The sequence below is a fragment of the Lottia gigantea genome, assembly GCF_000327385.1.
Source record: "Lottia gigantea unplaced genomic scaffold LOTGIsca_26, whole genome shotgun sequence".
Taxonomy (NCBI): Eukaryota; Metazoa; Mollusca; class Gastropoda; family Lottiidae; genus Lottia; species Lottia gigantea.
This window is the reverse complement of record NW_008708797.1, coordinates 2020560-2092527: the sequence shown is the minus strand read 5'-3', so window position 1 is coordinate 2092527 and position 71968 is coordinate 2020560. Positions and strand designations below refer to the sequence as shown.

General features: G+C 33.1%; 12 protein-coding genes across 12 annotated transcripts; 6 read left to right on the top strand and 6 right to left on the bottom strand.

Annotated features, from left to right (window-relative positions):
• Nucleotides 1–5226: 5226 nt before the first annotated feature.
• Nucleotides 5227–8609, bottom strand: LOTGIDRAFT_232192 (hypothetical protein). Its single transcript, XM_009056035.1, has 4 exons — nucleotides 8539–8609; nucleotides 8069–8134; nucleotides 7526–7985; nucleotides 5227–6523 (listed from the first exon to the last, which is right to left on the bottom strand). Exons 3-4 carry the CDS (start codon nucleotides 7862–7864, stop codon nucleotides 5258–5260), a joined length of 1605 nt encoding a protein of 534 aa, XP_009054283.1. The 5' UTR covers nucleotides 7865–7985; nucleotides 8069–8134; nucleotides 8539–8609; the 3' UTR covers nucleotides 5227–5257.
• A 523-nt stretch (nucleotides 8610–9132) lies between these two features.
• On the top strand, nucleotides 9133–14500 carry LOTGIDRAFT_215253 (hypothetical protein). The gene is made up of 10 exons (XM_009056034.1): nucleotides 9133–9236; nucleotides 9849–9959; nucleotides 10394–10591; nucleotides 10732–10938; nucleotides 11224–11484; nucleotides 11630–11797; nucleotides 11971–12057; nucleotides 12482–12691; nucleotides 13004–13069; nucleotides 13856–14500. Exons 1-10 carry the CDS (start codon nucleotides 9234–9236, stop codon nucleotides 14003–14005), a joined length of 1461 nt encoding a protein of 486 aa, XP_009054282.1. The 5' UTR covers nucleotides 9133–9233; the 3' UTR covers nucleotides 14006–14500.
• Nucleotides 14501–21779: 7279 nt separating this feature from the next.
• Nucleotides 21780–25101, top strand: LOTGIDRAFT_206409 (hypothetical protein; the record flags this gene model as incomplete). The annotated part of the gene is made up of 6 exons (XM_009056033.1): nucleotides 21780–21866; nucleotides 22666–22856; nucleotides 23252–23647; nucleotides 23919–24178; nucleotides 24354–24541; nucleotides 24850–25101. The coding sequence occupies 6 exons, from the start codon at nucleotides 21780–21782 to the stop codon at nucleotides 25099–25101; spliced, it is 1374 nt and encodes a 457-aa protein (XP_009054281.1).
• Nucleotides 25102–28184: 3083 nt separating this feature from the next.
• On the bottom strand, nucleotides 28185–29327 carry LOTGIDRAFT_101222 (hypothetical protein; the record flags this gene model as incomplete). Its single annotated transcript, XM_009056032.1, has 1 exon — nucleotides 28185–29327. A coding segment is annotated over one exon (1143 nt), but the record flags the coding sequence as incomplete, so codon positions are not given.
• A 5268-nt stretch (nucleotides 29328–34595) lies between these two features.
• On the bottom strand, nucleotides 34596–34952 carry LOTGIDRAFT_117387 (hypothetical protein; the record flags this gene model as incomplete). Its single annotated transcript, XM_009056031.1, has 1 exon — nucleotides 34596–34952. A coding segment is annotated over one exon (357 nt), but the record flags the coding sequence as incomplete, so codon positions are not given.
• A 1978-nt stretch (nucleotides 34953–36930) lies between these two features.
• On the top strand, nucleotides 36931–37095 carry LOTGIDRAFT_70283 (hypothetical protein; the record flags this gene model as incomplete). Its single annotated transcript, XM_009055893.1, has 1 exon — nucleotides 36931–37095. A coding segment is annotated over one exon (165 nt), but the record flags the coding sequence as incomplete, so codon positions are not given.
• A 1613-nt stretch (nucleotides 37096–38708) lies between these two features.
• LOTGIDRAFT_178401 (hypothetical protein) lies at nucleotides 38709–41944 on the top strand (the record flags this gene model as incomplete). The annotated part of the gene is made up of 8 exons (XM_009056030.1): nucleotides 38709–38786; nucleotides 39162–39295; nucleotides 39782–39889; nucleotides 40233–40278; nucleotides 40468–40576; nucleotides 40755–40860; nucleotides 41094–41245; nucleotides 41838–41944. 8 exons carry the CDS (start codon nucleotides 38709–38711, stop codon nucleotides 41942–41944), a joined length of 840 nt encoding a protein of 279 aa, XP_009054278.1.
• Nucleotides 41945–41977: 33 nt separating this feature from the next.
• LOTGIDRAFT_188948 (hypothetical protein) lies at nucleotides 41978–48192 on the bottom strand. Its single transcript, XM_009056029.1, has 9 exons — nucleotides 48047–48192; nucleotides 47535–47636; nucleotides 46330–46424; nucleotides 45868–46033; nucleotides 45583–45653; nucleotides 44621–44741; nucleotides 44319–44377; nucleotides 43491–43587; nucleotides 41978–42856 (listed from the first exon to the last, which is right to left on the bottom strand). The coding sequence occupies exons 1-9, from the start codon at nucleotides 48101–48103 to the stop codon at nucleotides 42755–42757; spliced, it is 870 nt and encodes a 289-aa protein (XP_009054277.1). The 5' UTR covers nucleotides 48104–48192; the 3' UTR covers nucleotides 41978–42754.
• A 138-nt stretch (nucleotides 48193–48330) lies between these two features.
• Nucleotides 48331–53597, top strand: LOTGIDRAFT_215238 (hypothetical protein; the record flags this gene model as incomplete). The annotated part of the gene is made up of 7 exons (XM_009056028.1): nucleotides 48331–48448; nucleotides 49235–49574; nucleotides 49825–49949; nucleotides 50268–50364; nucleotides 51083–51164; nucleotides 51976–52106; nucleotides 53439–53597. The coding sequence occupies exons 1-7, from the start codon at nucleotides 48423–48425 to the stop codon at nucleotides 53595–53597; spliced, it is 960 nt and encodes a 319-aa protein (XP_009054276.1). The 5' UTR covers nucleotides 48331–48422.
• Nucleotides 53598–56451: 2854 nt separating this feature from the next.
• LOTGIDRAFT_160845 (hypothetical protein) lies at nucleotides 56452–57327 on the bottom strand (the record flags this gene model as incomplete). The annotated part of the gene is made up of 1 exon (XM_009056027.1): nucleotides 56452–57327. The coding sequence occupies one exon, from the start codon at nucleotides 57325–57327 to the stop codon at nucleotides 56452–56454; it is 876 nt and encodes a 291-aa protein (XP_009054275.1).
• Nucleotides 57328–57907: 580 nt separating this feature from the next.
• Nucleotides 57908–61278, bottom strand: LOTGIDRAFT_232186 (hypothetical protein; the record flags this gene model as incomplete). Its single annotated transcript, XM_009056026.1, has 3 exons — nucleotides 57908–59108; nucleotides 59619–60339; nucleotides 60492–61278. 3 exons carry the CDS (start codon nucleotides 61276–61278, stop codon nucleotides 58424–58426), a joined length of 2193 nt encoding a protein of 730 aa, XP_009054274.1. The 3' UTR covers nucleotides 57908–58423.
• A 2711-nt stretch (nucleotides 61279–63989) lies between these two features.
• On the top strand, nucleotides 63990–69060 carry LOTGIDRAFT_160843 (hypothetical protein; the record flags this gene model as incomplete). Its single annotated transcript, XM_009056025.1, has 4 exons — nucleotides 63990–64922; nucleotides 65084–65251; nucleotides 65727–65825; nucleotides 67741–69060. 4 exons carry the CDS (start codon nucleotides 63990–63992, stop codon nucleotides 69058–69060), a joined length of 2520 nt encoding a protein of 839 aa, XP_009054273.1.
• Nucleotides 69061–71968: the final 2908 nt, after the last annotated feature.

Sequence of the window (71968 nt, the reverse complement as noted above, 5' to 3'; positions counted from 1 at the left end):
GGGGGGGGGGGGGGGGCAAAATATCAAATTTCTAATATAGTTGGGAGATTTTTCCCCGAAAAACTTGCAGGCGGGGCTGCGAGGGGAGGCGGCTGCCCCTTTTGCCCCCCCCCCCCCCTTTGGCTCCGCCACTGAAGCTGGGCCTCAATGGCATCAACGTCGATTTCCTAGTCAACAAGAATTTCGGGAGTCTCTTTCAAATATGATCTGTTTAACTCGCCCGAAATGTACATCTCTTTACCCGGTACATATAGAACAGAGGGAGAAGGGGGGTATTGTCACCCGAGAGGGGGCAAAATCTGAGTTAACTTTTCTAGAGGTATTTTTCCTCAGGAATCCGAATCTGGGAGGTAAAGTGCGGGGTCAGGGGGCGTTTTTGAGTTATTCAAGGTCAAAGGTCACGAAAGGCCAACGCAAAAAACGTTAAAAATTTAGAATTTAACTACAAAATGTGTACAAATTCATTGATATCATCTAGAAATTGGTGAAAGCCCATTAGTGTGAATCGGCACTATCTATAAGTCCCAATTCTTTGAGGCAATCCAGGTCAAAGGTCACTAAAGGTCAAAATAGGTCAAAATGGAAAGACGGATCTCACTGATCATGTCATAAGCAATATCAAGTAGTTGTTAAAACTCCTATGGAAATAAATCATTTACTAGTACATGGACATGCATTAAACAAATTTAAATAACAATTTGAAAATCTATGAATCACAGTAGGCCTAATTCGTCTAAAACGCCGTCGGCGAAGTGTTCAATCGATAATCCTTCAGGCTCACCGTCAATCACGTCGTCGAACAGTTCTTCGTCAACAGTTTCTCTTGAGTCCAGATGGATTTCCTCATCGAGTTCCACCACAAGGTCCGATAACTCATCTGGATATGGTGTGTTCACCCATTTAATCATTACATCGTTCGTCCAACCATTTTTTGACGCGGGGGGTAGAGACATAATAGGCTGATCAGGCAGCCGCCACATGCTAACAATATAGTTAGCACGCTGTATATGCAGTACTAAGGACGTCAGAGGTCGACTAGATCTTTCTCTATCTGAGACTTTAGGGTATTCACTTTACTGAGTACAGTATTCAGTTTCTTCTGATTTTGATAGTAATTTTTCTGAAGTTCTGCCTGGCAACTACTCAGTGCTGTTTGTCGATATTCGTTGATTTTCTTCAACGAATCCTCGGCTATATTCTTCACTGTTTTCAATTCTTCTAACTTACGTTTCAGACTGTCTTTCTGATCTTTGTAATTTTCTAAAATGACGTCTTTAGAGTCTTTGATAGTAAGAAAAGAATGGTTTTAGTGTTGACCAAGAAGGCATGTCGAACACTAAATGGTGTTACAGTCTTCAAATAAACATTTCAGCTCCTCCTTAGGATGTTTGGAGCAGTAATCTGTATCTCCTGTTCTGTTTGTTGAACTCGTTGATGGAGCAGATAGATAAAAAATTGTTGAAAACTTCCTTACCCCGCCGTTAGGAATTTTGCTGATTTTGTTACACATTTGATGGCGTTGCAGCTACCCGCCAAATTGGAACTAGTTCTTCCAGACACTTCCTACAAAATGTATGATGACAATCCAATAATTTAGGTTCCTGGAATGGTCCAAGACATACAGGACATTCAGACTCTTCTACATTCCCATCCATTTTGATTTTGAATGCTGAACAATTCAATAATCTTTATGGTACGTTATGATATAATCGAATCTCTTATGTCATGTTTTTATAAACCCGAAAACTGAACAACGTTATAAATATAATCCGAAGACCAGTTAACAATCCACCATAGTTTCCCTTGACAATTAAAAAACAGTTTGTAGTTTAAAGTTTAATATGGTAATAGTAATATAAAGTGTCTCCAGCATTTCTAGATTTATACCTCCAGTTTTGGTTAAAGAGACAGATGTGCCATTTTAGAGGGTTGATTTTAATCTTGAAAATATGTAAATAGTCTTCAGAAGTACTAGAAATGTACGAAAATCGCATATTTCCTTCAAAAATACCTTGTGAGTTTTACTCACTTTATCTATATATGTCTTTTCTATATATCACAGAGTATAATCTTAAATGACGAGTCATCATTTTGGCATTCAAACGCTGAATTGAATTGGACACACATGGAATTGAAGGCGCATATGTCCCTTTAATGAAGTAAAATTTGCAGAATTTCAAAATATTCGAAAGGTAGACTAATAAATCATGCCAATGATGTTAGTTTCTTAAAATTATAAAAACCACCGAGAGTTGCCTTGTATTTCTAGATTTAGTGAATCATTCTCCTGAAAATGTTCTGAAACTTTGAATTTATTTGTATTTGAACGTGTAATTATTTATGTTTGTGATCAAGTAAGACTAGAATCGTATTAGCTAAATAGATGGTATTCTAAATATAAGCATATTGTTATTTTAATTTATTGTAATGTTCACAATGTCAAGCTGTTACAAACTTCATCTTCACAATATCAAGCTATTACAAACTACATCTTCATAATGTCAAGCTATTACAAACTTCATCTTGACAATGTCAAGCTGTTACAAACTTCATCTTCAGAATGTCAATCTATTACAAACTACATCTTCACAATGTCAAACTATCACAAACTTCATCTTCACAATATAAAGCTATTACAAACTACATCTTCATAATGTCAAGCTATTACAAACTTCATGTTCACAATGTCACGACCTATTTTGACCTTTGACCTGGATTACCTCAAAGAATTGGGACTGATAGAGAGTGCCGATTCACACTAATGGGCTTTTGTCAATTTCTAGATGATATCAATGAATTTGTACGCATTTTGTAGTTAAATTCTCAGTTTTTAACGTTTTTTGCGTTATTTGGCCTTTCGTGACCTTTGACCTTGAATAACTCAAAAACGCCCCCTCACTTTACCTCCCAGATTCGGATTCCTGAGGAAAAATGCCTCTAGAAAAGTTAACTCAGATTTTGCCCCTCTCGGGTGACAATACTCCCCCTTCTCCCTCTGGTCTAATACTCTAACTTTAAGTCGTAGTGTTGTATCTTCATGAGCAATTGAGCATTCGCTGAAGTCTCGGAGTCGCGCGATGGAGTGGCTTATTGTAGATCGCAACAAGCGGTTTATGATCCGTTTCCACCGCAACGCGACGCCAATAGATATAGTGATGAAATTTCTTACATCCGTACACTATAGCTAACATCTCGCGTTCTATTTGAGCATAACGTTTAACTCCAGATACGTCACTTGGCGGTGGCATGTCTTCAATCGCACTTACCTTTTCGGGGTCCACTTTAACCCCGTTGTTCGTGATTATATGTCCTACATTTTTCGTTTCCGGTTCGGCCATGGTTTCACCCCATATAAATATATCGTCAACGATGCATTCTACACCCGTTATGTCGGCAAACATTTCCTGTACCCGTTTAGAGAATACTTCAGGCGCAGAACTGATTCCAAACGACAAGCTAAGTACCTATAACGACCGAATGGAGTGTTGAATGTCAATAACTTTGAACAAGACTCGTCGAGCATTACATAGGCCTACCAGAATCCATTATTCGCGTCAAACTTGGAGAATAGCCTATACCATACTTTCGGTAACTTTTCGATCACTTTCTCGACCGTTTGCAAATATGACAGTGTTCTTTCTTGATCGCTCGATTAAGAACCAGTTTCAGTACACGCGTTCTTTTCAAGTATGGTTTGCGCACTCGTTTCTGCTATGTAAAACGGCAATTTGGATGTTCGGCCACACAGAGAATATTTTAGGGTCTGAATTCCTTCGGGCACAATGTTATCTTCACTGTATGTCACTAACTTTACACTTGTGTTTGTTAGCTTTTGATTTTCAAGTTCAAAGCTATCGTAGATACGCTTCGGCAAGATATTTGCTTGTGCACCTGTATCGAGCTTCACTGTAACGTTTCGGTCATGTATTGTTAATGTTTCTGTCCTATCGCTTTGATCTTGACCTACGGTGTCTATATGCACAGTTCAAATGAAAAGTTCATCTTCTGAGTCGTAACCCAGCAAACATTCCAGATCGTATCTACATCGGGCCGAAAAAAAAAGTCTTAATCGTACCGATATCTATGCATCAAATCGGGCCGACAACGGATGTGCAACACGGCGCGAGGTCTAACCTACGTCGGCTAATGATATGAAGCCGATGTTTTTCCGACATGCTGCCGACACCGGCTTCTTATCTATTGTCGACATCATTACGATATCAAAAAACTACATCTGGCCGACAACGTATGTGCAAACATGGCGCAAGGTCTAACCTACGTCGGATATTGATATCAAGCCGATGTTTTTCCAACATGCTGCCGACATCGGCTTCTTATCTATTTATCTATTGTCAACATCTATACGATATCAAAATACTACATCGGGCCGACAACGGAGGCGCGAGGTCGGGCCTACGTTGGTTATTTGAATGAAGCCGAGGTTTTTCCAACAATCTGCCGACATCGGCTTCTAATCCATTTTCGAGATTTAGGCGATACTACATCGGGCAGACAACGAATGTGCAACACGGCGCGAGGTCGGTTATTGGAATGAGCCGATGTTTTTCCAGCATGCTGCCGACATTGGCTTCTGATCTATTTTCGACATCGGGCCGACAACTGCTTTGCAACATTGTCGACATCTATCCGATATGAAAATTCTACGTATCCAGTTGTTGTTTTCTTTCTGTCTCGCACCGCGGTCGGTTGCTAATTTCGATGATGTGACAGCCTGATGTAGGCCTATGCCCCTTAGTCACGGCATGTTTAATGCCAGTGTTTGATGTTAGGTGAGAGAAAAGGGAATATGAATCGCAGAAGTTTGTTACAAGACAAGTAGACTGGTAAAGGCGATGAAGAGAGAAAGAGACTATGATCTTGTTCCGTTCCGTTCCACAAAATACAAGTCAGGGGTATAAATCTGTATATTTTGCGGAATGGAACATGATTTATTTTTGCATAATTGCTGACGAAGGTTCCACTTCCAGCAATGGCGGACTTACCCGCCATGCGAAACCGAGTCAGATGCGTGTTGACGCATAATCATCTGTAATCTAACATAAATTTGCTCTTTTTCAAATAAATAATCATCTTCACGTTTTCATAATATTCATACATGACTGTAGGCCCATATGTTTGTAGAATATAGAATCAACCTGAACAATTGGACAGATACTGGATAATCTAAAATAGAATTATCAGTATAGAGGTAAAAATCAATGTCTATAAATTTTAATACTTTTTTTTATTTTAATAATTAAACATATGTCTGAACATTTGCGGGTTTTAAAGGTGCATTGCAAGCTTTACAAAATATATCTGTTGGCAAGTTCTCCAAGGTACAGTCAGAGCAGACTTTTTTACTTTCACCAGCTTTTGGGTTCTCCAAATCTGGTCCAACATGGCGACTCTTATCACATTCTTTACAAACAGTTCTAGACGCATTATTTAGTGAAGTACAGTAGGAACAAGACCAAATTTCATCTGAAAATGGTGAATTGTTAATTGATCTGTTAAGAACCAATTCTTGGTCATCTCTGGGTATATCATAGTAACCAGATGTAAAAGACAGCTCTCCATCAGTGTCCAATATATCAGGTTCTTCAATAAATTGTTTAGCCTTAAAGCTACCATCTGTAACATCGATATTAGTATTTGAAGGGTAGGGGAAATAATGTGTCCGTTTGTGTTTTTCTATGTTTTTGTATGAACTTATTGTGGCTGGTGGATAAAATATTTCCATGCTTTCTTTGCTTACTTTTGTGGGTGTCGTTCTAGTAATGACTCTATCTTCATCCTTTGACTTCTTAATATATCCACTTATTTTCCTACTAGATTTCAAATCAACTTCTGGATAACTAAGATTTTCACTCTTTACTTCATAGTTACTTTTATGAGTTGATTTTACGAAATCTCTTACATCTGATTTAGGTGCCTGCTTTTGTCTCTGTTGCTTTAAATTGATTTCTCGTAAACTAGCATGTATATGGTCATCATGTGTTCCTTTCATACTAATTTCTATACCATTGTCAGTTTGACCTTCATCTATATAAGGAATATGTCCAGCTCTTATATAGCTGTCATTGTTGTGATTAGGGGAATTTAAATCAACTACCAATTTATCATTATTATAATACATGTATGTAGAAGAGGGTGTTTTATCTCTGTTCTTATATGAAACAGTATCATCCATATTTTCTTTCTCTTGTGTCCTCTTTTTCTGTTCTAGTTTTTTTTCAAGGTATTCTTCCTTCGGTTTCTCACCTGTTTTCATCCACTGAAAAGCATCTTGAAAGTCCCCACCCCTATCCCTTATATCATTATGTTTCATTTCAATCAATTTACATGCTACAGCACCAACTAAACATTCAAAACAAACATTTATTAAACGTTCTCTGTTTGGTTTCACTTCTTGTAAAATCATTTCACTTTCATTAACTCTTTTATAACCAACCATTTCAAAAATTTGTTCAGGATTTCTTAAATGTGACTTCACCTTTGAATTAAAAAATCCAGAATATAACTGAAAAAATAAATGAAAATTCAGTTAATTAGATATTTGAACAAAACACAAATTACATGAAGGCTATGTCCAAAATACAAAAAGTTGTTTGGTAGAAGTACATGCATAAATTTAAGTTCTCAGTTTAGCTTACCTGGTGTCATAAAGTTACAACAGAATCCCTGTAAAATCTTGAAAATTCATAAAGTAAGTAATTATTGAAAAACGCTTAATCTTGATATTAAGCGTTTTTTAATAGTTAATTGCATATTTATGGGTTCTTACTGAGTTTTTTGGATTTATCGGATTATATAAGGATCCTGTTATGTTATTCATGACACCAGGTATACCTACTGGCTCTTATTCGCCAAGTTTAAAATTCTTAGATTTTATGTTAATTCTAAGACGTAGTATCACTTTAAAGATATCACTGAAAATATCTAATAAGATGTTGTAATCCATTTATGTCACCTGGGAAATGTCTAATTGCAATACTCTTGCATAAACTCAGAAATATTATCTTCAATACATTTTGACATTTTTCAATAATTTTGGTGAAGGAGACAAACAACTTTATTGACTATTTAGACTCTTTTTTTTTTTTATTCTTTCTCATTAGATTTATTCAATTACCCATATTTAATAAAACAAATCCCATATCCAAACTAATACAATTTTTCTTGTCAATTTAAGTTTTAGTTTCTGGTTTCTACTTGTAAAATAAATAAAACTTAAATTGACAAGAGAAATGGTAATAGTTTGGAAAAAATGCTTTTGAGTGTGCAAAATGATTTAAAACTCAAAACATTACTATAATGCAACATCAAAAAAATGAACATATCCAAACAATACATCAACTCTAGTCTGCAAAAATGCCTACAAAGATAGCTGATGTGATGCTAATACTGAAGATTTATTTTGGGCTCCCAACTCAAAGCAAATAACTAATAATTCTAGGAAATTCTTTAGTATTTTCCATCTATTCTTTACAGTCAATTTATGTTCTTGAAAACTTTGTCTCACCTTCAACACACGGAATTCTTTTTTCCATGGATGGTCATAAAGAAGTTTTAAATATTTTTCAAGTTCTGTGAAAGCTTGAGCAGATTTCTCTCCATCAAACTTTCCATCTTCTATTGTAGCTTCAATTATTTCTACAAAGGCTGAACTGGTGAAAGCTAACGTAAGGTGCAATAGAGGCAAACATTTATGTAATAGTTTGAATATTGTCATTCCCAAATCTTTTCTTTGTTGTTTGGTTAGATCAGACAGATGCACATTTGACTTTTTATACAAGTGTCTAGCATGATCCACAGATCCACTGGCATCATTTAAAGAAAAATCAGACCTCTTAGATGTCATTTTTGTTTCCCATCAATTATAAAGTTTCTATTTATTTATCATATTTATGTTGACTTCTAGTACCGGTACAGCACCATCCTCCAAGTAAACCACTTGAATTCCTCATTTTCCTGTGTCATTTCTGAAATGGAAAATGGAATTAGGAGAATGTGTTTTACATGGTAATATTATTAGTAAATTCTTTGAATAAGACAAATTACTTACTACATCTTTATATCTTTATAGTAATATTCAGGTTTTGATATTGTCGGTAGTTTTGGTATTCATCAGCTGTAAAAGAAAATAGGCAGGTTGAGAAGTATAAAGAGAAACTAAAGAGAAGGAAGTACAACGACAGGGAAGAACCAATGATTAGTTAAAGTGAAACCAGAAGAGAATTATTACGGATAACCAATGGTTATAAATGGCAAACGAAATATTTCCTTACCAATAACAAGGCTGAATCATACCCCCAATAAACCACACAATACAATATTGTGTTGCTTAAGATATAAATAGACCTACCTACGCTACAGTCATATAGTAAAGTGAACACTACGGTAGTGACGGTAGTGAAATACAAGACGAAAATATGATATGTCTACCTATTTTAAACACTGACACTATCAAATATAATGAAATAATGCGGGATATACACGAAAAAAAGAGACATAATAAATAGAAAAATGACATACGAAGATAACTATTTTCCAGTAAAATGGCGTATGAGAAATTCCCTAGGTGCGTCTTTTCACCGGCGAAGACCAGCAAAGGGTGCGAACAGGAAGTCATGTTCGCCGATTTTTGTCGCCAACTCGAATCTTAAGTAAAATCTCACGTGTGCCCACAACAGAGTATCATCATCCACTCAGATTCATTTTCGTTTCAATTGCATGTCTCCTTTTGTGCCCGCAACCGGTCGATGAAACTCTTGACATAGTGAAAAAGACACAACGGAAGAGATGAGATTTTTTTATTTTTGAGGGTTTATAGTTGGGTGATTTTCATTTAAATTTTCATCTCATCTAAGCATAGACAACATGAGTATGAAAAAAATTATTGTCTCATAAGCTAAGTTTTACATTGATTTTCCTTTCTTCTTGTCGATAAACCTTATCGGTAAATGTCGAAGTTGGAAATCTCATCATCTAGTTTCGGAATAGGTTTTGATTGTTCGAGGAGGCGTTATTTTTCTTACTCGTAGTCTCGAATGACCTTGATTGATTTCAACCAATGGTTGATTAGAAATTAATTTGCTGCTCATATACTAAGATTATATTTCCGGATGTTAAATGTTGCTTGGAAACACAGAATTTGTTGGGTTATTTTGAGTGATTTTCAACAATATTTATTTTAACGTTCTACCAGTGAAGTACCATAGATCGAAAATATGGTAAGAGTAAATTTTAAAGAATTGATAAGCAATCTTAGTACACTTAATAGGGAGAAAGGGACCAGATAATGACTTGAGCAGGCTATTTCATTTGTGATAATTGAGAATGACAGCGGGACTCAAATTGCATGATCCATGGCATAATTATCATCCTCGTGAGAACAATCAGGAACAGGGTTGGTTTCATGAATAAACCTATTGTTAACATAACTTTTCTGTTTCTGGACTGTGAATGATAAATATTAGTAAAGCAGAGTATGTTAGCTTACTAGGCCTACAGAAAGGAATTAGATATTGATTTAAGCTTTTCAGTTTGGAAATTCTCTCGTTAGTGTGTCAATGTCAACGATGATAAACTAGTACCATGTTGTGTTCGCTTACTGCTACACATACAACAGGTACTGCCTTAATCTCTCGGTCAAAATATTGTCTATTTGACGTTGACAACTAGGAACCCCAGTGAGTTTACTGTAGGGTATGACGGTAATTTCGACCAATCAACACCAAGATGACAATAGCCCTAACCCATTCCTTCGGTGGGAAGCTTTAGATGGAATGGGGGACTGGTTTGAAATTAAAACCAAATTACATGACTAAAGTTGATATTTTTAGCCGCCAAAGAAAAAGAAGAGTGGGAAGAAGGGAGGTAAGAAATCTGGTAAGAAGGCTAAAACACCTACTGTTATAGATGGAGTACCAACAGAAGAAATGTCAAAAGAACAGGTAAAATATCCTTTGGTATTATATGCATATTTTCTTATTAAATATAATTTTCAAGTAATTAAAAAACATTACTGTACATTATATGCTATAGAGTTAACCTCATCAAAAGCTTAAGTTATTAATTAAAGGGATATTAAACGTATCTGAAAGATTTACCTAAAAAGAATCAAACCAATAACTATTTAAAATTTATACGTAAGGTACGGTAACTTAAACTTTTGAAGTTCGTTTCCGTATGCTTTTTGCAAGCTGTTAGAAAGTTCCATTTGGGTGGATCAACATGGAGTTCATTCGAACTATTTAATTATATATAGCAATGTTTTACCATTTCAAAAATATTAGGGTGAAAATATGGCTTATTAAAAATACTTTTGTGATTCAAACATACAGACTGTCAAGAAAAAAATGACATGGAAGTTTTTTGTCAATTTCAGTTGGAGGAGCATATTGCTCGATTACGTGAAGAATTGGAGAGGGAGAGGGAAGAAAGAAATTATTTTCAATTGGAAAGAGATAAAGTAAACACTTTCTGGGAGATCACCAAGCGTCAGTTAGAGGAAAAGAAAGCTGAATTGAGAAATAAAGATCGAGAAATGGAAGATGCCGAAGAAAGACATCAGATTGAAATTAAGGTAATAATTTAATAGCAGTTATATTTTCTGGTAATTTTGATCAAAGATATTTATTCGAAAAACAGAATTATTATTTGTTAAATTTGTTTTCTACAGTTTTTAAGATTGCAATAAAGAATTAATATCAATATCATTGACAGGTTTACAAACAAAAAGTGAAGCATCTTCTGTATGAACATCAAAATAATGTGTCTGAACTTAAGGCAGAGGGTGGTGTCTCTCTAAAATTAGCACAAGATGAACATGAAGGTAATGAAACAAATCTGAGAAAAGATAAGCGAGCTCTGAAGGTCCATCTTAAAGAACAAGAATTGGCTCATGAAGATGTTATTAAGAACTTGAAAAAGGTAAGTTTTTTTTTTGGTTTACTCATAAAATGTTCATATATATGAGAGACATTTTTGTTTGACATGTTTATTTTACGTTATAGGTACAAAGAAGGGGCTAGTTGTTAAATGTTATTTATATGATTGTGATCTTTTGAATTTTTCTCTTTTAGCCAAAGCCATAGTTTTTATATTACTTAACAGACTGCAAAATGAATATTCTGATATGGTTAAAGTGTCATGCTCTTAAAAATCCTGGCGATCATCACTATTTTTTTATTGTGTCCATTTTTTATTGATTTTTAGTCCAATGATGAGGAAGTCACCAAATTAAGGGCTGATTTTGAACGACAAGCCAAGGAAATTGAAGCCAAATACGAAAAGAAAATGCGTACATTACGCGATGAACTGGATTTGAGGCGTAAAACTGAAATTCATGAAATTGAAGAGCGTAAAAATGGACAGATCAATACATTAATGAAAAATCATGAAAAAGCTTTCAGTGACATTAAAAATTACTACAATGACATAACATTAAATAATTTAGCATTAATCAACACATTAAAGGTAAGCTTTATTGTATATTATACTTAACTATTAATGTTTTAGACTTTGATGTGGAAACTTAATTGAAAAAATAATATAATTTTCTTTGATTGTGATTATAATTTTCTATTGCCCTCTACCTCACCAATATAACTTGTTTTGATAGGAACAAGTTGAAGAAATGAAAAAGAAAGAAGAACGAATGGAGAAGCAGATGGCAGAGGTTATAGCAGAAAATAAACGGTTAACGGAACCATTACAGAAGGCAAGAGAGGAAGTAGAAGATCTGAGGAAACAACTTGCAAATTATGAAAAAGATAAAGAAACACTCAGGGTAAGCATAATACAGAGAAAATATTAGAAAGGTGGTCTTTGTCAATATTGATGTATGATTGCTATATGGGTAATAGTGCAAAATCATATCAACTGGTGTCATTTATCATTTATTTTAGATTATGTTTTGTAAGTAATGATTGAATTGACATATTTTCTAATTTTTAATTTCAGATGACCAAAGCAAGATTAAAGGTAACAGAAGAAGAATTCAGAGCCCTGAAATGGGAACATGAAGTTTTAGAACAGAGATTTCAGAAGGTAAATATCAATAATATTAAACAGTTTCTGCCAAGAACATCTAATGACATGAGTAGTCCCCCTTAGATGTTTTCTTTCTGTAAGGGATTGTGGCCAACTAAAATGTTATATCTGTATGTGTTAAAACATTGCAGTTCAGAACTACAGTATAATAGGAATAGAGTACATAGAATCTTCATGAGCATCAATTGCACATACCAATGCCTTCAAACCTCTTTGCAAATCCTTTAAGATAAGGTGTGATAAGAATCTTTGATTATATAAATATAAGAATAGGAGTGATTATGATAATGCCTCCTTTACTTCTAATCTTTTACTTTGATTTTAGTCAAATAACATATTTGGTAACTTTGGTTATATCCAATATATTTTTATGCCTATAAAAAAGTTATATTGTGTTATAATGAAATAATAATTTTTTCAGACACAAGCAGAAAGAGATGATTTATATCGTAAATTTGTTAAAGCTATACATGAAGTACAACAGAAGAGTAATTTTAAAAACTTATTGTTAGAAAAGAAGTTGGGTGCCCTGGCTGATACCCTTGAAAAGAAAGAAGCTCAGTTAAATGAAGTTTTATCTGCTTCCAACTTAGATCCAACAGCCTTGACTGTTGTTACAAGAAAACTTGAGGTATTTTTTATTTTGTATGGCATGTAAATTGACAAAAGTTAATCTTATACTATTGATGATATATAAAGTACATCAACAGAATAACTTGTATAATTAAAGGGGGATAAGTTTCTATTCTTTGATCCAAATTAAGTCTTTGGACTTGAAATCTGATTGTCAGAATCTGGGTATTAAAATCTGCTGGTGTCTCAGTATGTTTCCATTTGTAAGTGGCAAGATCTAGACTCTTGATATTTTCACAGCTGGATCTGTTTACTGTAATATAACAATGATGTTTCTTACTACATTTAAACTGCTTGTTTTCTTTTTCAGGATGTTCTAGATTCTAAGAATAGCGCTATTAAAGATCTACAGTATGAATTGGCTAGAGTGTGTAAGGTGGGTAAACAAAATATTATTCCCTCCATATACATAAAGATATAATCGAACAAGGATACTTGGAAGTGGGCACGATTAGATTAAAGAATTGAAGTTTTACATCCTACTTTTAAAATTCCAGTAGAACTGCTACATTAGTCTTTTTTTTTTCAAACTTTCCTTGATAAAATTGTAAGATCGGTGTCACTTTATCAAAATGTCATTTTTTTTTTATATCAAACTATCTTCAATTTTAATGACAAGATCTTGATATTATTTTTTGGTAAAATGGTGGGATTTTCTATCAAATGAAATTGAAAATGAAATTTGTGGGAACAAGGAATGTATAGCAAAATAATATAGTAAACTCACCATAAAGTAGATAACTTAAATCTCATTAACTACCTTATATTATAAATATACACTAGTTAAACATGTCTTACTGAAAATAAAACAGATTAATTTAAGATGACATCATCTATCACATACATTTGTACATATAACTATTAATAGACATGTAGTAGTATGTTGCATCATTTCTACTAATAATTACTTAGGCAGTATTACATTACTGTTTGTAATCTTGAATTAATTGAATTTGAAAATGAAAAGTAAAATTTGCAACAAAAAACACTCTCTAATGATTTTCTGAGTGTTTCAAAGTTACAAAAGTTTGTTTTTTGATGGATTGGTTTATTTAGAGGATTTTAAAATAGAGAGAAAGACAGGATATGAGAAATGTAATTTCATTCAGAATATAAAGTCCTTATTGAGTAGACAATCAAATGTATTATGTTTTTGTTTCAGGCACACAATGATTTATTAAGAACATATGAAAGTAAATTAAATCAGTTTGGTATACCTACAGAAGAATTGGGCTTTAAACCATTAGAAAGTACAGTTGGGGGTCAAGCATTGGGTCAAGGCCCAGCAGGTTTGGTGTCAGCACCTTCATAGTCCTATGTCGTCTCTCATTGTTTTTATTATTTTTCTAGACTTATAAATACACTTCATATTTATTGAACATCCTTTACTTTTAACTCCTTAATTGAATAAGTTTGATTTTCAATATAGTTTTTATGAACTGGTTTGAAAATTACTTATAAAAATTATGATCATCCTAAATGTTCATTATTTAGGTGGTATCTATTATTTGGGGCTATTATTGTGTTATTTTTTTAATATGTACAATATAAAGAAGTATGAAAAACTGATTATTTTTAAGAATGATTTGTATCTGTGATATTAAACTATTGATAATCACCTTATACATGTTTTGATTGGGTCCATTAGACATACTTTGTAATAAACTCAATGACAATCTATATCTACACTACATTCTTATTTGAAAAATATCCTGTGAAAAAGATAGGCATGGTCACAAGTAGTTAATAAAGAACGTTTTTTTTTAGTAATTGGAAAAAATTTAATGTAAAATTACTGTTAGACCCTATGCTTGTGTCTGTGTTTTCATGACATCAACCAATCAAACCTTGAAAAAGTGGGAGCATCCTGTGCATGAACACCTCAAGACGTTTTAATTGGTACTTTCAGCAGTTTAAAATTATACGTCCACATGGAAATATGGTGATTCCAAAAAGAAAAAGCAGGGAGCAATAACCAATCACAAAAGACTTTTTGATGGGATCACCGATACCAGTAGAAGTACAGCGAATCATTTTATGTATACTGGACTTCGATGGTATTTGGTGTCAAGTTTTATAATCTATAACAAATAGAAATATGGTATATTGCAGTCGCCCTTGTCCGTCCGTCCGCCCGACCGTCAACATTTCTTGTGGGCACAATAGAGACAAAGTTTTCATCTGATTTTGGTGTGATCATTGGAATTGATAAGGTCATGAGTAAGAAGTTGATTACTTTTCTGATTATTGAATAGAAACTTGACAGATAAATCATTATGGTTCATTTTGCTCCTTATTGAGTCTAAAAATTTAACAAGGCTGTTATGTGAACTTGCCTTGCCGGGCAAGATATCTTTATATTTATCATATGTACTGCTGAAGGTAAAACATGCATTGTGTAAGTAAAGAATAGATTCAACGCAAATATGCACTTGATTACCTGTTAATAATCGATTTCCACATGGAGATGTTTCTGAAAAAAATATATATAAGTTCCGGGGTTTTAAATCCCAGGAATATTCAGCGTATTTAATTCCGTATTTAATTCCGCGTAAACATAAAGTTTACGAAGTCTAGCTCAGCCTTTTGTCATTAAAAACTCTTCCATAGAATGTTTTGGACTACATTCGAACAGACTTGAAGGCAAAGTTTCAACATCTTAAAAAAAATAGTAATTGTAGCTCAGGGTCGCTTGATGAACTAACCAAATTTTAACGCACGAGATGAACCCCTTATCCTATTATCATTTTTTATTGTGATTTCCAAATAAAAAAAACAAACAAAAAATGAATTCTTACTGGATATAAGTGGGATAAAACACTTCAGCTCGGATTTTTATGATTTTTAAAACCTTTCCCTCCGAAAATCTTTCAGGATGTGGTTTAAATATCGTAACAAACTGAGGGGAAGTATTTTATCTTTATATATAAAAACCCTATCGATGTGGACGGTGCGCGATTGTTGACAATGATGGCATATCCTGGAAATGCATTTTCAGACGGTCAAATAATCCACACGTGCAGTTTGAAATCCTGAACCCGATCAAAAGTTCTAAAACGCACTGAATAACCTGAATGGAGAGAGTAAAATGGCAAGTAGTACACTTTTGTGTCGAATTTAGACAAAAATGTTAAACGAAAGACGATTAGACTGTATTAGTTTGTTTCTTTATCTCATTAAAAGGTTAACATACTTTCATGTAGACGATATAGTTAAGAGATTAGATGTGACTTTTTAATCTTTTCAAAGCTTCATAATTCTATAATTCAGTTTAGTGTCACCTCAATTCCATGTGGAGGGTTCATTAAGTTTATTTCAAATTGCTATTACTTCAGTGACAGTCTAGTAACAGCCTTCCACGGGTGCTTTGGGTTGAACACTTTATTACCGGCCCTATTGATATTAAGCTCGCTGTCACTGAAGCATGTCTAAAACATCATGCTTAACAGTTTGGCTGCACTGGCCACAGGGAAAGGACCGCAAAGCTCTCCCTCCCCCCCCCCCCCCCAACCCCCACCCTTCCAGAACGCCATTGTGGAACTGGGGATTAATTTGTGATGCGCTAATCAGGGCCCCAGACTTATTCAGGTCTTCCAGAGCCCTTCCTTGCTGACCGCATCAAAGGCCATAGAAACTCCACTGGTTTGCGGGTGGAAAACAACAAGTTTCTCTCTAGACAGAAACCACACATGCACCCAGGAAGATGATCCTTATAGGTCTTGGTTTTATAGCACAATATTACAAAACATATTATTTTGGACACCCATTGTATGAAATCGTGACATTTTATCTTTAAGATGACACGAAACGTACACCCATAACATTGAATTAAAATGTTTTACACCTATAGGATGTAGCTATTTTTGTTTCCATCAGTTTACGAAAAAGCACACAAAATATGTTAAGATGTGATATTATAAGTGTAAATTGTGATGATAGGGAAACGGAGGACGATTTCTTTCATATTATTATATTGTATTTCCCCCTTTCGCTATAACCTAATGACGTGTATGCTATAATTACCTTCCGGTGGTTCCCTGGCTTCACCCCATTTTCTCTCGTTTGTATATTGATGTAGCATATATTACACAATGCAATACCCCATTTCACAGTCTAAAAATGACACAAGTCTCCCTCAGTGTAGTAAAATATAGGGCATGCCAAAATATAGCACTTAAAGGGTCAAATGCGCACTTTTTGGGTGGTTGATCTGAGTCTCGAATATATGTAAATAGTTTTCAGAAGTACTGTACTCGAAATGTACGAAAATCGCATTAGTCCTTTAGAAATATCTCAAACTAGGAATTTTACTCACTATTTCTATATGTTCTTTTCTGTATATAACAGAGTATCTTAAAATGGCGAGTGGTCATTTTAACATTCAAACGCGGATAATTCTGGACGCACATGGATTTGAAGGCTCAAATTTCGACGGTGAGAAATAAAAAAAATAGAGGCCTGCTATTGTTTAGTTAAATTCTTAGATTTTTTAGCCTTTATTATAATGTCAATTTCAGCGATTATTATTTAAAATGATATAGTTCCGGTTTGTTGTTACGTAGACCTATGGTAATATTAACTCAGGGCACCTCCTCCTCCTTTCAAATTTGTTATCATTTTTATACGCCCACATGAAATCGGTCCGTCCACAATTGCTCGTAAACACTCTACAAGACACAATTCTTGACAGATTTTGACAAAACTTGGTATGAGTGTTCGTAATCACCCAAGGATGAACCCTATTGAAAATCAGAAGTATGGAAAATATTTAGTGTAAGTTATTGCCCTTGTTCTTGAAAACGCGTTCAATTTTTAGCTTGTACACATTCTAGAAGGCTCAATTCTAGACAGATATTGACGAAACTTGGTGAAATTGTTTATCGTCACTCGTGGATGAACCCTGTCTAAAATAAAAAAAATTGAAATATTTTTCATAGAATTTATTGCCCTTGTTCTTTAAAACTCTTTCAAATTTTAGCTTTTAAACACTAAAAGGCATGATTCTTTGTTTTATTATTTAGTACCGCGCTGAAGATTGAATATTTGCCTTCTAGAGTTTTCACGAGCTAAAAATTGAACATGTTTTCAAGATCCAGGGCAATAACTCATACTCAATATTATTCAGTATCGCCCTAAAGAGTTCAAAAGAAGTGTATGACTGAAGGTTGAAAATTTCATACTGGTGATTGTTACTGTACTGCTAAATATTTTTATTCAAAATTAAAGCTGCCTGTGGGCGTATATTACCAAACTATCTTACATAGTGAAAGAATTGCCTGTGCTTTAAGCTACCGCTGGGTGTGATTAATTTGTGTAAAAATAGACCTGGCCTAGGCGTGTATTTTAAATAAATTGGATTTGCCGGCATTAATTGGACAAGGATCTATTCATATATCAAATAATATGTAAGTTAACAAGGCATCTCGTAATCCAGTGGGATAAGCATTATTAATAGAAATAGACCAATAAAAATCAGGTCATTGACATACATTCACTCTTACATTGATTGTCTTTGTTCATATTGAAGTTGCAATATGTAGGTTTACATGTCAATCCATATTAATATGAGGTCAATACTATGTCCAAAGTTCAGTAGATTATCGCTTTGAGTTATATAAAAGATAAAGGTTCTTAATCATTTTCATACGTCCACATGAAACTACAATTTTCAATGGATTTTGATGACACTTGGTATGAGCATTGGAATTGATTAGATCCCCGTCAAGTTGGAGTTTTACGATTTTTCAATGAACAATTTTCAATGAACAACAACAAGTAATGAGTTATTACCTTTAACTTAGTCAAGACGCTTAAAATTTGTTTGCGAGACTACAGTTTCCATATTAAAGTGAAATTTGGCCTGATCATATAATTATATGATGAGATCTTGGACAGTTCGAATTTAAGGATTTATTTGGTGAACAGTTAAACGGATGGGTTTTTGCCCTTAACCAAGTCAAAACACATCAGAACACATAAAATTTTGTATGATCATATATGTATTTGTTATATTGGAAAAGTTTGCATTTGACTAAAAATTTTGAGTTATTGCCCTTGTCTTGAAACATGTCAAATTTGTTCATGCGCTCAATGGAGTCCATTTACATTCCATTTGAATCTTTGTGTGATCATTAGAATTGTTAAGGTCTTGAGTAAGGAGTTGATTACGTTTCTGAGTACTTGCCTTACCTGGCATCTTAACTTTCTTCAGAGCGGGCCTATAGCTTTTATTAGGCCTATATTGTGAAATGAAAAGGAATAGACAAAGCTTTCAGAATGATATCATTTGAACTCATTCCACATTTTATGCTTAATATGAAAAGTATATGAAATATTAACAAGTGGTTGCCTAGCAAGTTACGCCCACTTTCCTGATACATTTTCAGTATATCAAGGACAGTCACCTATCTGTGTCAAATCATACCAAAAATCTAATTTGTGCAAGATATTGTTGATTTAAACAAAGACACATTATTTAATAAAATTCTGACATAAACTGTGACCTCTATCGCCAACAAATTTTGATAAGTTTTTACTAAGTCAAGGGCAATAACTCAAATTCCGTTGATCGAAAAATTGTCAAATTCAATCTTGACTAAGATTTCATCATTATAAATGATCATACCAAATTTCATTAAAATAGGATGAAAACTGTACTCTCTATTGTGATCACAACCAAATCTTGACGCGTTTTTCATAAATCAAGGGCAATAACTCAAAAACCGTTCATCGAAAGATCGTCAAATTCGAACTTGTCCACGATCTCAACATTATAGATATTCACACCAAATTTCATTTAAATTGGATGAAAACTGTAGTCTCTATAACTCAAGAACTTTTCATCGAAAGATTGCCAAATACGAACTCGTCCAAGATCTCATCATTATAACCATTCACACCAAATTTCATTTAAATTGGATGAAAACTGTAGTCTCTATTGTGTTCACAACCAAATTTTGACGCGTTTTTCATAAGTCAAGGGCAATAACTCAAAAACCGTTCATCGAAAGATCGTCAAATTCGAACTCGTCCAAGATCTCATCATTATAAATATTCACTCCAAATTTCATTTAAATTCGATGAAAACTGTAGTCTCCATTGTGTTCACAACCAAATTTTGCACAAGTCATTCTTTCACTATGCAAAATCTGATTTAAATATAGGCCTAGGCCGAAATTTGCTGATTCTTACACCGGCACAATTTTTCGGGTTTTAAAACATTTTTTATCACCAGCAAATATTATTATAGTAAATGGGACTCATGGATATTTTTGCAGTTCAATAACGTCCCTTATTTTGACTTAATGTTATGATTTATCTGCCAATCTCCTAACGATGAACTGCAAATTTGGTGGATAAATTGGAGGTTGGTCTTATTAGTGTGCCTTAAAGCTATACCAGCTGAATGAAGATAATCTTTTCAGAGGCTTATAGACTTTTCGGACTTGTTAAATTTGTTGATCTTGGCGCATCTTTTTGCATGGCTAGAGGAAAAAAACATGAATCGAACGATGCGATCTGCATTTTGACTAACTTCTTTTTCGACCTTCATTGGATGCTACTAAACCAGTGCTACTATAAGAGAGTTTTTCTTATAAAACCTTATACCAAATTAAATCTTAACTTAAATTGTATGCGATGGATGCTCTTGTGGTCAGATATTTATAAAAGTTTTGGACTCAATGATAGGGCCTATTGTACGGAAGCGTATTAGGGCCATTAATTTTTTTTTTTTTTTTTTTGAATTTTCAAGTTAGTATGTTGAATTTTCAAGTTAGTATGTTGAATTGTCAAGTTAGTATCTGGAATTTTCAAGCTAATATGTTGAATTTTCAAGTAAGTATCTTCAAGTTAGTATGTTGAATTTTCAAGTTAGTATGTTGAATTTTCAAGCTAGTATCTTGAATTATCAAGCTAGTATCTTGAATTTCAAGCTAGTATGTTGAATTTTCAAGTTATGTTAGTATGTTGAATTTTCAAGTTAGTATGTTGAATTTAGTAACTTGAATTTTCAAGTTAGTATGTTGAATTTTCAAGTTAGTATGTTGAATTTTCAAGTTAGTAACTTGAAAATTAAACGATTTTTCAAGTTAGTAAAAATTCAAGATACTAACTTGAAAATTGAAGTAACTAACTTGAAAATTGAAGTAACTAACTTGAAAATTCGAGTTACTAACTTGAAAATTCAACATTCTAACTTGAAAATTCAACGTACTAACTTGAAAATTCAAAAAAAAAAAAATGAATGGCCCTAATGTGTATAATACGCTTCCGTACTATTGATACGCCTACTCATATATGATTAATTATCCTGTGGTAGTTTTTAGTGTGTGATTGAAATTCGTCTCGTGTGCAAACTTCAACGTAAATGTGTCATCCAGGATACTTGTGCAAGAATTATTTGAGTTCGCTTTCTTAACAAGTCTTCCTTTTGATTACAACGTAAATTGTATTCATCATATTATGTCACATGACAGGAAAATTGTGTAGGCACAATAGCTGACATAATTTTTACCTGGTTTTTCCAAGTAGCATATCACTCGTGACAATATTCGCTAAGCTAAGACATATATTTAGTACGGTAACCTATTCAATTACTGCAGTAGGCTACATCTCATTGTGAAAACTGATAATTATTGTTTTTTAGGCTTTCTTGGCCTTGCTTGGACTCAAGATTCGGGTTTTTAATTGCTCGTAATTCAAGAAAGTGTTTGAATAAGATTACACCTCATTAGATTTATAACATATCCACTTAAACAAAGAGAATGGATAGGGCTTATGTCAGTATTATGAGTTTATGTTAGACGGAATCACACACTATTGGACTGGCCTAGTTTTTTTTTTCTCCTGTAAACAGAATGATGAACTTTGACCAGCTGAACGAGATATTAAGCCCCGCCCAAATACGTTTGATTGGACAGTTTCTAAGATATACTTCATTGATTGGTCAAACATAGTTCATCCACGTGATTACATTGTGATATCACAACACGGTGAAACCAATGTGCAGAAAACTCATGATAAAGACGAAGATATTCAACTTATTAAGATTATTTTTTCGTGGATTATGTGATTGATATGACAGAATGTTGTTTCATGTTTCTCTACCAAATTCACTTATATTGGGCGTAGAAGTAGATCCGAAAGCTAATGGCCAAGAGTGCCTAGACAAGGTAAGTGCAAAGCTTGATGAACGTCTGAAGTGAAAAAAAAAAAGTAGAATGAACGATGACAGATAATCTAATATTATTTTAACTGAGCTGTCCACTAACTATTAGATTTATGTGTGCATTCCCATGCATATTTTACACTCTTCATGTGTATTGCGATGAAAGCATTGAGTATATGTTAAACTGATAATGAAATGTCAATCGGTATGCTTCAGCTATCAGCTGTTCGGTCAATTCACCCAGCTGACAATATGGCCGTATCAGGGTCCAAAGTCCAACTCAACAACCTAATCGAAGCACAAATTTCGACTCGACTTATTTCAAAACTTATTATTTATATATGCGATTTCTGGTTTTTATCGGCATATTAATAATGATTTTTATGTTTTATCGTTTTTATTCATACATTATTAATATTAGTCTCTAATATTTTACTCTAAATCTCAATATTATTTAATAATTATTGTGCCTACTAGTACTTATTACTACACCTCATTATCCAGTGAGTAATCTCACTTGTGTAATCTTGAGCTTGATCCCGTGTTAAAGGGATATGGGAACTCATGCTAAGCCAGTGTACTGAAACGCTGAGTTGGGATTAGTGGAACAATAGAGTACCACAAGATTAAAATTAGTGTTAAATTGTTCTCCAAATACCCCAAAGTGTAGTGTTATCTCAGTGTCGTCCAACACTTTGCATTGAGGTTAGAAGTCGAGTTAGTGTTACACTATAGTGCTACTCACTGTAAGGGGAAGGTAGCTGCTGTTACAGCAAATTAATGAGAAATATTTTGTTTAATAGATATGTGAGCAGCTAGATATTATAGAAGTTGATTATTTTGGTTTGATGTATAAAGGTTCCAAGAGTGAAAACTTATGGTTAAATTTACGCAATAGAATAGATGATCAGCTATCTGGACCTCCACCACATCAACTACAAATAAAAGTCAAATTTTTTGTCAAGCCACACTATATTCTGCAAGAATCCACAAGGTGTGTATTGCATTTCCAAGTGGAATAAAAAAATTTTTTTCGTAAATTGTCCATTACTTTGAAGTAGAAGATCATTCCAACCCAACACAAAATTTTGCTTTAGATATTGCTTGAATTAAGTGAGAATTTGCTGAATTATGAACATAAAATGTTTAATACAAAGCTTATAGATTTAATATAATATGTGAAATGAATCACATAAAGCATACATAGGCTACATCTTGTTTGATGTGTCTCATTGGAAGATCCAGATTTTTTCATCGGTCTCTGTGGCCTGAAATACTGACTGACAAGATAAATTGAAAAGAGATCATTTTCTCTCCCAATAAGAATTTTATAATGACTCTGTTTGTCATAGCTGATATTTTATCTCAATCTTTTTTTTGTTCTTTCAGGCATTTATTTTATCTTCAAGTGAAACAAGAATTACACAATCATGTTTTAACAGTTGAAGATGAGAATAAAGCTTTAAATATGATCGCTTTGATAGCTCAGGCAGAATTTGGTGATCAGAATCATAATTTTTATCAATTGAATAAATATAAAGATGTTTTTAAAGGACTTTGTGAGTTTACTGCCGACAATGTACATAAAGTGTTTGAATGTCATACAGGATTATGTGGAACCACAGCTGCCAATGCTGAATATAAACTATTACAAGAGGCTTCTGAACTAGACAATTATGGCATGGAAACACATATTGCTCGCAATGGAAATTATGAAGAAATTGAAATTGGTGTCGGTCCAACAGGATTTTTTGTGCACAATTTGGCTCATCATACTACTCAAATGTAAGTAGAATCACTTTCAGCAATTGTTTTATTGATGTAAAGATAGACATTTTTGTTCAAATGTACTATATGCTTATTTCTAATAGCATTAATGGTCAGAGTCTTTATTTCTCAATGATGGGTAAGGGTTATATGTGGTAACAGATTGATGCAAGACTTATCTCTGAAACCATCTTACTTTTGTAATTCTTATGATGAATGAGTATTGCTTAAACATGTTGTTAACAGTTTGAATCACTGTTTATTATCGTAATGTCTATATATTTTTCAGGGTGGCCTATCCTTTAATACAGATGGCAACCTATATGGATAAATCAGTGGTTCTGAAAATTTATGACACTGATGGAGAACCTAAAAACACGATGGGTTTTAGACTAGTCAGTAAGAAAGCTGCTAATGCCTTATATAGAAGTGTAACAGAAATGCACTCCTTCTTCCGCTGTGATACTGTTAGAAATGATGTCTCCACCCAGTTCAGTAGAGATTTGAAAGGAACATTGGCTTCTTTATTTAATGAAAATACAGATCTGGGTAGGTTTTGATGGTGTGTCTGTCACATATTTCTCTGTATTTTTAGGTAGGGATAGAGGAGGGTGGAAAAATCCTGAGATTAGAAAATTAACTGATATTAAATCTTTTCTAGCAGAATTTGATATAATTACTTTCAAGGATCAGTTGATAAAGTAATAAATCATTTATTTTTCAGGTAAAAAATATGTTTTTGATATAAGAAGAACATGTAGGGAAGCATATGATCATGCCAGAAGAAAGTTACATACTAATTCACAAATGGCGTCCACTAATAATACAGTAGAAGAGAGGTCTCCATTACAAGTTCATACTGTAAATAATGAATTGCAGTTAAATACACATACTAAACTAGAAGAAATAGAGGTAAGATTACTAAAAATTTACCCTAGATGACTTAACAGACAAAATCTTAGTTAGAAAGGCTTAGATAACAGTCATATCTTATTTAGAATGGTTCAGATAACAGTCAAATCTTATTTAGATGACTCAGATAACAGCCAAATCTTATTTAGAATGGCTCAGATAGCAGTCAAATCTTATTTAGATAGCTCAAATAACAGTTAAATCTTATTTAGATTGGTTCAGATAACAGTCAAATCTTTTTTATAATGTCTCAGGTAGCTCTTTATACTATTGGAAAATAATACATGGCTTACAAATTTCATTTTCAGATGCTGAAATCTAAGCTCCAGTGTATTGAAGAAGGGTTTACATGTTTGGTATGTAGAGACAATTCCATTCAAACAGCTCTGTGTCCTTGTGGTCATGTGATATGTTGCCAGAGTTGTGCTGAACAGTTAACAGAGTGTCCCATGTGTCGCAGCCAGATAGACAAAATACAGCGTGTGTTTATACCTGGAATACAAGGAACAGATTCTCAACGTATTGACATTGCCTGTGCTGTTACAAGTAGTGAAACATGATAAATACTAACAAATTTTATACTCATTTTAAAGTTCTTTCACTTGCCTCACAAACTGTTTTCAACTTGTTACAGGATTAAAATTGATGGAAAGATTATGTTGTAGGTAATATGATAGTTGTATCTTTTTCTCTATTTTTTTTCTGTAATAATTGCCACAATGTTGAAATCCAGTTTTCAATGACTTATATGCATTAACATAAATATACTTTTAAAAAGAAATCACAAATCATCCATCAATATCAAGGTACCGCATGCATTAAAATTCTAGATACTAAAGTCACAAATGAAATTCAATTACATTGCTTAAATGTCTCTAACTAGAGCCAAATTCAGGTGGTATAGGAGGATAATAACAGCCAAATGCAATTTTTTATAGAGGATGTATAGGATATTTGTCCTAAACTTTCTATCTCTCTACACAGCTTTTTAAGCCCAGTAAAAGAGAGTCTGTTATACTGTCCTATTTCCTTCAAAATGTACAACATTATGGTACTTTATCTTTCAAAAAATTAAAATATCAGGTATATTTGTTTGAAGATTAATCAATATTATCTATTTGTAGTATATTATGTATGTTTATTACGATGAATTAAGAGTCTTGATGTAGCCTGTTAATCATGTATGGCTTTACATTTCCTCAAACAACCAAAGTGAATATCATAAATGTGGTATTTTCTTACGAGGATATGATTTTAAGTATCAGAGTTAATTGTAATCTTTTCCTCTATATTAATTTGACCGTAGTTTAGTAAAAGGGAAATGGGTGCGAATAATTTAATTCACACTATTTTTTTGCACATTTGTTACAAAATGAGTCTGAGAGTCTGAAAATAGGGTCTGAAAGCCACATAAAATTGTGATGTTATTCTGAAATGATCTCCACTTGTAAGAAATATATTTTCAAGTAAAATGTAAATATGCAATCTTATATACAAAATACCTTGCCTCTACATATCATTATATCTATAAAATAGATGTCATTCTGAAACATATCATATATTCATCATTCCATATATACATTCAATTGTAAAAAACTTTACTTTAATCAAAAGTTGCAAGAATATTTATAGCAACCATAAATGAAATCATCATGGATTACTTGATGTATTTTTTGTTTCGTACCGTTTAAACCCCTGGTACAAATCAGAACCTTCGTTACAACATGTAAATTAAAGGTATTGTAAAGAGGTTTTCTAAATTTTGTATGTGTATTGGGGACGATGATCGCTTCTATTTTTGCCATTCCAATTTTCAATCAGACGTCTGTGTTTAATGACATAATCCTCGCAAAGTTCTTATGTGAATCAACCAAATTTTGCAGGTGTGATGTCTTAAAGCACTTAGTTCTAGTGGAATTGCATGACGTCTGATAGAAAATTGGAATGGTGCAAATTGATGCTATTAGTATCCCTGATGCGCATAAAAAAATTAGAAAACTCTTTACAATCATGTTTCACTAAGTAAAGTTTGACATTTCTAACATTTTTGTAAACTGGATGTGAGTTGTCCTAGGGGTTCTAGTAGAAACTCAAGGTTACTAAATGATTTGTTTTTCTAAAAAAGAAAACTCATTGAAAAAAGCACATTCTTATAACTTACTTTTGACATTTAACGTCAATTGTTGAATAAGCTCCCTTTTTTAATGCCATTTTAAAGATATTGTTTTTGTAAGCATATCAAATTCAACATTCCATTTCTAATAGTTACATCTTAAAATGCTTATCTAGTCTATGTATATGTGTCAGGAACACATATAGCTTCTTAAAGCACCATTTCATATGATTAACTAGTCTTTAATATATTAATGGAAATGTATGTGTGTTCCTTATATAATACATTACTTGAAAACTTCCTCTCAATCCCATGGATTCATCTTATTTACAATTCTACTAAAATTATTTATGTCTCTTTGACAAAGCTACAAAATGCAAAACTTTCTTAGGCAGAAAAAAAGACAATATATCTAAATGGATTTTAAATGGGTTATGTGCCTCTCAGGAATTTGTAAAGATTTTTTTTTTATCAGTCTGTTCATTTGATCTGAATTGAGCTATATTTTCCAAATATTTTATATAAATGTGATATATGAATGTTTTGTAAATGCCACTAATGTCTCAGGGATTGTCATAAAAAAATAAATTATTTATAGATGATATATTGATATATGGTTAAGAATCTTAAACTTTTTCTGTCGGAATTGCCTTTATACAGTGCCTTTCTATTCTTCAATAATTCCAATAGAATATACAATGGGAACAAATATTAATTTGGATTCAATGCTAAAATCAGAACATTATTTTTGAAAAGTTGTGCATTGTAGCTATAGCCAGTATAGTTTACAAGTTTTAAGTTGTTAATTTCATTGTTAAATAGCTCGGACATAAACTCATTTCCTTTTATGTTTTTTTTTTCTTCACATCATATTCATTTATCCTTTTATTTATGTATCAAGTCTTTCATGTCATTGTAAATTAATGATATCAATAATAAATTTCATAAAAAAAACCTGGGATATTATCTTTTCCATATGATTACCTTACAAATTGTATTATCCATGTTTTCAATGATTTGACACAGCAACAATAGATGAAGTAGATGTAAGGAATCATTACATCTTTACTTCCAAACTGATACTTTCTGTATCTTTTTGAAAGCCAATAAAATAATAATACTCATGAACAGTGAAACGAGAGAAAACTATTTTTATTGAAACTGACCCTAACCTGATTGCTACAGATCAGATATATAAGCCGATCAACATTAATATTATCTCTTGCAGAAAGGTAAAACCGCCTAGATTCGGACAATGAAGAAGGGAAATTGGGTTGAAAATAACTAATGTCCTTCTAACCCAACCGTTATAGGCCGTTGCTTTTTGGTAAAAAGGCAAAATCGTATCAAGAATTACAAATGCATTATTTTCAACTACAATATTTATTTGTCAAGCAAACCTTAACCAATAATACCAGCGGAAGAAGAATGGATCTTAAATATAGCTGCACCTTCCTTCGGGATATCTGTAAATTTAAAGCTCTTCTGACCAATTGTTATTGTAAAGGATTGCTTTATTTGCCAGCTGTCGTTGATAACTATCAATATGATGTTGTTATCTGGATTTTTGAATGCAACTGAATGAAGAGTACCACCTTCTCCAACATCACTGGTAGATTCTATTCTTACAGCACCCCTTTGAACGAATTTCGTAAAATGTTGAAGAATGTAATACTCCACGTTTTTTTCAAATGTGGATTTGCCTTTAATTGTTAGAACGCCTCGACAGTCTTTACAGCCACATCCTCTGGAACAACCCGGGGTGGTTAAAACAGGTCCATGGTGCTCATCTAATGCCAAGTTCCATAACAAAACCGTTTTAGCGAAAACTCTTGGCTGTCCAATAAAGAGATTGACAAAGTTCCATCTGAAGACTCTCTTCCAAGTAGTGTCTGCATTTGAACCAGTACACTCTGTGAAGTATATCCCTTTATCGGGATGTGCATGAACAACTTGAAGCGGTGCTTTACGATCACCACCGTAGCAATGAAACGCTGATCCTGCAATAAACATTTTTGCTTGTGGGTCGTTTAGAATACTTATAGGATATTCAGGATGATCCCAATTATGGTCGTATATGATGATTTTGGTTGAGATATGGGCACTGGAGAATTTTGGTCCTAAAGTTTTTACTAATTCCTTTTCATCTCCGGCATCTAACTTCATCGTTGGATAACCATCCGCTTCGAAACCAGGTTCGTTTTGTACAGTGATGGCGTAGATGGGAACATTTTCGTTCTTATACTCTTGTAGAAACTTGACCAAATAAGTTGCATACTCATCTTTGTATTTCATGTTGAAGGATCCTCCATTAAGTGTCGAATGGCTTCGATCCCAAAATGGTGCGTACTTCATCCATGCCGGTGCGCTCCAGGGAGATGCTATTATCGCCAATTGGGGATTAATTGATAAAGCCTGTTTTAAAATTGGAAGCATGTATTCTTTATCTTTCCGAATACTGAAATCGTTTAAATTTCCTGAGTCAGCATAAGTATAAGGTTGTCCTGGTAAAAAATCAGAGCCATCAATAGGAATGCGGATGACATTGATTCCAATACCTTTTGTTGCAGAAAACAGCGATTCCATTATATCATTCCTACGAGTATTGCGATAGATCAAATAAGCTGAGGAATGGGTCATTGCAGCACCAAATCCCAACATCTTTTGGTGGTGTATTGTGGGATCAACAGTTATTCTATTTCCTTGTGCATTGGTAGGAGATAAACAACCAGACTGCAGGAGGTTTTTCTGTTGTGGGAAGCCTTCTAGATCACTAACCCAATACTGCATTTCACTGAAATTTAAATAAGTACACGTTTAGGTCTAGATGTGCGTCAATTAGACATAACTCTTGCTTTTGAGACATTTTAGATAGATTCTTTCATATAGGTCCAATTGCACAATGTCGTCTTATTTGTACATCGTTGATGAATCAAGATGATGACACGTTTATTAGTTTAATCAATGGCAATTTTCTAGCACTAAGACTAATAACTATACTTATATTATATTAGTGGATGTATGTTTTAAAAAAAAAAACAAACCCATTATGGCAGGCATCAATTCTCATCAATATGATTAGTAAAACCACTATTGTTTGTCCAATCCACATGGTTAAATCTGAAATTTAGAAAAAAGAGTTGTTGAAAGTAGCATTCGCCTGATTCGTTACTGAATTTTGATGCTGAATTTTGACGTAATGTTATGAAATGCAGATCTTGATAATTCTTTTTACTTTTTTTTCTTTTTTTTACCTTTTCTAATGATTAGGCCCACTCCACTCAAAACAAGATCTGAATCTACTCTTTTATACCAGTTCATACTAAAAGTATTGTGAAGTGTATGAATTAAATATGACTATTACAGGATAATGATAATATTTTTTCCACTTTTGATAGCTGAAAGTCGATGAAAGAAGCCTGAAGCAATTTGAATTAATTGAAACTGCAATTAAATTTCTTTTAGTTTTAATGTCTGTTTCTTAAAATACTATTTCAATAATAATATAGGTTTTTACAACACGTATTTAATTTTCTCGCGGGCCCAGTGAATAGATGGAACAATACAGTTCACCAATTAATAGCTTAAAACCAATTGATCAGAACGACAATTTCCATTCGCGGAGGAGGAGGAATGAATAGCATTTGTATGTATTTGTATTCTTCAATATAGTTTTTTAATTACTGACTAACCATAAACCATTAGAATTCACCCTAATTAACCATCTTAGCTGAAATGAGAGCTATAGATGTTGCGTCTGCAGCCATATCGTTTCAAAGTAGCAGAGGAGTTTGGGATTCAAGCTTCTTTTTATTGGTTTACAGTTGATATTTATCATTTCTATTTTGACAGAATTATCATTTTGTTTCATGAAATTTGCTTTTAATCGTTTGTGTGTAGGCTACTAAATTATAATTTTGATTTCTAGTTGTTATTTTTGTTTTCGAAAAACTTAACGAGATATATTACCCATATTTAACGCACAGATGCAGGGATCTGTATTTCCCACTCTCAATGCAAACATATATATTTATTGTATGCTCAAACTCAACATAAACATAAGATCAATTTTTCTCAAATCAACAGAATCATATGAGTTATATTGCCCACATTCAACAAAAACATACTATTTATAGTGCTCCAACTCAACACAAACATAAGATCTATATAGCTCAAATTCAACATAAGATCTACATATTAAGATGTATATTGCTCAGACTGAACACAAACATAAGGTCTATATTGCTCAAACTCAACGCAAACATATTAAGATCCATGGAGTTCAAACTCAACATAATCATACAATTTATAATGTTCAAACAAACATAGGTTTATATTGCTCAAACCGTGCACAAACATAACATCTATATTGCTCAAATTCAACATAATCTTAAGATTTATAGTGCTCAAACTCAACATAATCATAAGATTTATATTACTCCAACATAATATTTATATTGCCCACATTCAGCGAGTCAGGGCTACTGTACCTCATACGTCAGTACGTCAGTGAGTTCGTCACTCAGTCACATTGGAGTCAGGGCTACCTCATACGTCAGTACGTCAGTGAGTTCGTCACTCCGTCAGATTGAAGTCGGGGCTACCTCATACGTCAGTGAGTTCGTCACTCCGTCAATGACATTCAACACAAACATAAGGTTTATATTGCTTACATTCAAGATCTATATTCCTCACTCTCAATTAAAAATTATATATATATATTGCTGAAACTCAACATAATCGTAAGATTTCTATTGCTTACATTCAACACAAACATATGGTCGGTATTTCCAACTCTCAAGAGATTTATCGCTATCTTTATTGCTGCCGAGGGCACCAATTATTGGAACCCATGCAACACGGTTTTTAGAGAATTTGACTCCCCACAACTTCGGGTTGCAATTTCGACTAGTTGATTTTTTCAACTGCTATGTAGTGCTATGCAAGTAAATCAGTTAGTAACTACATTTATATAATTTGATGTATATTACATAATGTCATGCTGAACACACTTGAATGTAGCTAACTGTTCTAAAAAGGAACTTCAAGAAGATATGCATTTAATTTATGATGCTACATGGCACTTAAAGTCAAATACTACATATTCAATGCATTATTACAGCTTGATTGGTGATTCAACATCAGTAAGGACACCTTCTTTTTACGACCCTTAAACTTTAATTCCCGGAAATACTAAAAATAGTATTAAGTAGTGAGCACCATGTTTATTATGCAATTACTTGCATAAGGGTTTTCAACTATAGTTGAAAAAACTCGACCACGACTGGTGAACAAAATATGACTGACAATTTCCACTAATTGGGGCGACTTCGGGGCCTCCTATCTATCTATCTTATAAAATAAACAATTAATACATTGCAAGGCAAGATCAGCCAATTTCTATTCCAGTGGCTCAACAAAGGGCAATATTAGGTCTTAATTTAAGAAAATAAGGCCATATGACTGATATGATTGTCTATGAAGGCATGAACATGAAATGAAAACTAAGACCTTTACTACATATAGGACAGCAGAGTACCAGTGCATGTCTTTTAATCCTACGACCGATTCCGAGATACTGTCAAACAGTCCAACAGATCATTAAATCATCACAGGCATTAAATTGACTTATAGAGGGGTATCAGAATGCAGGAGAGCAAAATATGTTAAAAAAAAATAATTTCCCGGGGAAGGGGTTCTAACACACTTTAGTTCTCCGATATTTAAAAAGGGCGACAAGAGCAAGATCTCAAATTATCGACCGGTGTCACTGACTGTAAGGTGTTGGAGCATATTATCCACAGACACCTTATGAACTTTAAGCAGTATGACATCCTTATCGACTACCTACATGGGTTATATATATATATATACGAAAACAACGCATCACCCCATACTAGGCCTAGGAAGAAGATGAAGATGGCGATGGCTGTAACTACAAAGGCTAATTAAGTAGGCTACCAGGGAGTCCATATTTTCAACAACCTGCCATGGGCAGTGTGCGTAGGAAAGCAAACAATAACCTCTCATCTTGCCCTACTTGCACCAGGGACAGCTACTACAAGACATTGGCCAGACCCCAGCCCTCACACCAAAAAGAACATTGATAAATTTGAGGCAGTGTAATGAGGAGCAGCTAGGTTCGTGACAAATAACAACACCACCAGTAGTGTCACAGTGAAGTTATATCGAGAGAACCTGCAGCAATGCAAATTAAGATCGATGGTCACAATGATGTACGTTGCCCATTCTCTCGTGGACATCGAAATGCCCGTTCAATTCAGGCAGGAGCAGCCACCACCACCTATACAAGGAATCTTTCTTTCCCACTACCATCAAATATGGAACCAGAAGCTTGAGAGTGTCATCTCTGTCGAGTCCTTGGATTCCTTCAAGACATTGCATGTTTTTATCATTTTTTTTAGGGTGTGTAATCCCCCTCGCTTTTTATACGCCCACATGAATATGTGGTCGTAGATTGTCGTTGCCCCTGTCTGTCGGTCCGTTCGTCAACATTTCTTGTGGGAACAATAGAGACTGCAGTTTTCATTTGATTGTAATATAACTTGGTGTGGGCATTGGGATTGATAAGACGGCGTCAAGTTCGAATTTGACGATTTTTCGATGAACGATTTTTAGTTATTGCCCTTGACTAAGTAAAATCGCGTCAAAATTTTCTTATGGGCACAATAGAAGCTACAATTTTCAATGGATTTTGATGAAACTTGGTGTAAGCATTGGGATTGATAAGATGGCAGTCATGTTCGCGTCAAAATTTTGTTGTGGGCACAATTAAATAGAAGCTACACTTTTCAATGAAATTTTGCATAAATATGTCTATTCTATTCTATTCTATTCTATTCTATTCTATTCTATTCTATTCTATTCTATTCTATTCTATTCTATTCTATTCTATTCTATTCTATTCTATGCTATGCTATGTGGTTAGCTTAGCTTAGCTTAGCTTATTTTTCTGATAATCGATAGGGTTCATCCTTGGGTGATAACGAACACTCACACCAAGTCTCGTCAAAATTCGTCAAGAATTATTCCTTCTAGAGAGTTCACAAGCTAAAATTTGTACGCGTTTTCAAGAACAGGGGCAATAACGCATACTTTGATTTTGATGTCAATTAGTCTTTAAGAAATTGCGAGAGCGGGGATATTCAAAACGATATCTCCGCAGCATTAAAAGCAAAACTCTTTCAGGAATTGAGAATCGGAACACAATCCTCGTTCCGGTAAACTCTAATCAATCTTTCGGATCACGGCCGTGCAGATCTACAAGATGTAGAACCTGCGAGCATATTTTAACAACCAATTCTTTCTCTCATAAACATAACGGTAAACAATTCCCTATTAACGGTGAGCTTTCTTGTACCAGCACAAATATCACTTTACCTAATTTCTTGCGACAAATGTCATTTACAATACGTAGGCGAAACTAAAAACTCTTTGAGAGAAAGAATTAACGGCCATCGTTTCAACACCTCCCATCATCTGGATAAACCTATTGGGAACCATTTCAACTCTCCCAGCCATTCCCTCGCAGATATGAAGGTGGCGCCCATTGAAAAGGTCATCGCAGAAGAAGACACCAACCCTAAAAGTTCAAGACTATACAGGGAGAGCTTGTGGATGAGTCAACTAAAAACTATTTCACCCTGTGGACTAAATATTACGGAAGCGTATAAGGGCCATTCATTTTTTTTTTTTTTTTTTTTTGAATTTTCAAGTTAGTATCTCGAATTTTCAAGTTAGTAACTTTAAAATTCGAGATACTAACTTGGAAATTCAAGATACAAACTTGAAAATTCAACATACTAACTTGAAAATTCAAGTTACTAACTTGAAAATTCAAGTTACTAACTTTAAAATTCAAGTTACTAACTTGAAAATTCAAGATACTAACTTGAAAATTCAAGATACTAACTTGAAAATTCAAGTTACTAAATTCAAGATACTAACTTGAAAATTCGAGATACTAACTTGAAAATTCAAGATACAAACTTGAAAATTCAACATACTAACTTGAAAATTCAAGATACTAACTTGAAAATTCAAGATACTAACTTGAAAATTCAACATACTAGCTTGAAAATTCAACATACTAACTTTAAAATTCAAGTTACTAACTTGAAAATTCAGCATACCAACTTGAAAATTTAAGATACCAACTTGAAAATTCAAGTTACTAACTTGAAAATTCAACATACTAACTTGAAAATTCAACATACTAACTTGAAAATTCAAGTTAATAACTTGAAAATTCAACATACTAACTTGAAAATTTAAAAAAAAATAAATTGAATGGCCCTAATTCGCTTCCGTAAAATATACAGTTTGATTCTCAAATAATCCCATTTGTTGCTCCATTCAATAACATTTCTTGCCAAGCATCCCGAATTATCAAAAGATACTACACAGAGTTACAAAATAAATTTTCCACTATTTTTTACAAAAAATTAGTCATAGCTTATTCGAAAAATAAAAATCTACAGGATATAGTTGTTCGTGGTCGACTTGACCCCACCGATGATGTAGAGTGATCTAACAGAATTAAATATTCTCATTTTCATTGTCTTTGTACTTTATAGTATATAATAGTCTAAAACAATTTACTTTCTATACCTACAGCCATTAATCGCTTTTCTTCATTATTCCAGAAAATTGGAAGCAGTCAGAGTTTTTATGATTCTGTATTTTCCACAGACAGTTGTCCCAATAATGTTATTTCCGTAAATGTAGATTATAAGTATTATGAATTTCTTTATTAGGTCCAAGAAGATTTACAGGATAACCGTTATGATTTTCTTTGATTTAGTTCATTGCATATTAGCATCACAATAATTATTGTAAACATAATTTTAACCCTGTGCCAGTGCCTCATATTGAATAGTAACTGGTTACTCTTCAATCACCCTAATCACTAAATATTTTGCGATTCTTCTGATTTTCAATAGGGTTCATCCTTGGGTGATTACGAATACTCATACCAAGTTTTGTCAAAATCCGTCAAGAATTGTGTCTTGTAGAGTGTTTACGAGCAATTGCGGACGGATCGACGGACGTACAGACATGGGTGACGGCAATATACGCACCCCATTTCATGTGGGCGTACAAAAATGTCTTGGTTAAATTGCTTATGTATTGAAATGAGTTTTTTCCCGTGCATCGCCCACCATAATATCATTGAAAATTGAAGGTTAGTTACCTCCCTTGAAAGAAAATTGAAATGTGTAGTGTTCAGTAAATGAAATTGTTGAAATAGATTCGAGGTATGGCTACAAAGGCAACATATATTATCGGTCAAGTAATCAGACGAGGAGTTGGTCGACCAGACACACTTAAAGTACAATGTACGAAAATGAAGCTCAATTTATATTTATACAAAGTAAGCATAGCTCCATAGAATCGTGGAAGATTATTTTATGGACAGCCATCACAGAAAAAAATTTGGCCTTAATGACTTTTTTGTTTCGTTATTTTTCGTTGTTCTCCATTGTAATCTTAAAGATTTATACTGTTGACGTTCATTTCAATCAGAATCCTTGTCTAAATTTTAACTGGGAAATTTATTGTGGCATAGAGAAACCAAAGTAGAGGGATATGATCACCAATGAGATTATGAGACTGACAATACTCACTTGTAAAAGTGATTCTGATTGGCCCGTGAGTGGTGTGTAATTGTTTGCTATGAAAAGCTGGGAAAGCCACCAGTATGTGGCCTTGCATTATATCTCGCTAGATTACAATGGAGACTTGTAAAAAAAAAAGTGAAATAAAAAAAATTGTAATCTAATTTTAATTAAATTGGAATCGTGTAAACTGCGTCATATAACTTTAATTGATTTGCACCATCCGGTTTATTTTTAGTCTTTAGATCTAAAGCTTGAATTGAGCAAATTCCTTCAGATCAACCAGATCTATATATTTAGTTGATAAGATAACCAATTTAAAGTCCAATTGGCTTGTGAAGATAATGAAATCTTTTTTAAGACGCAATTCCTACTCATATTTGAAAAAGAAGTAAATTGGCAAGTTTGATTAGGAGGACAGTAGATGATCCTACTGATCAATCTGAAGTGAATAAATGATAATTATGCTAGTGACATCATATCCTTTTAAATTGTGTTTCTTATAGTTGTGCATTGAAATTGAGGTTTTAGTTTAGGATATTCTGTGTAATGAAACAGTAATAATAACAGTTAATAAACAATATTTAATATTTATATTTTAGTATTATAACCATATGATCAATATTTGGGCTAAAGAAGATGATGTAAGGAAATGTAAAATTGGAGATATTGTATTGTTAAAGAAAGTGCCATATAATATAACCCCGAGAGTTAGTCATATAATAAATGACATAATATACCCAGTGGGTAATGTAACAGACCCAGTAACTGGCAAAAGATGTCGAGGTATAGATTATATTGATGAAGAAAGAAGAGAAAAAGAAGTTAAGTATTTCCAAGAAGAAATTAGACGGAAAAAAAGTGAACACAACACAACTGAGGATCAATCTGAAGTGAATAAATGATAATTATGCTAGTGACATCATGACATGAATTTCTCATTGCGTTAATAAGTGATAGTTGATTAGTGCAGAAAGATTACTTCATATTGTGTGTGCAGAAAGATTACAAGATGTTTGTCACTCAAATTCTGATTTTATGAGAATAAAGGTTTATATAAAAACAATATTCAGTTTTATTAGTTTGGATGCCTTATGTCTTTCTGTATTTTTGTAGTGGTTTTGTGGTCTTATGGCTATTTAATACAAGATACAGATTAGATTGTAGGCCTATTTTGATGATTGGTAAAACATTTTGGAATGCATCAAATATGGCTTATTTGTAAAAAAAAAATGTACATACTTCAAACTATCCTTACACTGAAAAAGTGATCAATAAACAAAATAATATTTTGCAACAGCATGAACCATTATGAAATAAATTGTAAGATTATTATATGATAAATTGAATCCGTTATTCAGTTTTATTATAGTGATCTGAAAGTATGGCCCTGGTACCAGAAATAATGTTATCTATTTAATATAAGTTTGTGACATTATCCGTCTTATTATTTCCATTATAACCATTTATTGGCACACTATATCACATAATCGGGCATCTTGTCAATCAGTTTTGGATGAATTGAAATATCAGCCTAAAAATACTAGTCAAAGATTTCCATGGAAAAAACTTATTACTTGGTCGTATAACTTTACAAAAAAAAAATTTCCGTGTAACGTATTATTTTCACAGGAAATTCCAAGGAAGGAAGCGTGTAAATTTCAAATGTTAAATTATCAACTTTCTATTTCCACTGACCCAAGACATTCAAAGGCAATGATATGCAATTTTAAATTTTATTTGAATATTTAATTGAGTTTGTAAGGTAACATTTTAACAGTAAATATGAAAATAACATAATATTTCTATCGTTTGGACCGTTTTCGAGAATTAGTCAATCCCATATATAAAAGGAGTCTGGACGATCAAGAGATGCAGAGATAACTCTTACCAAAAAAATAACCGGTTCTACATTTTAACATCTTCAATTTATTTGCCACTAGTGTGTAAGCTTTGAAAACCGTTCCTGTTGACGGTCTTAAACATTTTCTCAGCTTCAATTTCCATCACTAGGCATTAGCTATCAAAAAAGTGTTTGTGAAGACATTAGTAGATGGATATTTAGACAGTTGTCAGCTGGAGTAGACTGAGTCAGAAGAACAAGACCCTGTTATAGTTAAATCGGTATTTTCCACACCTCCAACGATGCATTTTTTCTAACATAATGTTGCGATTGTAAATTAGTGTTGGGCATGAGCGTAACTTTCGTTTTGTTAGTATCATGTGACTGACCTTTGATTTTTTTAAACGGCCGAAGCTAGATCAGTTTTGCCCCAAAAAAATTTGATGAAACCAAAGACATGACATAAATGTTGTACAGGCAGGGAGAAAATGATGGTATGACTGACAGACTACTAGTCTTCTCATATTTTACATTTTCATAATTCTCCAGGTAGGAGCATCAACTGAAATAAAAATGCCTGTTGAAGTTTTAGAGCACGAGCTAGAAGATATATATAATACAGCAGTGGAATTGGCTAGAAAGGCTGGAGAGGTATTGATTTAATTTTTACGTCGAGCTTAAAATTGTTCACGCTTATTAGAAAAACAACACATAAAGTTAATTAAGTATAAACTTCATTAGTTGTCATGAGTTAGTGGTCTTCTATGATGTGAATTGGGAATTTAATGCTGTTCAGACATGTAGCACAGCAAAATCTAACCTTTGACATTGTGACTAATTGTCATAGATGTCTAACTTGCACAAAGAAATCTTCAGGAACATTTAGGTTACTATCAAGGACATAACCCCATCCAAATTGATTAATCTTAGCTTATATAATTTCACTCATTACCTTTGTTTGAGCAAGATGAAAATATACATTATATCATTATATATGATAATATGATGCTATAAACCAATATGCAGGCTATCAGAGAAGCATTTTATAAAGAAAAGAATGTGGAAATAAAACAAAGTGCTGCAGATTTAGTAACTGAAACTGACCAGGCTGTAGAGAAAATGATTCAAGATTTGATAATGAAAAAATATCCTCATCATAAGTATGTACCTGCATTTTATAATAAGGTTAATCATTTTCAAACTTTCCTCAAATTTTAGAAGGGACATTCTAATTATTAGTTTTATCTTGTAAAAGAGCTTAATTTTATCTGTCTATAAAGCTCCTGCGCTACAGTTAAATGAAATGCACAATGTAGATTAAGATTATCTTCAGACTGTTACTGTTATAATAAGATATTTTTCGTTGGATTGTAGCTGAAATTTAGCTTCATCAGTGTTAAGTTAGGGATTGAATATGAGATTTATTATCATTGTATCCATAGGACATTTATTAGTCACATTATATGCCTGGTTTGATATATTCTGTTATGTCCTGTTGTGATAATATTTAAAGCGAGTGATACATGTTGCTTGGTTGGCAGAGTTCTTACAGTAAATTTAAGATCAGGATGATCAACAATATGAATAATTTTAGTTTATAATACATAATTATATACACTGAAAAAATTATGGTCCTTTGTTTACAGATTTATTGGTGAAGAAACTGTATCAGCTGATGGGTCAGCCTGTTCACTAACTGATGATTTTACATGGATTATTGACCCTGTAGATGGAACAACAAACTTTGTTCATAGGTAAATTTAATCTTGTCCTTTACAATCTTTTGTACTCTGATAAATACTTGTTAATGCTCATATACCATACACTTTGCTCACTTTGTCTGGAATAAAACAATAACATTTTTGGCATGTGTGATGTGCCTTGTATGACATAAATATATGTATTAAATATTCACATTAAGGAATAGGAATGCTGCCATGAACTATTGGATTCAATCTAAATAACAATTGTACTGTACTTAGGGTGTGAAAAATTATTTTATATGCCTATACATTTTCAATTAAACTATGCAAATATAAAATGGACTGCTCTTTTTTATGTCTTGCAAGACTTAATGATTATCATGAATTGTTTCAGCATACCTGAAGTCGCCTTTTCTTGTGGAATACTGGTAAATAAACAGGTAGGAATAATTATTTTCTGGTTGATAGATAGATAGATTACATAGTAATAGGCTATGGAGGTTGTATGTATGGAAGATATGGTATAATCCCACCTTTCCCATACTATGGCATGAAATTTTGTTTTACTAAGTAAACCTTACTTATAACAAGTGAACAGGATATAAAACTAAATGTGATTTGTTACATAGGTTGTTATTGGTGTAATTTATGTACCTATATTGGACCAGATGTATACAGCCAAAAAAGGTCAAGGTTCATTTGTAAATGGTAAAAAATTATCTGTTAGCTCTGTTAAAGGTAAGTCAAATAAAATATTCATATACTGTCCTAACTACATTCTGGAATACATCAAAACCCTATTAATAGGGTTTAGGCACAATTTGACAACTAATTTCAATGGGTGGGCATGTCTTTCAGCAGCTTATTAGTGTAAAATTGCATAAATATTGTTTCAGTACTAAATATTATGTTTCAGAATTAAAAAGCGCAGCTATTATTATGGAAGGTGGTAGCTCAAGAGATCCTGATGTATTATCTACTAAAATCAATAACATTCATTCTGTTTTAAAGTCATGTCATGGGTAAGTATAATTTTGTATTTTATTCAATATTGAAACAATCATTGAAATGCAGCAATTCCCAATCATACCATAATTGCCTTCAACATTTTATGTGGTAAACGAGTTGTTGGTGGTTCAATAATTGATTTTGTAATTTTTCTATGTTTTTATGCTATTCATACACATGTTCTTCTAAATCTCTTATCGCTACAGTGGAGTTCAATCCTTAATCTTATGTTGTTATTGTGTAATAGGATAAGAGCATATGGTTCAGCAGCTATTAATTTATGTAAAGTAGCCAGTGGTATGTATGAAGCGTATGTAGAATTTGGTATACATTGTTGGGATATTGTAGCTGGTATGTTAATTTTACAAGAAGCTGGTGGAGTCAATAAAGATACTACAGGTACTTATCTCAAATAGACTAGCATATTGAAAAATTAATCTCCTGAATTCACAAGGCTCACATTCACAATGTTTTATATTTCACATTATATACCCACATAATTACGCAAAAAATACCCCAGAGGGCAGTAAAGCCCTTGTTACCAAATGATGACACATAACGTTAATGTCATAAGATTATATTACTAGGGAGTTCAGGCTATATGATGTTTTATTTCATTTACATTTGAGTGTTCAAAGGGTTAAATCTGGAGCATATATTGTCATTACATATAATATTCAGTTCGCCTACCTTAATTCAAACAAAGCTGCAAGAGGGTGAATGTTACCTTCCTGGAAAACTATTTTTAATAAAAAGAAATAAGATAAAAAGAGCTTGTGTAGCTGTTTGTCTGCATTTTTTCATTTCATTTGACATAATTGCTCTCTTATGAAGTTTGTGAGTAGGCTTTTTTTTGTAACTCACTATGATTTGATAAATACTTTCTTGAAAAACATTTTTGACTTTAGATCCCTATTTGTTATCAGTCTTGAAATCAACAAATTTAATATATGCAATATTTCACAATATCTGTATTATTTCGTTTTGAAAGGTGAAGAAATTGATATTATGAGAAGACGTATTATTGGTGCCAACTGTGAGAATATCATTACAGAAATAGCTTCCAAACTGACACAGATTGATGTAGGAAGAGATTGATTTTAGCATTTAATTATATAAATAAAATCGATATAGGTCTCATAATGTATTAAAATTTTCACTCATACACCTTAATAGATAATTATAATTTTTTAGTGACTTACCTTGAGTCACCATGCATTTTAAGTTTTGTCAAGACATAATCATGCACCTTATCATTTCCTAGTAATCAAATTTATTTTTTTTCTGTTGAATATTTTCATTTAACTATATTTATTTAATATATACATATATATATATATATATAAATATAAATATATAGTCAATAGTTTAATAATACTATTGTCTTAACCCTCAGGATGAAGTCTGTATTTAAATTATATACCGGAAAATTGAATCATCTCTGTATAATTTTATAAATGTTGGTTAATGATGATTTTAGAATAAAAGTTATTACAGTTGTCCAGAGAGTTCTATATCCTACTGGTATTTCATCAACCTTTCTTTATTTCACTATTGAACATTTTTGCCAGGTTCAATGAGTTAAATTTACCCACTTTAAATGTTTTAAGATGGACCTCAAGATTTTGAAAGCTTTGTTGTATGTATATTGCATATCATGTTAGATAAAGTACAATTATGGTTAAACTGATAGCATTACGTTGTACAGCATATTAGCACCTCTTTACTTCAATAATTTTATTTGTCCAGATCACTAAGTATTTTAACATCCAACATTCCAACATCTTGTCTTTTTATATCCGGAATGATATCTTGCTATTTACCATACACATAGTCCAAGAGCATGAGTATTAATCCATGTAAATTCATAACATAGTTTACATTTTAATCTAGCTCAAGTCAATAATCCTATTTCAAAAATCCAACAGTTTTTCGTTTGGATCCTTTCTCTTCATCTTCTAATAGAGACAACAGACTGGCGTTTAAAACTTTACCAACATTTTTTCCTGACTGAAAAGATACAAGTTTGTTAACCATTAAATAAACACAGAAAAAAATTTGAGCTTAGGCAGGATTTTCTATAAAAAACCATTGATGCCATTTATCTACCGATGTACAGAAGATTGATTTAACAACTCAAAAATAATAGTGTCATCTTAATGGGTTTGTTTACTGAAATCCCGGTGATAGATTATGTACTCTATGCGACAGAAACTGTGTGGAAGATGAATTTCATTTCATCTGAATATGTCATAAATACTATGATCTACGTACTGTATACATTAAAAAAATTTATGAATGCTATGTTTATTCAAACTTGTACTCACTTATTATCCAGCCAAGATTCAAAGTACATTTATCATGCCTTAATCTGACGCAAATTATCACTATCATTGTAAATATTTGTTTTATATTTAGTATTGTATTTAGTATCTTATTTCTTTATAAAACCATACATTAAAATGTAATTTAGACCTCTCTTTCATATACATGTAAATAAATTACTATTATTAAATCAAATCAGATTTATCAACAACAAAAATTATGCATTTCACAGGAAATAAATATAATATAATACATATTAATATATTGAGCCTCCCCTTCCATACTGATATCAAATATTGCTTTACAACTATTGACCTACCTCCATCATCTCAAATATACTCTCAGGATTTAAACTACCCCATCCTTCTTTTTTTAATGCAGTAATAGTACTATCAGCTGTAACACCCATCATTAGTCTAAAATATAAACACCCATCATTAATCTAAAATATAAACATCATTAGACTGCAATATAAACACCCATCATTAGTCTAAAATATAAACACCCATCATTAATCTAAAATATAAACATCATTAGACTGCAATATAAACACCCATCATTAGTCTAAAATATAAACACCCATCATTAGACTGAAATATAAACAACCATCATTTAGTCAATACAGACAAATTATGTAAATAATAAAATGACACCAAGATTTAATTAGATTAAATCTTGGTGTTATTTTGTTATTCACTTAATTAATATACTACTGTGCATCAGAAACAATCTACTATACTTGCCAACTGGTGCTAACTTAAAGGGACAGATGCGCCATTTTAAGAATTGATTTGAGTCTTGAAAATATGTAAATAGTCTTCAGAAGTACTAAAAGTGTTCGAAAATCGTATAATTCCTTGAAAAATATCTCGAACTAGGAATTTTACTCACTTGTTTTTTCTTAATATCACAGAGTATCTTACATTAAAACGCGGATAATTCTGGCTCAATTTTCGATGGTGACCTGTGAACCCTATTACTGATTGACTTCCCGTTTCTGAGACTAAGGTATGATTCGTCAAAAAGAATTGTGCAGCTGTCCCTTTAAAATTAAATGTAAATAAGCCTCTAAATAAATGGGAAAGATTTCCTCAACTAATCTGACAGACACTTTTACAGTAAGTCCTTGATATTAAACAAAACATACCTGGCTAAGCAACAAGCTTCTTCTTTCTGGCTGGCATCAACTACATGATGATGACCAATCTAAGTTAAATGACAAGACATATTTTTTTTATAAATTTAATTATTAGATTCAGAAATATGATAGCTTAGATCACTCATTTCCACATAACAGATTATCCAGTCATATCAGATCAGATAATAAGTTATCTTATTATGTCTAGCAATGTCTTTTCTCTCATCTCATTTCATTTTTAATGTAAGATAAGCTCCTCATTTAATCCTTTTTTGATTTTCAATATAATATAACACTAAAAAATCATGTACCTTACTGAGGGTGACAATACAAGGTGCTGACTTTATATCTATTCTCTGAACATCAAATGGATCATCAGACAATTCTATTTCCATATCATCTTCATCTTGGTTGACTGTGACATTTGGTATTCTGTTTAATAAATAAATATTCAGTATTTTCATCCTACATAAACAATCTGTACACTCATCATTTCACTGTGTTAACTCTCTTGTGTTGTTTTATTGTGAACTTGAAATTGACTGAGAAAGATATTTTCTGCAAATCATTGCAAGTCTTTTTTGCATTAAGTGAAATGAAATGAATGGAGTTTTACGTCCTACTTTTCTGCACCATGTGGGCTAATGAAGACGGGCAACGCCATGCAGGGTGCAATGAGGGAAATTTTGCCAGGACAGCGGCATAAGCCTGCTCTTTTTTGATTTCCAACTGTCGAGGCATCTTTAACGTGCACAAACTGTAGCACACGGGGCCTCGGTTTATTGTCCCATCCGAACGACTAGACGCCTTTTCCATGTCAGCCCCTCTTACCTGCATCACCGACAGGGGGAAACCGGGTTGAAAAATCCGAAGGTATTATCTCGACCTATGCTGGGATCGAACCCCGGACCTTCAGGTTAGTGAGCAAGCGTCTAACTCACTGAGCCACCACGGCTCCCTTTTTTTGCATTAAAGGCATCTTGAAATCAGATCCACTTTATTTCAAACTATTATATGTGACAAAACTGAAAAGTTCGATTTATAAATACCTATTAATACTATTTATAGTATGCTGGTGTAACATTATATATTATTTTCTATTCACAGACCTAAAGTTATTATCTAAATAAATATCTAATATATATTATCCAACGCTAACAATAAATTGACAAGTTGTTCATTGATCACGAAAATCAATAGACATCATCCTTGCATTTGTACAAACCATAAATTGTAGTCTGGAGAGTATGCACATCACAATACCAATACTTACTTTGTATTGAAAAGTGCTGCTTTAACTCCAACAGAAGCTGCATCAAACAAATTACCACCACACTCTAAAAACTAAATAACAAAAAAAATATTCAAGATGGTGATAGTTTGCAATAAATTGATTTTGATTGATCAAAACCATCATATCTATTAAATTTCATCAAAGAGCTTCAGCAAAATTTGACCAACATGTTTCCTTAGATATATTATCTTCAGAAGCAAATTTGGAAAAATTGGAGGTTCTACAAATTTCTGTATCTACTAAAAACTATCATAATGTACTTACTAAAACATCTATGTATAATATCCAACACTGTTGTTTTGGTATGATACATAATGATTTCAAATCTAAAGAAGTAGAATTACTATAAGCTCTGGTCAAAACATTACTTATTTCTGTTGCTAATTCTTCTCCTCCTCTACCTTCAAACTGTGGGGTAGCATTTGCTGAACTAAAAAACACAAATAATTTAGAGTGTGTAGAAAATATAGCATGACCAAAAATAAAACATTGCCCTTTTTGTCCATTTCAGTTTATCCTCTTCTCAAAAGTCTATAACCACACTGATTTCTGAGGCTTCCAAATTTACCAAAATTAACCTCAATTTACAAAAAATCCCCCTTGCAGCTCCAAAAGCAAGGTTTTCTGGAAAAAATCTCATAACTAGGTTAGAAATTGGGGCAATCTCAGATATTTCACCCCAATCGGTCCTAAATAAAAATCCTAATAATCAACATAAATAATTACCAATCAACAAAAAATTCAATACAACCACAATTAGGATTATCTGGAGATGGTGAACCTAACTCCGCTTTAATACCAACTAATAAATCTGTATTTGCCTGAAATTATAGATATTGCATTTAGAAAAAGACAGGGATTTGAATTTTACATCATTTTCAAGGATGTCCTTTTACCAAAATAACTGTCGGTTTTGTATCTAGTTTCTATTTTTCTAGATAATAATAATACTAATAATAATTTTATTGGCATATAATTTTTAACATTTTAAATATTCAACGAAATAGAAGAACATAATTATGATGCTTTTATATGATAGAGATAATAAAGTTAAGGAAGAAATGGCTTCCAAAAATACCCTTTCTAGGTATGAGTGGCCCGACCGGTTTCGTTCTGTTCGTACTCTTCAGGGGCAGTGAGGCTAGAAAAGCGGGGTTGCAATGCGGAGGCGTCTCTGCTAGAATGTGGAAGGGATTTGGGTCAGTTGCGGAGGCGGACTGACTTGAAGCGGAGGCGTCTCTGGTGAGACGCGGAGGCGTCTCTGGTGAGACGCGGAGGCGTCTCAGGTCATTTGTGGATTGCTTATGCGGAGGCGGCTCTTGACTGGTACGGAAGCGTACCATGTCAATTGCGGAGGCGGCTTCGGTCAGATGCGGAGGCGTCTAGGGTCAATTGCAGAGGCGGATTGATAAAGCGCAGGCCAATTGAATCGGCTTTTTCATCACTTGCTGAAGCTTTCAGCTTGTGATGGGGGGGGGCATGGCGGGCAGTTGATGGTCGAACTGGTAGGCGTGTGGTTCTGGTGTTGTAGCTAAATGGATATAAAGGACACAGGTGGTCTTTAGCAACCCGAAGTACACCAAAGTATTGCTATCTGGGTCTACACAAATGGAGTAGGGACATGGGAGACGGCACAGGTTTTGTGTCGTTGTCTTCCTACTGGGAGGGAAACTCTTTTATGAATTTGATTTTTCAACCTTAGATGCCTTGGAGCCTTTGTAGTTGCCACTCGCAGGCAGGGCTATCTATTTGAAACAGATCCTCGTAAGTGGGTTTGTCAAATAGGCTGGACCAACTCGAGGCCAGGTCGGGGGTGGGGCCGGTCTGGTCTGAGGTGGTGGGACTGTGGTAGACTTTTTCTGCCTTTAAATGATAGTTCCTTCTCAATTCTTCAGATATAAAATTATATAGATATAAAAGACAGAAATTACCAGTCTAACTCTTGCTGAACCTGTTGTATTAGAAACAACACCCGTTTCAATTTCCATGTGTCTATAGTCCTCACAGCCTCTACCATCTTCTCTATAGTTTTCCTAAAATCAAAAAAATCATTCATTAGTCAATGCTGAGACTTTTACAAATTATTATTATAAAACTTGCAATATCAACTTAAAATAAATATGGTTAATCTTATAGTGACTTTGTTAACAATATAGCTCATTGTAATTTCCAGCAGACATGAAATCATGACATCATTGATCCTTAATAATAAAATTACAACTGTCAACAGTCTGATTAGATTAGAAAATTACATAGAAAAGGTAATCATATGTTCATATATTTAAAACTTTTCAGCTTATAGTTAGAAATATCTCGTTCTACAATTTATGTCTTGAGCACTAACAGCGAAAATTTTTTGTTATTGGAAGTCATATCATCATATTATCTATATTTGAAATTGTAACGTCCAGGATGATGGTAAATTTGAGGCACGAATCAAAACCTGTATTCCATGAAGAATGTAAGTTTTTTCTGCTTCACTGTAGATAATGTCAGTCATGATTTTATTTCGGTATTGCACCAATTAGCCTTTAAGACAACTGAATAAATTAAATTATTGGTGTGTTATAGAAAACAACAATGAATTTTTTATCATGAAGTAGCAATTAATTCAAAACAACGTGAGTTTTGTGACCGGAAATGTGAAGTACGTCATGCTTCATCTGCCTTTATTTCCGTCAAGCTCGACGATCAACCGGAAATTGTGTAATACGTCATATATGTACACATGCTACAAGAAATCAACAACAAGAAATTAATAAAAACATTCTTGAAAATCATGATTTGACAAGTGATCAAAGAAAGAATATAATCTGAATATGGAGAATTATACAGAAAATAACACGTAATAAGTCAATCCAAATTATTTACCTGAATAATGCTGTATTGTGATCCATGGACGAATATCCATCTATGTCATGCATGGACTCGTGCTTCAGCTTCACAATCATTCACAGTTCACACCTCACCACGGCCATGGTACTCATGCTTGCTTTGCCTAGGCCTCATCAATTTGATGGCAACATGAATTCATGATGTACTCAACTTAGATATCAAAGAAAGACTGACTCATGTCAATGCCTGCCAACATTCACGTTCCTTAATAAGCAAGGGTAGCATAGTGTTTACAATATAGGCCTATGCTACTGAGGAACATGGCCAACATCCAACAAGACAATTACAATAACAAAAATGAAATTGAAAGAGATGTTGTTATAAAAAAAAATGATGATAAACCATTGTAACCATTGTCATCTAGGCACAGCAAAGACCTATACATGATATTATAACCATGGGATATTAGGCCTACCCTTTTCTGTGCATTTATTTGCCATCTTTCAAGTTTCATGGACTGAGACATGGTATACTATATATGTTAGTGCTTGGGTTAATACATAGTACTCTTCTGAATCTTACTTAGTACCGGTACTAGTAGTTACTAGTAGGCTGTATCTTAAAGTTATTTTTGATGGAAGCTTACAAGTTTGATCACCATTTCAATACTTTTGGTTTTAACTTTTCACCATTGGAAAAAAAATAAGATTCTTCTTGTATTTGGCACATTCCTTAGTCTTTTTTTTCCTTTTATATATGTAGAGGTATAAACCTATTTTTTATTTCATATTTTCAGGCAAAATTACAGTGATGCAGAAAGTGGGCAAGTGGCACCAATTCCCAAGAAAGAAGTACCAGTAGCAGATGGAATCAAAATAATTGACTGTCGACCTTTATTTAGAAAATTTGGCATACGGAAATTACCATTTCGTTATGCATGGTTTGTCACTGATGTATGTGGGATAGTTTGTGCTGTATTAACTTGGTTACTAATATTATATTCTCAATATGTTGTGATATTTATCATCTTATTACCACATCAAAACAAAGCTCATAAGGTTATTCATGGATTCTTCTTTTTATTCTTCTCCTTTCTGGCTGCAGCATCTCATCTAAGAACAATGTTTTCAGATCCGGTGAGTATCATTTTATAAGAGGAATCTCTCAAAGGCAGTGTGCAATATTGCGAGGTTGGAACAGAACACAAAATCTGTATAGTCAATATACTTGAGTCAGGTCTTTTTGGATTTTTGTTGTTATTTTGTAGAGTGTAAAGTAATATGATCAATTCACTAAAGAACAAATCAATAAATTTGGGGTAAATCTCTTTTTTCATTTGACCTCGACCATGGAACTGTTTTTTTGAGACTTGATATTTATTAACAGGGATCCATCCAGAAGGGAAATGCTACAAGAGAAAATATTTTAAGATTAGGGTTAAAAGAAGGTCAAGTTGTATATAAATGTCCAAAGTGTATAAGTATCAAACCTGATAGAGCTCATCATTGTAGGTAAGATATTGAACTACAAACTATGAATATAGTTATTCACATCCTATAAACTTAGAGAATATGAGATTTTACTGTAAGACAGCTTTTTTACTTTAAGATCAGCTTCTGGCTATGGCCTTTTATGAAAATATTTGTTCTGGTAAAATTGCCATCTGCATAGCGCATGAGTTGACAGTGTTAATTATCTCAAGATTTGTACATTCATTTCTGTGCAATTGATATGTAGTAATGAATTATTTCAATTATTGATTTGACAAAAATTTTGAGTCTTGCTCATATATATCTATTTAAATTTTTGAACCTGACATTTATTTTCAGTGTTTGTCAAAGATGTATTAGAAAAATGGATCACCATTGTCCATGGGTGAATAACTGTGTTGGGGAAACTAACCAAAAATACTTTGTTTTATTCACTGTAAGTGTATTCAGCAGAAATTCAGCTTTGGTATTATCTCAAACTATATATCATATTACAAAGGACGCTGAAAGATTTATTTCATTATGGAGTTGAGCTAAAATGGCTTTGGTAGTATCTAAAAATAATTTAAAACCATATTTGTAAGAAATTTGATCTGTAATTTTCAGCAGAGCCTCTTGCACTTGAGAGGAAATCGCTCGCACCAGTTCTATTGAGAAGTGATTGGAAAAACAGTTCCTCGCAGAATACCTTCCACTTGCTGTAGGAGAGCGAACTCAGGCTACATGTGGACACCCCACTTTAACAGTTAACTAGATATCCACAAATAGTAGCTAAGGATGTCTAGATAGTAATAATCAGTATGTTTTTCCCCTTGTCATTGATGCAGGTTGGAAGGCCTGACATGGAAAAGGCATCGGGTAATTTGCATGGGAAAATAAACCTCGGCTTCAGGTGCTACAGGCTGTGCATGTTTAAGATCCCTCGACAGTTGGAACTTGAAATAAGATTAGGCTAATGCCGCTGTCCTTTCAAAATTTCTACATGGCTCACTGTATGGCTTTGCCCATCTTCATTAACCCATAAGGTGCAGAAAAGTAGGCCGTAAAAATATATTATTTTTTATATTTTTTTTAAAATGCATATGATTTCTGACTCTTTTTTGTATCACATCGAATACATGATTGCTAAATATGTTTTTGATTTTTCTTTTCAGTTTTATATATGTTTCATATCAATATATGCACTGTTTTTATCCATAAACCATTTTATAACATGCTTAGCTAAAGATTGGAAAGGTAAGCAAGAATAATTTCTGTGAACTATTATGCACCAGCAATCCCACTTGAATCTCAATTTTAACACAATCTCAAAATGATGATTTTGACACGCCCACATGGAAATTTCGCCTCGGTTCTTTGGTCCGTGGTCGGTCAACATTTCTTGTGAACACAATAGAGAATACAGTTTTCAACTGATTTTAATGAAATTTGGTGTGATCATTCATATTGATGAGATCTTGGTCGAGTTCGAACTTGATTTTTCAATGAACGGTCTTTGAGTTATTGTCCTTGACTTAGGAAAACGTGTCAAAATTTGTTTGTGAACACATAAGAAACTACAGTTTTCAATTGATTTTAATGAAACATGGTGTGATCATGTATATTGATGCAATAATTTGATGTGTTTGGATTATTGATATTGATTTTTAAAAATTGGTGGTATTTCTCAGCATAAATAACTGGCAGTAATTATATATATCAATGAATTCAAACTATTAAAATTTCTTTAAAATGAGAAAATTCATACTTTAGTCACTTAAGACTGTTTTATCATTTCTTGCCTGGCAAGCTATCTTTGATGTGTATTAAAGAAAATGATAGCACTGATTTGTGCAATTCCAGTTTTCAGTTGGACGTCTGTGCTTGCAATTCCATGAAACTGATTATAATATCTGAGGGTCTTTTTGTCAGAGCCACTTATTTTTGGAAAAAATAAGAAAACCTAACAATCTTTGTAAGGTGTAAGTATTGAAGAATTCGATGTATTTTTGTACATGAAGTTGATGTGTATATGTATATGTGTGATATATTTGTTTGTAAATTTCAGAATGTTCTGGTGCCTCTCCCCCTGCTACCACAGTTTTTTTGATATTTTTGATATTTGAAGGGTTATTATTTGGTATATTTACTGCTATTATGTGTGCTACTCAGTTACTATCTATCATATCAGATGAAACCGTAAGTTTTAACATTATAACCTTTTCTTGAATTTCATGTCTATTGCAAATCATACATCACATTAAAACATTTCATTGTGAGCACTATAGAGACTGTAGTTTTCGTCTGATTTTGATAAATCTTGGTGTGATGCTGTAGATTGATAAGATCTCAGTCAAGTTCGAATTTGACGTATTTATTGATCATTGGAATTAATAAGATCTCAGACAAGTTCTGACTTGAACCTATTTGATGAATGGTTTTTGAGTTATTGTCCTTGGCTTTGTAAAAAGGCTTCAAAATTTGTTTCTGAGAACAATAGAAGCATTGGAATGGATAAGATCTCTGGCAAGTACGAATTTGACATTTTTTTGATGAAAGGTTTTTGAGTTATTGCCCTTGACTTTGTAAAAAGGCTTCAAAATTTGTTTCTGAGACCAATAGAAGCATTGGAATGGATAAGATCTCGGGCAAGTACAAAATTTGACATTTTTTTGATGAAAGGTTTTTGAGTTATTGCCCTTGACTTTGTAAAAAGGCTTCAAAATTTGTTTCTGAGACCAATAGAAGCATTGGAATGGATAAGATCTCGGGCAAGTACAAAATTTGACATTTTTTTGATGAAAGGTTTTTGAGTTATTGCCCTTGACTTAGGAAAAAGGCATCAAAATTTGTCTGTGAACACAATAGAGACTACAGTTTTCATCCGATTTGGATGAAATTTGGTGTGATCATTTATATTGATGAGATCTTGACAAGTTTGAAGTTGATTTTTTGATGAACGGTTTTTGAGTTATTGCCCTGGACTTAGAGAAAAAGCGTCAAAACTTGTTTGTGAATACAATAAAGACTTTGAACTCCATTGAACTGATTTTAATGAAATTTGGTGTGATCGTTCATATTGGTGAGATTGTGGACAAGTTTGAGCTGGATTATTTTTCTATGAACATTTTGAGTTGACTTAGGAAAAACGCATTAAAATTTTTTAAATTGCACTTGATTAGAGCTGTGTGATTTAATTATTTGCTGTATTTGGGTTATTGATATTGATTTTAACAAAAATTGTGGAATTACTTAGCATAAATAACTGGCATATATATATATATAATTGAATTTAAACTAATAAAATTTCTTCAAAATGAGAAAATTCATACTTTAGTCACTAAAGACTGTTTTATCATTTCTGACAGCTGCCAGTGGGCGTATGTTACCTTGCCTCGCAAGCTTTCTCTGTTTATGTCTACACTTTGAATCGAAAAGTAGGACGTAGAACTCCATTCATTTCATTTTTACACTTTGAATCAAGATCAGGTTATTCATTAAAGTATAATTAGATATATTTTTGTTTTATAGGCTATAGAACAGTTAAAGAAAGAACAAGCAACATGGCAGAAGAAATCCTCCTGGTTGAGTATAAAATCTGTATTTGGCCATCCGTTTAGTTGGAGATGGTTTTCACCATTTGATCAACCTAAATTTGTTTATCAACATTCTTTTATGTATTCTGTCTGATAATTTATATTAGTTTTATTTGTTTTGTTTGTGATTAGAATTTAAAATATATTTGTTTATTGTTACTTTACTTCGAGAACAGTGTACTGTACATCAAAGTTCCTCTTCCTCTTCTCATGAAAAACTAGTTTGACCCAATTAATCAAGAGTCAATATTATGACATTAAGTTTAAAATCTTAATTTGTAGTGGTAGTTTGATGCATTAGTTTATACAAGATAATGCCTTAAACCAAAATATTTCATAGTTCTAGTTTATTGTGGTCTGGAAAATATAAACGATATTATTATTATAAAATAGGTAAACCAGTATAATATTTCTCTTTGTGGACATGAGCTGGCATCCATGTTTGTCAGTTTATCATTGGTTATTCCTGTTCCATTTCCTTTTAAAGGATTGTAGTTGTAAATACTTCCTGTATGGTATCATAATTTGTATTTTGCCCAACATTTTAAACTTTTGTCAGTCATCAGTGATGTAAATAAATTTGGGAAGATCGAAGTCACTAATAATTCGAGGCTTCTTGAGAACCAAATTTTACATTGATTCCAATCTTATTTTTATAATACACTGTGTTTGTATTGTTCAGTGCTAAAAATTCGAATAAATGGTGTAATTACAGATTGAACTACACAATTACAAACTTTTTACCAGATGTTTGGATTATTGAAAATGACATATTTTTTCTAAGATGTTGTAAAAAATTTGGACTGGTGTTTATATTTAATATTAAAATAAAGTACTTGGTATTTTATTTCATTTCAATAAAAGGTGCGAATAAACAATGTACAGTGTGGTGTACGGTGCAGGATTATCAATACAGTAGAAAATAATAGAAAAGAATCGTATTTGCATTGTGTCTGGACCAGTACCTTGTGTGTTCTTTTGTTCTATTTTCGTTTGTATCAATTATTCTGCACCTTACACCGCACCCGTACCAGGTCTATTCACAGCTTGACTCCACTCAGTAAGTATGAGCTAAGTAAAGAGCCAAACATCTTTCATAACTACAATAACAATTATTTCAATCAGATTGAATGTAAAAACGTTCCTTTGTCGCTTCTTTACAATCTTAAGGTGTGAATATATAAGCCTGTGTGCACCAAAAAAATCAAATTAAAAAGATTATTTCAAACTTAAATATAAACGAAATACAATTCAAGATAATTCTATTTTTTTAATTAAACACCTTGGATCTCTAATAGTGAAATGGTTAAACTGATTTGCATATAATTTGATATGATATGACCCAAAAAAATAAAAAAAACTGCAGACAAGGGAAAGGGTAAGTTTATATAATCCACCTTTATGTCTTATTTTGTGCATACAGAACATAAATTGAGAAAAAAAGTATTAAAAACAAAACAAAGATCTTTTCACTCATTTGAACCTCATGCCTATTTTTATTGTGTATCCTTATATCTGTATATAGCTGAATAATATAAGATTGTATATTTAGATCTATATTTAAAATATAAATTATTATATTTAACTGTAAATATTAAATTATAATAAATCAAATAATATACAAAGTAATATTGACATTTTAGTGCGTTTTGTTAGCATTGAATTGTAGTTATTTTCAACCACTGAAGTCATTTGTTTTCAAATTTCACTTTCATAAGCCAATGATATGTGTCTGGTATCACACACATGGTATTAAAAACAAATTCAGGTCAATGTAATTCAATTTCTTGAATCTTTGCAATTAATATACTTTGTTATGTACAAATTTAGTGAAAGAAAATGACATTGGTTACTTCAATTTGAAAGTTGAAATATAGATGTCTATATCTTTGTGATTGAAATATTTTTATGTTTATAATAATTTGAAGACATAATAAATGGAAATATTTGATGGTCTTTACGATGTTTTATCAAGATTGTCTTGAAATGTCATTTTTTTCTCATTTCATCATATGATATTTCCTGAACTTTAGGTCTGTACTGTTCATTAAAGGAACAGATTCGCTATTCGTTTGACAAATTGTACTTTAGTGTCAGAAACTGGAATTCAGTAAAAGTGTTCATAGCCCAAATTTTAGCCTTCAAATCCATGTATGTACAGAACTATCTGCATTTGAATGTTAAAATGAGGATTTTTCATTTCTTGAGACTCTGCCATATATAGAAAAATCATAGTTAGAAATAGAATGTATAATTCTTATTTTGAGATATTTTTGAAGGAATTGTGCAATTTTTGAACTTTTCTAGTAAGCTTACATCTGAAGACTATTTACACATATTCAAGACACAAAGAAATCCCCCGAAAATTTCTAAAATCTTTAATTATTCATAATGATCTTATACCTTGGTGACAACAGAATTCTATCTTGACTTCCATAACCCTTTTTGTCATGGTCCTTTAGGAAAAGGAATAGGAAAACGATATCAGGAGTAATTCTTGAAGTGGAAATTGAGTTCTATCTGGTTTTAAGAAATTTAACACAATTTCTTTTATTCTTCAGTCTATTTTACTTTGAAAATACAGCATTTATGCATTCATTTACTGAAAGCAAAATCAACATTTGTACAGAGACACATAAATTAATATAGGCACACTTGAAAATTAAATGTCTAAATTCCAGAAAACAATGTTTAACACAAAAATCTTTTTTCTTTATGATGTTATTAATGTTTTTTTTCTGTCAAAACAATTTTATGTTCAAAGGTGTCTCACTAGCTTTAAGACACCAGCCTCTTATATCCTATTTCAACATTATTAAGGAACACTTGCCGTTATAAGTAATAAATAATATAAGCTTAAACTATACACAAACCAGTATTAATAAAACGAAAAATCAAAAATCTAATCTAATAACGAAACTAAGGTTCAAAATATTAATTAAATTAAGTTAAACTTTTCTAAGTTTATTATTCATTTCTAATATATGTGATGCTTCTGCTTCGTCATATTTGATACAAATGGACTTGTGTCCCTTCTGCCAAGAAATTTTCTGACATTTGGTCGAGCAGTAGAAAGCTTTCTTGCACTTTCCACATGCCTTGAAACCATTTGGCGTTTGGGACTCTTTCTGACAATTTGTACAGAATGTATTATCATCTCCCTCAAATTTACATTTATTACATTGACACCAGAAATTAAAAGATTTATAAAGCCACGAACGTCTCAAATTTCGTGGCATTTGTGGATTGATGTAAGTCGTCATGAGTTCGGTGCCCTTTTTTATGTCTCGACAGGCAACCATCATGACCCCGGGCAAACCTACGAGATCATCCATAAAGCCATCCCGAACTTCTATATTATGATCACAATCATGATTTAGACAAGCATGAAGTGGAAACATACCAGTAAATAGAGGATCCGGAGCTTTCTTATTTAAATACTTGAGAAGTTTGAAACCATCCAAAGTTTTCGAGAGATTCGTCATGAAGAAATGATAAGGGTTGATGCTGGCTGAATAGGCCTGTAAGTTACATGTTGCTTGGTAATAACGACCATTGAACTCTTCTTCGTTGATAAAGAAGCTTTCTTTATCTCCATAATGGTTAAACACTCTCTGGAACACTGGTAACATGTGAGGCATTCTTCTACAGACATGAATACTACCATACGATATAAACCTACGATAATAGGCTAAAATCGTTGAAAGATCATGCTTTATAAAATCAATGTTAAAATTGTTAGTCGATGTTAGTAGTATAACATAATTGAACGAGTTATTTAGGTAGCGTTTACCGAAGCACCTTGTTCCTAGATTATAGCTCATGGTTGCCAATCAGAAAAAAAAGCTTTCCGCATGTATACATTTGCAAATATTTGGAACGGTTTATGATGCGCGTAGTTTACTATTTTGTAGGCTTCTTTTCCAGGTTCCTTGTGTTCATAATTCACAAGAAGATAACGAATGAAATGAAGTAGATTAAGAGAAGGAAGTAGAATGACGAAGATGGTGAAGGTAAATATAGAAAAGTAGAATTTCAATATTTCAATAAAAGGAAACCATACTAGGATTTGACTTCATGTTATCATGAACAACAACATAAAAAGCATCAAACCAAACGTAGGTCTATTCTACATCCACAGAAACACTACCATGCAAGAATCAAAGTTTAAATACCCAAGATGTAGTCCATCTCCTATGCATCAGTTTCTCAATAGACAAGATTTAATAACCGCACCCCTTCGCCCTCCCATGTGGTAAAGATATATGCATGAAGTGTTTGACATGAAAATGGCAATCCTATGCTTCTTAAACTTTAATATCCAACGCGATAGAATTCAAGAAGAAGAAATATGCAATTGGAATTTGAATGATAAACAAATTTATCTATTTATTGACTATTGTCTCATGGTAAAAAAAGTAAGGGTTTGGCATTATTTGAAATAATAAATAAGTAGATTAAATAAATAAAAAAAAAATACATAAATTAATAAGAAAATGAATTCAACATGAAGAGGTAGGCATATGTTTGATTTCTGGATTATTTCAAAACAGAAAATAGTGACCACATCACTATATGCTTATATCGCACACAGAATACATAAAATATAATCAAAATTACTCATATTAATAAATAACCAAACCATTTTCAAGTTTGAGAATTAAAGACAACATCCAAAGAGATCGCCATGACAATTGGAGAAATAGGTATCCTAACGAAAGTTTCTTTCTTGTTGCTAGCTGAGTATGTATAAATAAAATATAAAATGTATGGCTATCACTTTTGATAGAAGAACATATTACGTAGTCCTCGACTAGATTTTTTTACAACGAAATATTGCGCTATTCTAGGACCACAAGATGACGAGCATTATACTGTGCCACCCGCTGATACTTCCGGCGGAAAATTATCAGAAGTAGTTTAAGCTGTTCCAGACTTTTGTTTTGAACAAATATTTTTGTGACCTCGTCTCCATGCTTCTTTTTGACATTTAACCGAACAATACCATGCTCTTTTACATTTGCTACAACAAGGGAAGGCTTTTTCACTTTCTGATTTGGCGTTGCAATTGGTGCATTCTTTCTTATCTTCACCCTCAAAAGTACATTGTGGACACTGACACCAAAAATTAAAGGATTTGTACAACCACGCACGTCTAATGTTTCTTGATAACTTATTATCAATATATGACGTAAATAATTCCTCTCCTGTTTTTATAAATCTCTTTGCAACAACGTTTACTCCTGGCGTACCGTTACAATCGCCATCTCTTATTTCGACGTTGTTACAACAAGAATGATTTAAACAAGCATGTAACGGAAACATTCCGCAGAATCCTGCATAAGGTGGTGATTTTTCCAAATATTTGATCATTTGGAAGCCTCTGAGGTCTGTAGAGAGCTTCTTCATAAATGCGTGATAAGGTGTGGAGCGAGCAGAGAACTCTTGCAAATTACATGTAGCTTGGTAGTAGCGGCCGTTAAATTCTTCCTCGGTGACGTTGAAAACGACACCTTCGTGACCGCTATTTTTGAATACCCTTCGGAAAACCGGAAGCATGTGCGGCATCCGCGAAATCGCAGAGGTAGTTCCATAAGCAATGAACCTGAAAAGACATTAATTGGCATGGTTAACTCGCTCTTTCTTGAAAGTGACAGCTTAACTTGCCGGAGGAGATATGCATCCATTTCCAATTTCTAATTCCCGTTAAAAGAATTGTTCAACACAGAGAACGAAGGGAAGCCATTACAAAAACATCATTGTATTTTGTGAAATACATGTAGATAGAAAAAGAGGGATCAGTCATTCTGGAAAGAATAACGAAGCAGAGAACTCGGCATGCAAGGAACATTGTCACACCAGGCTGCAATTCTCTTTAATTTACGACACCAACCCCATTCAGCATATTGCAATAACCCACTGTATTGCTCAAGATCTTGTTCTGGACACGAGAAAATATCAAGCAAACAAAATATTGTGAAGTTACCCCAAGATATCCATGGGGTTGGTTTCGTTTCCAGTGCAAATCATAATTGGAAAAAGTGAGGGGATCAGCAAGCTTTCACATTGAGAAATTCATTGAACACACATAAATGCTGTATTTAATTTGACATACCTTCTATATGGAGCTTTTGCCTTTGCCCAATGAGTAACTGTAGCAGTGGTGGCACCGTCTGTTATCATTAAACGTTTCGCTTCCATTATTATACTAGCCCAGATGTTAGCTAATATCATTAAACTATAATGTCCTCCCCAAATTTCGCCTTTAGTACCATCATCTCGTATGCCCCAACCTTCGTTATCTAATAAATCATACAGTTCCGATGAAGCGGGGTTTAATTTAGGACAGATAATTTGGTGATACAAGTCCCAAGCCTCTAAACGACAATCGTCACTACAATATTTCACTCTCCTACAATCATCACAATAAATAGGTGTAACATCAGGCCAATGTATATTGACCAGTTCCTTTTCCTCCTCAGTCATTGTTTCTAAAGCATCTCCAAAGTATTGGGCAGCTGTTAACAATGATCTAGCACAATGACTACAAGCTTCAATTTTATGCTCTGGGTTTGAAATCATGGCTCTAACTACAGGGCTATCTACAAATGCTATATCTCCTTCCTTGATGTCTTCTGTAGCATACACACCGCGACCAAACTGTTTAAATTCTACTTTGACAGGATAACCTGCTGTAAGAGGTCTATACAATCTGTCAACCCTAACCTGTTGAAACAACATGGCAGCTTCGTCATCACCTTCTTTACTTAGCTTAGTAGCTCTTCTAAACCAAAACTCAGCAGAGATTGGCAGCTCGAGAGACATCAAAACTTTACCTAGAAAAATATTTCTGAATATTACAAAAAGATATAGGCAACACATTCTCTGCGGTCAAACATAACATCTTTGTGTGTCCCCAAGTATTATACCAACTTTGGGCATTGGTGCCTATTTCAGCGGACATTTATTGAAAATATAGTTTCCTTACCTCCAGCTTTCCAAATGTCAGGACCCCTATTTTGTTTAGGTATAGCCCACATATCAGATAGTGCTTTAACATGATCTCCTTTCTCCAGGTACATATCAGCTCGTAATTGTCTATAGATCAAGTTTGGTGGCTCGTTAGATAATGCTAATGTACATTGATGGATTGCGCTGGATAAATCTTGGTTACGTAATCGAAATGCCAAGGCTGCATGTTTAGCTGCTTCTTCTTTATTGACTGCATCGAAATTTACTTTATCTTCGGATGGAATTTTATATTTTTTAGCCAGGATCTCATATTCCAAGTTAAGAAGATCACTATCACCAGGATAAGGATCTTGTGTACAAAATTTAACAGCGCTGTATGTGGTTTCTGCCCCTTTACCCTTTTCGTTGTAATCACTTAATATTTTTGAATGGAGGTTCTTCAGATTCAAGGTTATTGTCTTATTTTTAGGATCAATTTTCAGCCCATCATTGAAATAGTTCAATGCTTCTTCGAATAAAAGAATCTGAGTTGAAGCTTGTCCACAAAGTATGCAGGCCTCTAGAGACTTAGGGTTGATCTTGTAGGCATGTTTAGCATCTGCATACGCTGACTGGTAGTCGTTTAGATTCATATGACATCTTGCTCGCTTCAGCAAAATATGTGGATCCTCAACATCTGTGGCAGCTATCAAGGCTGAGTATTTTTCCCTAGCTTCTTCATAATTTTGATTTTCAAACAAGATTTGTCCATCATTTTCTAACTTCCTCAACTCAATCTCAGCTTTTGTATCGAGCTCACCCATCTTTTATTCTTTGATTTTAGAGATATTCACTACAAAAAGAGAAAAGGAACTGTAATAACATAGTACTTTACATGACAAGGAAGTGGTCAAATGAGGTTATCTTAAAGGTTTGTGAAAGTAGATAACCCTAAGAATTACACAGATCAGAATAATTCAATGGAATAGAAATGCAAGGTTTTCTAAAATAATAATAGAAAAGAAAAGTTTACTCAAAAAAGAACAAACTGGTTTACAAAAAAATCAACAAACTGGTTTCAGAAGATAAAACTGGTATACTGAAAATGAGCAAAATGAAATAGAACAGAAAAAATTTATTTTACTCAAATAAAACAGAACCTTTTTTTTTTAAATAGAACAGAACAGTTTCCTTAAATAGAAAAAAATGGTTTACTGAAACAGAGTATATAGTTAGCCAAATAAGAAATTAATGGTTTACTAGAATAAAAAATAATAGTTTATCAGAATGGAATAAAATGAAATGGTTTACTAGAATATAAAATAATGGTTTACAAGAAGAGAATAGAATGGTTTACAAGAAAAGAATAGAGTAGGATAGAATGTTTCACTAGAAAAGGATGGAATGTGTTATTAGAATGGATTAGTATATGGTTTATTAGATTAGATTAGATTAGATTAGAATAGAATAGAATAGAATAGAATAGAATAGAATAGAATAGAATAGAATAGAATAGAATAGAATAAAATGATTCATTGTAATGTAATGTTACAAGCACAGAACAGAATTCTCACCTATGAGACGGTTCAACCAGAATTGAAAGAAGTTTTCCTCAACCCAAACATAAAAGATGTGCTTACATGGGAGAGTCTGGTTCATGATAGGTTGTATTAAGTGTATCTCGCAGCATGCATGAAGACTATGTGTAATACGATATACTGTAGCAGACATTTTGATTTATCTTTCATATTTTTAGCACAATTCTGCGGCCTAATTTTGAGCGTTTTCAAGAATTAAAAAAAAAATATAACAGCATATGACATGTGAGATATCACAATGAATTTTTAAAAGACTTAAATCCACATTATCAGAATCATGAGTTACCGTTGAAGGACATTGAAAGGACGTCCATATTTCTATGAAATATAAATACATATGTATAGGCTACAGATTCCGTCGATGATCGACTTTCACAAAGAAAAGAAAATTCAAATGAAATACAAAGGCCTACCTTATTATCAGCTTTAAAAACATTTACATGTTCCTTTTCTACCACTGTTTTGAGAATCTGACGCGTTTCATAGCCATTATATCTTCACCCACATGGTTCCCACGGATGAGTCTATTTGAGTGTAATATGATAATAATACATGGTGCCTGGTAATATACAGACTGGTGCCACAGGTATCATGTGGTCAACATCTTTTATCTTTTATTTTATTTCTCATTAGAGATTAATTTGATACCTCTTTGAAGGCAATCATGCTTGACGTGATATACAAGTCTGCTTGAAAAATATTCAAAAATCTACCATTCGAGGAATTATTTTAATTACACAAACTACCAAAAACTTGTCACATCCAGTGACGACAGACTTTCCAGAGCATTAGCTTTTTAGATGCGTCGATGTATTGTAGTTAACTCTGTCATTAGTAAATGATAGTGAATGTAAATTGCCCCCCCCCCCCCCCCCCCCCCCCTTGTTTTTCACCAAATGTTTAAACCAGAGAATTTAAAGAGATGGGAGGTTTCTCATTGTTTTCAATCCGATTTGGAATTGGAATAGCTATGGCCTTAACCCTATTTTCTTCACCCATGATCTGCTCTGAAGTTATCTCTGAATATCCTATTTGATGCGGTGTAAAATACACTTGCCTAAACAATGGATATCCATATTGGTAGATGTGGATAGCAAAATGAATGTCGGTTTATATATATATTAAATGGCTTATTATTATAATGGTTGGTATATACTACATGATCGATTAGGTGTTTTTGTTGAATGAATTGAAAGCATAGTTTTCATTATGTGTTATTAATATGGGGGCAACCAAATATTAGATTTGCATATGAATACAATATATGTGGGTAGCCAGTAGATGTCGGTGTAAAGGCTACTTATACTTATATACGGTAAGTTATTTCTTATTTTCTTTCTGTAATTCAGACAGTATAGACAAATACCATTCATACCCTTTTTCTTCTTTCCTCAAAAATGTCCATTAATAAAATTGAAATAATATTTTAAAAATTTCATATATTTCAATATTCGATGTTGATCGGACTTTTAATACTAGCGACTATTTTGAAAAAAAAATACTCAAAGAAGTCGTGAATTAAATGGGGGCCATTCTAGAAAAAAAAACAGTTGTTCTGTATGAACTTGTGGAATGTAAAAGATTTCTTGACATGACTGAAAATTAGTTTCTTTATGAAATTCCGTTTATAACAGTCAATTTTTTTACATTGGAATTAATTCAAACTTGATCATATGTTATTCCATGAGATTTCAGGTAGCCCAATGGGTTTTCGCATTTCAAACTTCTACCATGGAAACATGAAAGTTGTACAAATCAAACTTTTTACAAATTGGGTGTGAAATTACCATTACTATTATCTAAAAACTTAGGTCAATATGTGTATTCTAATTCTCACAAACGAACAAAAATACAAATTGTATATAGCAACAAGGTAATCATTATTTATCGTAATTGCAGGAAATAACATTAATATGTAGAAATATCCACAATACATGATGGTTGGGCCTTTAACCCCAAGAAGAAAAAAATACCCTCCTGGACCTAGATCTATAAGAGACGTAAAACCAACCCCGAAGCCAAGATACCGCATTGAAAACATTCAACAACTTGATCGACCTCCAAATATTCCTAGTTACCAAAGGTCAATAATTCAAGACGTCAATTTTGGAGTGGTAAGGGGAAAGCCTGTTGATCCTTTCAATAAAAAACAACGAGATGCAAGAAGTATATCTCCTCCATCACCAAGGCCACAATACCAAAATACAGATGTTACCAAAATTAAATTTCTTGACGACGATAACAACAGATATGTCAGGCCAAATAATTATCAATACAGAAGATCATCGGACCCCGGAACTCCCCGAAATCCAAGAAATAATAGAAGAGGACCGCCATCACCAAGACCAATTCAATACAGACGGGCATCTGATCCAGAAACACCACGATTGAATCGTAGACAAAATAGGCGACCACCACCATCGCCAAGACAAAGATCTTTTCAAAGTCTGCCAGATCGACGTCTTCATACAGGCTCACAATTATCATCAGAGAGAAGGTTGCAACGAAAACGTGATCCTAAAAATAAGAACAGTAGAAAACAATATTATGATGATGCCGATGCATTGCCTAATATCCCAATGAGACAAACTGGTCCGAATAACTTTCCACCTAGACCAATATTTGTTGAGAAATCACCAGAAGCAGTGGCTGTTATACCTACAAGCCAAGCGCGATTTACACCAGATATGAACAGAGTGAGACAAAAAACATTTGCGTACTCTGAGACTAAACGAAACTTCCCTGTTCATATTTATCGTGACCCAGATCGGCTTGTAGAAGGTGCTAAATATCCTGATGGTATTTGCTGTGGCGCTCTTAATTCCACTTTTCTTATCACTATTTGGGGATTTTTGAAGATCCTGCAATTAGTAAGTATGACGGTTTTTCTAGTGGAAAATAATTCTAAAATGAGAATTGTACATACTACAAGCTTGTCTCAGTATTAATGTGTCGCCAATAAGCATTAATTTGTTAAGTTTCATAAGAAGTTTCAAATAATTTTTCATTTTGCCTTTTTTTTTTTTTTTAGATATGTTGTATCGTCATACTGGTATGTGCTGTTTTGGAAGGTTTGCAAGAGACTGGGATATTTTGGGTGATATTTGTAGCTGCTCTAGGAATCATTGTCAGTCTGGGAACATTGGTATTTCATTTGGCACGAGGTCACCTGAAAGAAAGTCGATGTGTTTTATTTACGGTGAGACCACATTCTCTGTCTAAAATGCACAAAAAGCATTTTGAAAGAACTTTTGCCATAACCAATGTACTTTAAAACCTGTGTGACTTGAATGATTTTGCAGTCACATATAATGTATGTCCCAAGTCCGTGTAGCTTCAATAAATTTATTATTCATTCTTATCTACACTTTCACAGGTATCTAAAACACATATAGGGGATATATAAGAGTATATGGTGTAATTTTTTTCATTGATCACCTTAATACAAATATGATCCATTATATTATATTCATTTGAGTTCTATGAACAAACTGAATTGTTAACAATGATTTCTTAAGGCTTCCATTCAATTGCATTACTCTTGGTAAACAATTACCCTACGTCAACACAAAGTGCTTTATTCTTCTTATTAAAAGAATATTTTGTAAAACCTTCTTAATGACCATTCTATGTGTTTTCAATAGTAACGAAAGCTTTGATATATTTTATTATAGGAGTTTACGTTGTATCTGTTTATGTCGCTATGTGTCCTTTCGGCGGCCATTATAGCAACACTAAATTCGGAATTTACTGACACTATAACATGTATAACGGTAAGATTTCAATTTTTTCTGCCAATAATTAAGGTTTAAGATTTAATCAGTAAAAAAAGTGCATGCTTCATTCAATGTTCAAAATTGAGCTTGATTGTGGTTATACATAATGTATAATTCTGTTAAAACAAATCTTGTTATAGAATATTCTGACTTTCAATTGAATATCATCTACAACATTTGATTTTGTATCAATATATTTTTCACTTATATCTATCTAATCGTTTCGTCGTCCCAAATCTATCTTTATATGGTTAATCACCTCAATCTATCTTACCTTTTATCATCACAATTAATGGTATATTTTATCATCTCAATCCTATTATATTTTATCATATTGTCCTATCTCATCTTTAATCATCTCAATCTATCTTATTTTTTATCATCTCAATATATCTTATCTTTTATCATCTCAATCTATCCTATCTTTAATCATCTCAATCTATCTTATCTTTAATCATCTCAATCTATCTTATCTTTAATCATCTCAATCTATCTTATCTTTAATCATCTCAATCTATCTTATTTTTTATCATCTCAATATATCTTATCTTTAATCATCTCAATATATCGTATCTTTAATCATCTCAATCTATCTTATCTTTTATCATCTCAATCTATCTTATCTTTAATCATCTCAATCTATCTTATCTTTAATCATCTCAATCTATCTTATCTTTAATCATCTCAATCTATCTTATCTTTAATCATATCAATATATCTTATCTTTAATCATCTCAATCTATCTTATCTTTAATCATATCAATATATCTTATCTCTTATCTCAATATAACTTATCTTTTATCATCTCAATATAACTTATCTTTTATCATCTCAATTTATCTTATCTTTATCATCTCAATCTATCTTATCTTTTACCATCTCAATCTATCTTATCTTTAATCATCTCAATCTATCTTATCCCTTATCATCTCAATCTATCTTATCTTTTACCATCTCAATCTATCTTATCTTTAATCATCTCAATCTATCTTATCTTTAATCATCTCAATCTATCTTATCTTTTATCATCTCAATATATCTTATCTCTTATCATCTCAATCTATCTTATCTTTAATCATCTCAATCTATCTTATCTTTTATCATATCAATCTATCTTATCTCTTATCATCTCAATCTATCTTATCTCTTATCATCTCAATCTATCTTATCTTTTACCATCTCAATCTATCTTATCTTTTATCATCTCAATATATCTTATCTCTTATCATCTCAATATATCTTATCTCTTATCATCTCAATATATCTTATCTTTTATCATCTCAATATATCTTATCTTTTATCATCTCAATCTATCTTATCTTTATCACCTCAATCTATCTTATCTTTTATCATCTCAATATATCTTATCTCTTATCATCTCAATATATCTTATCTTTCGTCATCGCTATCTTATAATATATTTTATCATCTCCTCCTATTTCAACTTTTTTTTATATCTAAATCTGTATAATACTTTATCATCTCAAATCTCAATCTATCTTATTCTTTATTTTCTCAATCAACATTTTGGCCATAGAACACTCTCGTTGAAAAATTGTTGGTCATAGCTACGAGCAGCCAATGTTGGATTTTTTGGGAGTGGGGCCTCATTTATATTGGATCCTGAAAACAGATTAAAAAAGAAAGCAGAAGAGACTCATTTTTTGGACATGTCATGTTCTGTCGAAAACCAGTTATGGAGTTATGGGCATTCTGCAATGCTACCAGCTTTTTTTCTATCAGAATCGACGGCCTATATTAAGTTGTGACTCGGTCAATTATATAAACTTATTACAAACATAAGTTCCTTTTACCGAAAATTCTTTTTAAACGGTATCATTGTTTTCCCAGCCATAGCATATTTTATCATTTTATATTTTTAGGCTTAGCATTCTTTCTTTTTTTTTAATAGATCGTTGGTTTCATAGCAACTCTTCTGTTTGGGGTTGATACAATCATCACTGGATCCTGGATAGGAGCAAGAACCTACGTTCCTCCAAGTATGAGACCGGGGCCAATACGTTATCCTCCTAACTATCAACCGAAAGTCTATTATCCTAGAGCAAGAAAGGAGGTGATATATGATTCTCCACAGATATTATTAGATCCATGGGAAAAGAAAATTCATTATAATGATTACAGACCATCGCGGTATAATTTTAATCTGAACAATCCAAGAGATCCACGCTTACCAGACCGAGTTGACGTCAGATATATTCAAAATAAACCGAGGTATCTCAAACCGTTATATCGTAGAGAATATCGTTTCCCAGAAGAACGTTTTGACTACGAATATGACGATGTACGTACTGCCCCAGTTCGTAGATACCAACCTCGAGAAGTCATGGACGGATTTCGTAGTTTTCCAGATCAAGATTTCAGAAGGTATCAAAGTCTGGTAATGAAACCCATCCTGCATGAGGATGATTTACTGTGTGATGATAGTAGAACTCATGTTACTGTGTTCAATCATCGAGAATATGATAAGAGACCGTTTCCTAGGCTTTACAATAATTATCGTAGAAGGAATTGGAGAGTACCCGAATTTGATGATTTTACTAGTGAGAACGAACTTGATTCTAACATGCCATCTCGGGGTTCCAATGACTTTTCTCTGAATCCGAATTATCATAAACGACGAGACTATAGGGTGCCAAATTTTAAAAATTATGATGATTGGAGAATACAAAAGCATCGTGCTCGCCAATTATCAACAATTCCAGCAAAACCAAGACTTCGTCGAGAACATTTCTGGTCGGTGGATTCGATACCATCGGATAGGAAAAGGAGGAGAGAGTACCCAAATTTTAAAACGTACGAAGATTGGAATATACCTCGAGATAGATTTTCTATATCTAGTGTTCCCAATAGATTCCCAGAGAAAGATGATTATCAATCATCATTCGGACCTTTTGAGTCTAAAGTGGGAGAAAACTTTTCAACGACACCCTTTCCAGATAGGTCATTAGTAGATACTTCATCGTTGATACGTCCGTACCGTCCTAAACCTAGGCGTGATCCAGATTTACAAGAACAGAAATCTATAAATTCTCGTAATGATCCTGTACCGGGTGTTCCAGGTAACAGATCGATCGTACAAGATAGAATCAGTAATCGTGATAGTGACATTGCTTCTTTGGACGCTAACAGATCCACCAACTCACAACGGATGAAGCCAATTTTCAACAAAGAAAAGGAGCCGAAAGCTAGAAAATCGGTTGGGAGTGTTTAAAAATGAAAAACACGTAGGCTTTAATTTACTTTAGGTTTTACAATTCAAATGTGAAACAACATGAAATCGTGGATTCACTGTAGGCCCTATATGAGGTATGTTGGTATAATGTGAGGGAATCATGTACATTGTGTTACCGGCTCTTGTACTCTTCTACTGATACAAGCTTACATTCGTACATATGCAAAATTATTCAAACTAAGTCAAACTAATGGAAGGCTTCTTACAGTAACAACATGTTTGATTGATTCTGGATGTAAACGTTAAAATGAAATGTAGTTTTATGTCCTGCATTTATTGGGTTACAGAAGACGGTTACCATTATACAATGTGCGCACTGAATCTAGATGTTTTCGACACCTTTTCAAAGCTAGCTCCTCTCAAGTGCATCACTGAAACAACATGAATTATTGCCGGGTCTGAAAATTGAAGGGTCAGTAAACAATCATGAACGGTGCCCGTAATTTCTTCCAGTTAAATTTGCTGTGGTGATACGAAATCAAATAATAATATATTGTGCTAAACCTAGATTAAATCCTGTCAAGACCAAAATCGAAACAAGAAATTATTGTTTTCAGCAAATCTGTGATAAAAAGATATAATATCTAAATAAATTAAATTATATTTAATGTGTAAGTTATTATTTTGTAGCTAAACGTATAATTCTTTTCATGTTTTTTCTAAATTACAATGTCATTCAGCAAAGTATTACATGATTAATGCTCCCGAGTCTTCCAGTGGTACATTCACCTAAGTTCTTGTCGAAGCGATATAGGGTTGATAAAGAATAATACCGGCCACGGCCCATTCGTCCCATTTGATCAAAACATCAGTAGAAACTACCGAAAGAGATGTTGGCCTCAGAAGTGTTCAAAGAATTCCACCAATTATAGACAATCACGGAGGCCAAGAAGTTCCGTTTCCGCTCCCGACCTCTTGATCGCGACTGCATATACTTTATGGTTGGTAAGAAGCACATCTTTTAACAGCAGACCCTGATTAAACTGTTGTTCGGTGAAGGGGCCAGCAGTGGCGGAGCCAGGTTTATGGGGGGAGGGGGGTATCTGAAAATGCCCGAATTTCTAACCTAGTTATGAGTGTCTTGGGGTTCAAATAGTCTAGGGGCAGAATGGAATAATGAAGGACAACTGTCTAGGCTGAAATGCAAACTATCGGCAATTATGTGGAGGCGTTACAGTCTCAAGCCTCTCGTTGAGCGTCTGAAAGGGTTCTTCCCTATAACATTTTCGATAAAAATGAATTGGTGGTGCACTCTGACAATATTTGGGACAAAACGTATAAATATCGTGAAATGGGGGGCGTATATTGCCGTCATCCATGTCCGTCTGTCCACAATTTCTCGTAAACACTCTACAAGACACAATTTTTGGCGGATTTTGACAAAACTTGGTGTGAGTGTTGGTAATCACCCAAGAATGAACCCTATTGAAAATCAGAAGAATTGAACAATATTTAAGGATGAGTTATTGCCCTTGTTTTTGAAAGCGCGTTCAATTTTTAGCTCGTAAACACTCCAGAAGACACAATTCTTTACGGATTTTGACGAAACTGGGTTTGAGTGTACGTAATCACCCACGGATTAACCCTATTGAAAATCAGAAGAATCAAAAAAATATTTAGTATTAGATATTGTCCTTGTTCTTGAAAACGCGTTCAATTTTAAGCTCGTAAACACTTTAGAAGGGACAATTCTTGACGGATTTTAACGAATCTTGACATGAGTGTTTGTTATCACACAAGAATAAACCCTATTGAAAATCAGAAAAATCGAAAAATATTTAGAATGAGTTATTGTCCTTGTTCTTGAAAACGCGTTCAATTTTTAGCGCGAAGAAGGGACAATTCTTGACGGATTTTGACAAACCTTGGCATGAGTGTTTGTTATCACCCAAGGATAAGTCCATTTGAAAATCAGCAAAATCGAAAAATATTTAGTATGAGTTATTGCCTATTGCCCTATTCATTTTTTTTTATCTCGGAAATCTTAGAAGGCACAACCCGTGACAGATTTTGGCGTAATTTGGTGTGAGTATTAGCAGCACCCAAGGATGAACCAAATCAAAAAATGTTTAATAGGAGTTATTCCCCTTGTTCTTGAAAGCGCTTTCAAATTTTAGCTCTTAAACACAAGAAGGCATGATTCTTGCCAGATTTTGACAAAACTTGGTTATATTATTCAGTACTTCTCAGAAGGTTGAATATTTGCCTTCTAGAGTTTTCACGAGCTAAAAATTGAACATGTTTTCAAGAACAAGGGCAATAACTCATACTCAATATTACTCAGTATCGCCCCAAAGAGTTCAAAAGAAGTGTATGACTGAAGGTTGAATATTTCATACTGGTGATTTTTATTGTGCTGCAAATATATTTATTCAAAATCAAAGCTGCCAGTGGGCGTATATTACCTTGCCTGGTAAGCTATCTTTAAATTTGTCAAAAATAAAGTGGGGATACAATTGGGGGTGCAAACTAGCAAATCATTCTAGCGGGGGACAAATACTTATTTGTAGTTACCTTGCTTGAAACTACTGAATTCATACTGCTAGCAGACAGTGTACAGACAACCCATGTTTATCAAAACAAGCAAATGAGGAGGTCACGCGAGGTCGCACATAGAAACATATATGCTGTACATCTATCTATGTATAATCTTCTCTGACAGTTATCTACCTTATATCTTGAATAGATATTATTATTGTTATTATTATTATCATTATTATAGGTGGTGACTACACAGTCTAGTGTTTAGTTTGCTCCCGCATCCGCGCTTTAGTCATACCATAGAACTGTATACAGTTCGAATCTATGGTATTTATATTGCAAGTGTCTATGTGATCAAGACTAAACATGACCTTGCTTCTCATACGACCTTCACATTTTGTAAACA

Coding starts and splice junctions, on each gene's coding strand:
- LOTGIDRAFT_232192 (XM_009056035.1), bottom strand. CDS start 7,864: ATGACATCTAAGAGGTCTGATTTTTCTTTAAATGATGCCAGTGGATCT. Junction 6,524..7,525: donor AAGAATTCCGTGTGTTGAAG/GTGAGACAAAGT, acceptor TTATTTTTTCAG/TTATATTCTGGATTTTTTAA.
- LOTGIDRAFT_215253 (XM_009056034.1), top strand. Junction 12,058..12,481: donor TAGAACAGAGATTTCAGAAG/GTAAATATCAAT, acceptor TAATTTTTTCAG/ACACAAGCAGAAAGAGATGA. Junction 13,070..13,855: donor AATTGGCTAGAGTGTGTAAG/GTGGGTAAACAA, acceptor TTTTTGTTTCAG/GCACACAATGATTTATTAAG.
- LOTGIDRAFT_188948 (XM_009056029.1), bottom strand. CDS start 48,103: ATGACTGACATTATCTACAGTGAAGCAGAAAAAACTTACATTCTTCAT. Junction 44,378..44,620: donor GTATTGTCACCCTCAGTAAG/GTACATGATTTT, acceptor CATTTAACTTAG/ATTGGTCATCATCATGTAGT. Junction 43,588..44,318: donor GAAGCTTGTTGCTTAGCCAG/GTATGTTTTGTT, acceptor TTTATATTTTAG/ACTAATGATGGGTGTTACAG.